The following is a 72,089-nucleotide window of genomic DNA, read 5'->3' as shown; positions in this document are numbered from 1 at the left end:
AGTATTGCCGTATTGACCATGTTTGGCTCTACATATGCATGTGAGCAGTCATTCTCGCATATGAGGAACATTAAGACCAACCTACGCTCACGTTTAACTGATGGAAGCCTCAACGCCTGCATGAAGCTCAACCTCACCACGTATGAACCAGACTACAAGGCCATCAGCAAAACCATGCAGCACCAGAAGTCGCATTAAAAGTAAGACATATTTAATTTATTATACGTTAAAAATACTATATGGCTCTCAATGAAATATACTTAGAAATATTTGGCTTTTATGGCTCTCCCAGTCAAAAAGGTTCCTGACCCTGGTATAGATATTGGTCAATAATTCCGAAGTTAAAGTGTGGAATGAATTTGTCGAGCCAATCTGCAATATTTATATTAATCATACAACGTGAGAACGAATGAGTCAAGTGAACAAAAGTCAAGTCAAGAAATGAAAAAGAGAACTTCGGAAAATTGGAAGGAATTTTATATATTACTAGCCGCGGTATTTAACCGCACCTTATGCCTTATGCAGAAGGCATTTGGAGTTTTGAAAAATAGAGCCACGTACTTACAATCATGTATCATTCCAATGAATAATCTGAAGGAGCTATGCTCCAACGCGAGTCGGAAGGATTGACGCGACCAAAGACGGAAATTCGTCCGAGTTGCTTTATTGCACGTATCAAACTCGGGCACTCTGAAAAGCCCGTTTATCGGGCAGCAATATATATACACATTATGCCGGAGCGTTTGCCCGGGAAAAGCGAGACCGGGCATGCCCGGGCGTCAATGGCGAGTCCTGGAAAGGCGAGTCTGGACCTGCCCGGGCATCCTGGGCGAGCCTTGGAAAGGCGAGGCTGGGCGTGCCCGGGCGTCCTGGGCGAGCCCTGGAAAGGCGAGAGCGGCATGCCCGGGCGTCCTGGGCGAGCCATGGAAAGGCGAGAGCGGGCATGCCCGGGTGTCCTGGGCGAGCCCTCGAAAGACGAGTCTGGGCATGCCCGGGAAATACGAGACCGGGCGTGCCCGGGAGGCTCGGGCGAGCCCGGGAACAGCGAGTCAGGGCATGCCCGGGAGAGGCGCGTCTGGGCCTGTCCGGGCGGCCTGGACGAGCCCGGCATGGTGATTGCTCCCTGGCCGCGCCCTGGTAGGTGCAAGGCGATTGTGTACACCCAGCGGTAACCGCTACACACGCCCCTCCAGAATCGACTTGCACCGGCAGGGTCAATTTAAGGGGGGTCCGGATGACCCGGCCGAAGCGACCCCTGGAGGGTCGTGGGGGGGGGGGGGGGCGGGGGACTGGGTCCGATGTGGTGGTGGGTGGTCGAGCGGGGGGAACTGTGGACGGGGGGCGGCCTCGCCACGGAGGAAGGGCCAACCGTGGTGGTTGGTCGACATCCACGTGCGCCGGTTTGAGGCGGTCCACTGAACTCCGGTCCGACCGGCCGCCGAAGTCGATGACGAATGACTTGTTGCCCCGTCGCAGGACCCGGAAGGGCCCGTCGTACGGCGGCCGGAGTGGCCCCCGGTGTGCGTCATGACGCACAAAGACGTACTCGGCTGTGCGAAGCACCGGGGGACGTAGGACTGGGGGCCACCGTGGCGGGACGTTGGCATGGGGGCAAATCGTCGGGCGGCCTCCTGGAGGTCCGAGCGCTGGAGAGCTGCGGACCAGGGACTGGTAGCGTCGGGCACGAACTCGCCCGGGACGTGGAGCGGCTAGCCATAGACGAGCTCGGCGGTGGACGCCTGGAGGTCCTCCTTGGGGGCCGTGCGGAGGCCCAAAAGGACCCACGGCAGCCGGTCGGCCCAACCGTCGTCCTGAAGGCCGGCCATGAGCGCGGCTTTCATGGAGCGGTGAAAACGCTCGCACAACCCATTGGCTTGGGGGTGGTAGGCCGTGGTACGGTGGAGCTGGACTCCCAGGTTGCGGGCGACCGTGCCCCACAGCTCGGAGGTGAACTGCGGACCGCGGTCCGAGGAGATGTCCGCTGGTGCGCCAAAACGGGCGACCCAGGTGGCGATGAAAGCCTGTGCCACGTCGGCGGTGGTGGTGGAAAAGAGGGGAATGGCCTCCGGCCACCTGGTGGTCCTGTCCACCATGGTGAGCAGGTGTGTGAAACCCCGCGAAGGGGGAAGGGGGCCAACCAGGACCACGTTGACGTGGTCGAAACGCCGTTTGGGCACGGTGAAAGGTGCCAGCGGGGCCTGGGTGTGGCGGTGGACCTTGGCCCGCTGGCCGGCCGTGCAGGCGTTGGCCCAGTCACGGACGTCCCGTCGAAGGCCGTGCCAGACGAAACATGCCGACACCAGCTTCTGAGAAGCTTTCCGGCCCGGGTGAGAAAGGCCGTGGATGGAGGCGAAGATGCGGCGCTGCCAGGCAACGGGCACGATGGGGCTAGGCTGGCCCTGGGAGACGTCGCAGAGCAGGACAGTTTCCGCAAAGGGGATGTCGGCCAGGCGGAGGCCCGTGTCCGCCGCCCGGAGGGCCTGCACCGTGGTGTCGGTGGTCTGGTCGGCCGCCATGACCGCGAAGTCCACGCCGAGGTGGACCGCGTTCGCGCTGGCCCGAGAAAGACAGTCGGCCACGGCGTTGTCTTTGCCGGCGACGTGCCGGATGTCCGTGGTAAATTCCGACACGGCGGAGAGGTGGCGCTGCTGGCAGGCCGACCACGGCTCCATGACTTTGGCCATTGCGTAAACCAATGGCTTGTGGTCGACGAAAGCCGTGAACGGGCGGCCCTCCAGGAGGTGGCGGAAATGGCGAACGGCCAGGAATAGACCGAGGAGCTCGCGGTCAAACGTGCTGTATTTTAACTCGTTCGGCCGGAGCTGCCGGCTGAAAAAAGCGAGTGGCTGCCAAACCCCGTTCACCCATTGCTCATGTACGGCGCCCACCGCGTAGTTGGAGGCGTCCGTAGTGAGGGCGATGGGAGCGTTGAGCACAGGGTGAGCCAGCAGCGTTGAGTCGGCGAGGGCCCGCTTTGCGCTCGTGAATGCCGCGTCCATGGCCGCGGACCAGACGATGTCATGCTTGGCCGGCTTGCACCCGGAGGGCTTCGTAAAGGGGCCGCATGAGCTGAGCAGCGCGGGGCACGAATCGGTGATAAAAATTCACCATGCCGAGGAACTCTTGCAGGGCCTTGATGGAGCGGGGACGCGGGAACTTGGTGATGGCCTCGACCTTGGTCGGCAGTGGCACGGCCCCGGTCTTGGTGATGCAGTGGCCCAAAAAGTCAACGGTCGTCGTGCCGAAGTGGCATTTGGCCGGGTTGACAATTAAGCCGTGCTCGCTGAGACGTCCGAACAGCGTTCGGAGGTGGAGGAGGTGCTCGGCTCGGGACGTGCTGGCGACGAGGATGTCGTCCAGATAGACGAAAAGAAATGGCAGGTCGCGCAGCACGCCGTCCATCAAGCGTTGGAACGCCTGGGCCGCGTTCTTGAGGCCAAACGGCATCCTCAAAAATTCGAACAGGCCGAACGGCGTGATGACGGCCGTCTTTGGGACATCGGCCGGCGTGACAGGTACCTGGTGGTATCCCCGTATCAGGTCAATTTTCGAAAAAATGACCCGTCCCGCCAAAAGGGTGGAAAAGTCTTGGATGTGCGGGATCGGGTACCTGTCGGGGGTGGTAGCATCGTTGAGGCGGCGGTAGTCACCAGACAGGCGCCATCCGCCCCCCGGCTTTGGCACGATGTGCAGTGGTGAGGCCCACGCGCTATCGGAGCGCCGCACGATGCCGAGGCGCTCCAACGCGTCGAACTCGGCCTTTGCCACGGTGAGCTTGGCCGGGTCGAGGCGGCGGGCTCTGGCGTAGACCGGCGGGCCTGTAGTGGGTATGTGGTGCTCGATCCCATGTCGCACTGCGACGGCCGAAAACGTCGGCCGCGTGAGGGCCGGGAAGTCCGCGAGCAGGCTAGCGAACTCGTTCGCCGTCGGGAGGGCGCATGCCAGTTCGGTCGGTGCGGAGCTGCTCATCGTACATGCCAGGGAGCTGAAGGTCTCGGCGTTGACAAGGCGACGTCGTTTGACTTCGACCAGCAGCCCGTGCGCGCAGAGGAAGTCGGCGCCCAGCAAAGCCATGGGGACGCTGGCGGTCACAAAGGTCCACCGAAAGCGCTGGCTGCCGAAGCAGAGGGTGACGTTGCGCGGGCCGAAGGTGCGTATGGCCGATCCATTAGCAGCGACCAAGGAGGGGCCGCAAACGGCGTTCCGCCTGTCCTGCTCGGAGGCGGGTATGACGCTCAGTTGGGCGCCGGTGTCACAAAAGAAACGCCGCCCGGACGCTTTGTCCTTAATAAAAAGCAAGTTGCCCGAGTGGCTGGTGCTCATGGCTGGTAATGAACGCCGGCCCGGCCGTTTCCCGACTTGCCGAAAGTGCACGGGGGTCGGCATGTCCGAGCCTTGTGTCCAAACCTGGCGTGGTAATGACACCACGCCTGGTCAGGTGGAGGCCCCGGCCGTTGTGTTGGAAGCGGTCGGCACGGCGTGGTGGCCACCAGTTGCACCGGCAGTTCGGCCTCCAACCGCGCAGGGCGCTCGGGCGTCGTGGGCGTCGCCTCGGATGGCGGCGGGCTCCAGGTACTCGCTCCGATGTGCTGGCCTGCCGAGGAGATCTTGTCGGCTTCCCTGGCGAGGGCGCGGGGATCCGTGATTGACGTGCCTGCCAGGGCGAGGCGTACCTGGTTAGGCAGCTGGCGGAGGAACAGCTCTCAGAACAGAAAATCCGGAGAGTGCTCACCGAGCAACGAGAGCATGTAGTCCATCCGCTCGGACGGGCGCATGTCGCCGAGCTCGGGCAGGTCGAGCAGGCGTCGTGCGCGTTCCGCCGGTGAGAGGGCGAAAGCGTCGAGGAGGAGCGTCTTAATCGCGTCATACTTGTCAGCGGCTGTCGGGCGCTCGAGGAGGCTCAGGGCGCGGGCCGCGGTGGCGGAGCCGAGCGCTGCTACCACATGGTGGAAGCGGGTGTCGTCGGCGGTGATGCCTCGCAGGGCGAACTGGGAGTCCGCCTGGGCGAACCAAACAGCCGCGTGAGCCTCCCAGAAGGTAGGCAGTTTAAGGGCAACTGCCGTGTCCATGTTCGGGGTCACCAATGAAGGAGCTATGCTCCAACACGAGTCGGAAGGATTGACGCGACCAAAGACGGAAATTCGTCCGAGTTGCTTTATTGCACGTGTCAAACTTGGGTACTCTGAAAAGCCCGTTTATCGGGCAGCAATATATATACACATTATGCCAGAGTGTTTGCCCGGGAAAAGCGAGACCGGGCATGCCCGGGCGTCAAGGGCGAGTCCTGGAAAGGCGAGTCTGGACCTGCCCGGGCGTCCTGGGCGAGCCCTGGAAAGGCGAGAGCGGGCATGCCCGGGCGTCCTGGGCGAGCCCTGGAAAGGCGAGAGCGGGCATGCCCGGGTGTCCTGGGCGAGCCCTGGAAAGACGAGTCTGGGCATGCCCGGGAAATACGAGACCGGGCGTGCCCGGGAGGCTCGGGCGAGCCCGGGAACAGCGAGTCCGGGCATGCCCGGGAGAGGCGCGTCTGGGCCTGTCCGGGCGGCCTGGACGAGCCCGGCATGGTGATTGCTCCCTGGCCGCGTCCTGGTAGGTGCAAGGCGATTGTGTACACCCAGCGGTAACCGCTACGCGGTATTTAACCGCACCTTATGCCTTATGCAGAAGGCATTTGGAGTTTTGAAAAATAGAGCCACATACTTACAATCATGTATCATTCCAATGAATAATCTATATTTGATAATACTCTCTACCACCAGGTGACGCTATACCATACACATTTACTTGGAGAGAATTTGTGTTTTTTCCCCCACCCTGAACCCTCCTCTAACTTACCCTGTAGGTTTGAAAATGTTTTCTTGCATCTACATTTGCCAAGAGTTTTCCAACGGTATGCAACATGATGTGGATTACTACCGGTGGGGTCGATTCTATCTTCTATCGAGGGACAAACAGAAAATACAACTTTATACATGTGGAATATGCAGGGTGTCACAAGTCTCAGGACACGGTTTTAGCTGCTGATACAATATTTTTATCTTGCCAAAACGAAGTTTTTGCAAGATGTATTAGTCAGCTTGTATGTTTGTTTGTGGTTAATCATTTTTTTTTTCACGTTTAGATCACTCTGTAGACCACAGTTATTATTGGAAACTCCTGTAACTTCGCATATCAGAGTCCTATAGAGATACCCTTCAGCACACAAAATTTTGAAGGTCAAGGTCAAAGGTCAAGGTCACTTTGTGGTCAATCATGGAGGTCGACGAAACACTAATTTTTTGAGTAACTTTGATCGGATCGTCTCCAAACTTCATGGGAATCTAGTATATGGTCCGGCGCTCAGCTGATTAGTTTTTGGTGGCGATCGGCCTTGACCTTCATGGTTAGCGCTGGAGGTCGAAAATTATTGACCCCAAGGTCAAATTTTGAAATCGTAGGTACCATATCGAGTAATACCTCATATGAATGCCCTTGATGAGTGCTTCCCAGATCTGTAAACAGTTTGACGCTATGACGTCATTTGATGACGTCATGACGAAAAAACGGAATTTTCACATTTTGGCAAGATACGGTTCACCCTGTGGGTGACATATGTTCATTTATATTTTTTATCAAGTATTTATACTGTTTTCTTTTTTTCAGATAACACAAATATCAAATTCAACATCAAATTTTAGATAATATTTTTCAGATAATACACGCTGGTGACACTCTATTCCAGTGACAGCGACTCTATCCTGTTCACAGCAACTCTATTCTGGTCAAAGTCACTTTATTCTGGTCACAGCCACTCAATGCTGGTCACAATCACTCTGTTCTGGTCACAGTCACTCGATGCTGGTCAAAGTCACACTATTCTGGTCACGGTCACTCTATTCTGGTCACAGTCACTCGATGCTGGTCAAAGTCACACTATTCTGGTCACGGTCACTCTATTCTGGTCAAAGTCACTCTATTCTGGTCACAGGCACTCAATGCTGGTCAAAGTCACTATATTCTGGTCACAGTCATTCTGTGCTGGTCACAGTCATTCTAAGCTGGTCACAGGCACTCGATGCTGGTCAATGTCACTCAATTCTGGTCACAGTCATTCTGTACTGGTCACAGCCACTCGATGCTTGTCAACGTCACTCTATGCTGGTCACAATCACTCTATGCTGGTCACAGTCACTCGATGCTGGTCAAAATCATTCTATTCTGTTCACAGTCACTCTATTCTGGTCACAGTCACTCTATTCTGGTCACAGTCATTCTATGCTGGTCACAGTCATTCTGTGCTGGTCACAGTCATTCTGTGCTGGTCACAGCCACTCGATGATGGTCAACGTCACTCTATGCTGGTCACAATCACTCTATGCTGGTCACAGTCACTCGATGCTCATCAAAATCATTCTATTCTGTTCACAGTCACTCTATTCTGGTCACAGTCACTCTATTCTGGTCACAGTCATTCTATGCTGGTCACAGCCACTCGATGCTAGTCAACATCACTCTATGCTGGTCACAGTCACTCGATGCTGGTCAACGTCACTATGCTGGTCACATTCACTCTATGCTGGTCACAGTCACAACATGCTGGTCACAGTCGCTCTATGCTGGTCACAGCGACTCTATGTTGGTCACAACGACTCTATTCTGGTCACAGCATCTCTATGCTGGTCACATTGACTCTATTCTGGTCACAGCGTCTCTATGCTGGTCACAGTCGCTCTATTCTGGTCACAGCGTCTCTATGCTGGTCACATCGACTCTATGCTGGTCACAGCGATTCTATTCTGGTCACAGCAACTCTATGCTGGTCATAGCGATTCTATGCTGGTCACAGTCACTCTATGCTGGTTACAGCAACTCTATTCTGGTGACAGTCTTTCTATGCTGGTCAGAGTCACTCTATGCTGGTCACAGCCAATACATTCTGGTCACAGCCACTCTATTCTGGTCACAATCATTATATGCTGGTCACAGCCACTCTATTCTGGTCACAGTCAATCTATGCTGGTCACCGCCACTCAATGCCAGTCACAGTCACTCTATTCCGGTCACAGTCATTCTATTCTGGTCACAGTCATTCTATGATGGTCACAGCCACTATATTCTGGTCACAGCCACTCTATTCTGGTCACAATCATTATATGCTGGTCACAGCCACTCTATTCTGGTCACAGTCATTCTATGCTGGTCACCGCCACTCAATGCCGGTCACAGTCACTCTATTATGGTCACAGTCATTCTATTCTGGTCACAGTCATTCTATGCTGGTCACAGTCATTCTATGCTTGTCACAGCCATTCTATTCTTGTCTCAGTCATTCTATGCTTGTCACAGCCATTCTATTCTTGTCACAGTCATTCTATGCTGGTCACAGGCACTCGATGCTGGTCAAAGTCACTCCATTCTGGTCTGGTCACAGCCACTCGATGCTGGTCAACGTCACTCTATGCTGATCACAATCACTCTATGCTGGTCACAGTCACTCTATGCTGGTCAACGTCATTCTATTCTGGTCACAGTCACTCGATGCTGTCACAGTCACTCTTTCTGGGTCACAGTCACTCTCGGCTATTCACAGTCACTCTCGGCTGTTCACAGTCACTCTATGCTGGTCACAGTCATTCTATGCTGGTCACAACCACTCGATGCTGGTCAACATCACTCTATGCTGGTCACAGTCACTCTATGCTGGTCACAGTCACTCTATTCGGGTCACAGTCACTCTAGGCTGTTCAGAGTCACTCTATGCTGGTCACAGTCACTCTTTTCTGGTCACAGCGACTCTATGCTGTTCACAGCAACTTTATGCTGTTCACAGCAACTCCATGCTGGTCACATTCACTCTATGCTGGTCACAGTCATGATATGCTTGTCACAGTCGCAATATGCTGGACTCTTTGTTGGTCACAACAACTCTATTCTGGTCACAGCGACTCTATGCTGGTCACATCCACTCTATGCTGTTCACATCGACTCTATGCTGGTCACAGCGAGTCTATTCTGGTCACAGCAACTCTATGCTGGTCACAGCGATTCTATGCTGGTCACAGTCACTCTATGCTGGTCAAAGTCACTCTATGCTGGTCACAGCCACTATATTCTGGTCACAGCGACTCTATGCTGGTCACATCCACTCTATGCTGGTCACATCGACTCTATGCTGGTAACAGCGAGTCTATTCTGGTCACAGCAACTCTATGCTGGTCACAGCGATTCTATGCTGGTCACAGTCACTCTATGCTGGTCACAGCAAATCTATTCTGGTCAAAGTCACTCTATGCTGGTCAAAGTCACTCTATGCTGGTCACAGCCACTATATTCTGGTCACAGCCACTCTATTCTGGTCACAGTCACTCTATTCTGGTCACAGTCATTCTATTCTGGTCACAGTCATTCTTTGCTGGTCACAGTCATTTTATACTGTTCACAGTCTTTCTATGCTCGTCAAAGTCACTCTATGCTGGTCAAAATCACTATGCTGGTCACAGTCTTTCTATGCTGGTCACAGCCACTCAATGCTGGTCACAGTCACTCTATGCTGGTCACAGCAAATCTATTCTGGTCACAGTCTTTCTATGCTGGTCAAAGTCACTCTATGCTGGTCACAGCCACTATATTCTGGTCACAGCCACTCTATTCTGGTCACAGTCACTCTATTCTGGTCACAGTCATTCTATTCTGGTCACAGTCATTCTATTCTGGTCACAGTCATTCTATGCTGGTCACAGTCATTTTATGCTGGTCACAGTCTTTCTATGCTGGTCAAAGTCACTCAATGCTGGTCACAGTCTTTCTATGCTGGTCAAAGTCACTCTATGCTTGTCACAGCCACTCTATTCTGGTCACAGTCTTTCTATTCTTGTCACAGTCATTCTATGCTGGTCACAGCCACTCTGTTCTGGTCACAGTCACTCTTTTCTGGTCACAGTCACTCTATGCTGGTCACAGTCATTTTATGCTGGTCACAGTCTTTCTATTCTGGTCACAGTCATTCTATTCTGGTCACAGTCATTCTATGCTGGTCACAGTCATTTTATGCTGGTCACAGTCTTTCTATGCTGGTCAAAGTCACTCAATGCTGGTCACAGTCTTTCTATGCTGGTCAAAGTCACTCTATTCTGGTCACAGTCTTTCTATGCTGGCCAAAGTCACTCTATTCTGGTCACAGTCTTTCTATGCTGGTCAAAGTCACTCAATGCTGGTCACAGTCTTTCTATGCTGGTCACAGCCACTCTATTCTGGTCACAGTCTTTCTATGCTGGCCAAAGTCACTCTATGCTTGTCACAGTCGCTCTATTCTGGTCACAGTCATTCTTTGCTGGTCACAGCAACTCCATTCTGGTCACAGCCACTCTGTTCTGGTCACAGTCTTTCTATTCTTGTCACAGTCATTCTATGCTGGTCACAGCCACTCTGTTCTGGTCACAGTCACTCTTTTCTGGTCACAGTCACTCTATTCTGGCCTTCAGTCATTCTATTCTGGTCACAGCCACTCAATGTTGGTCACAGTCACTCTATGCTTGTCACAGCCACTCTATTCTTGTCACAGTCATTCTATGCTGGTCACAGTCACTCAAGGCTGGTCACAGTCACTCTATGCTGGTCACAGTCTTTCTATGCTGGTCAAAGTCACTCTATGCTGGTCAAAGTCACTCTATGCTGGTCACAGCAACTCCATTCTGGTCACAGCCACTCTGTTCTGGTCACAGTCTTTCTATTCTTGTCACAGTCATTCTATGCTGGTCACAGCCACTCTGTTCTGGTCACAGTCACTCTTTTCTGGTCACAGTCACTCTATTCTGGCCTTCAGTCATTCTATTCTGGTCACAGCCACTCAATGTTGGTCACAGTCACTCTATGCTTGTCACAGCCACTCTATTCTTGTCACAGTCATTCTATGCTGGTCACAGTCACTCAAGGCTGGTCACAGTCACTCTATGCTGGTCACAGTCTTTCTATGCTGGTCACAGCCACTCAATGCTGGTCACAGTCACTCTATGCTGGTCACAGTCACTCTATTCTGGTCACAGTCTTTCTATGCTGGTCAAAGTCACTCTATGCTGGTCAAAGTCACTCTATGCTGGTCACAGTCTTTCTATGCTGGTCACAGCCACTCAATGCTGGTCACAGTCACTCTATGCTGGTCACAGCAAATCTATTCTGGTCACAGTCTTTCTATGCTGGTCAAAGTCACTCTATGCTGGTCACCGTCACTCTATGCTGGTCAAAATCATTCTATGCTGGTCACAGTCACTCAATGCTGGTCACAGTCACTCTATTCCTGTCACAGTCATTCTATGCTGGTCACAGTCATTCTATTCTGGTCACAGGCACTCAATGCTGGTCACAGTCACTCTATTCCTGTCACAGTCACTCAATGCTGGTCACAGTCACTCTATTCCTGTCACAGTCATTCTATTCTGGTCACAGCCACTCAATGCTGGTCACAGTCATTCTATGCTGGTCACAGTCATTCTATTCTGGTCACAGCCACTCAATGCTGGTCACAGTCACTCTATTCCTGTCACAGTCATTCTATGCTGGTCACAGTCACTCAATGCTGGTCACAGTCACTCTATTCCTGTCACAGTCACTCAATGCTGGTCACAGTCATTCTATTCTGGTCACAGCCACTCAATGCTGGTCACAGTCACTCTATTCCTGTCACAGTCATTCTATGCTGGTCACAGTCACTCAATGCTGGTCACAGTCACTCTATTCCTGTCACAGTCACTCAATGCTGGTCACAGCCACTCAATGCTGGTCACAGTCACTCTATGCTGGTCACAGCAAATCTATTCTGGTCACAGTCTTTCTATGCTGGTCAAAGTCACTCTATGCTGGTCACCGTCACTCTATGCTGGTCAAAATCATTCTATGCTGGTCACAGTCACTCAATGCTGGTCACAGTCACTCTATTCCTGTCACAGTCATTCTATGCTGGTCACAGTCATTCTATTCTGGTCACAGGCACTCAATGCTGGTCACAGTCACTCTATTCCTGTCACAGTCACTCAATGCTGGTCACAGTCACTCTATTCCTGTCACAGTCATTCTATTCTGGTCACAGCCACTCAATGCTGGTCACAGTCATTCTATGCTGGTCACAGTCATTCTATTCTGGTCACAGCCACTCAATGCTGGTCACAGTCACTCTATTCCTGTCACAGTCATTCTATGCTGGTCACAGTCACTCAATGCTGGTCACAGTCACTCTATTCCTGTCACAGTCACTCAATGCTGGTCACAGTCATTCTATGCTGGTCACAGTCACTCAATGCTGGTCACAGTCACTCTATTCCTGTCACAGTCATTCTATGCTGGTCACAGTCATTCTATTCTGGTCACAGCCACTCAATGCTGGTCACAGTCATTCTATGCTGGTCACAGTCACTCAATGCTGGTCACAGTCACTCTATTCCTGTCACAGTCACTCAATGCTGGTCACAGTCATTCTATGCTGGTCACAGTCACTCAATGCTGGTCACAGTCACTCTATTCCTGTCACAGTCATTCTATGCTGGTCACAGTCACTCTATTCCTGTCACAGTCACTCAATGCTGGTCACAGTCATTCTATGCTGGTCACAGTCACTCAATGCTGGTCACAGTCACTCTATTCCTGTCACAGTCATTCTATGCTGGTCACAGTCACTCAATGCTGGTCATAGTCACTCTATTCCTGTCACAGTCATTCTATGCTGGTCACAGTCATTCTATTCTGGTCACAGCCACTCAATGCTGGTCAAAGTCACTCTATTCTCATTACAGTCGCGAATGCCATTTTTGTTTGACATTTTTGTTTGACACATTTGAGAAACATTACGACACATTTGAGACACATTATGACACATTTGAGAAACATGATAAGACATTTGAGAAACATGATAAGACATTTGAGACAAATTTGAAACATTTGAGACACATTATGACACATTTGAGACATATTATGACATATTTGAGACACATTACGACACATTTGAGAAACATTACGACACATTTGAGACACATTATGACATATTTGAGACACATTATGACACATTTGAGACATATTATGACATATTTGAGAAACATTACGACACATTTGAGACACATTATGACATATTTGAGACACATTATGACACATTTGAGACACATTATGACATATTTGAGATACATTATGACACATTTGAGACAAATTTGACACATTTGAGACACATTACGACACACTTGAGACAAATTTGACACATTAGGACACATTATGACACAGCTTAGACAAATTTGACTCATTACGACACATTGTGACACATTTGAGACAAATTTGACACATTATGACACATAATGACACTTTTGAGAAACATTACGACACATTTGAGAAACATTACGACACATTTGAGAAACATTACGACACATTTGAGACACATTTTGTCATTAAAAACACTGATCACTTTTACCTGGAACATCATCATTCAAAACAACTTTAGAATATAAACTGATCACTTTTACCAGGAAAATCATCATTCAAAACAACTTTAGAACATAAACTGATCACTTTTACCAGGAAAATCATCATTCAAAACAACTTTAGAACATAAACTGATCACTTTTACCAGGAAAATCATCATTCAAAACAACTTTAGAATATAAACTGATCACTTTTACCAGGAAAATCATCATTCAAAACAACTTTAGAACATAAACCGATCACTTTTACCAGGAAAATCATCATTCAAAACAACTTTAGAACATAAACCGATCACTTTTACCAGGAAAATCATCATTCAAAACAACTTTAGAACATAAACTGATCACTTTTACCAGGAAAATCATCAGTCAAAACAACTTTAGAATATAAACTGATCACTTTTACCAGGAAAATCATCATTCAAAACAACTTTAGAACATAAACCGATCACTTTTACCAGGAAAATCATCATTCAAAACAACTTTAGAATATAAACTGATCACTTTTACCAGGAAAATAATCATTCAAAACAACTTTAGAACATAAACTGATCACTTTTACCAGGAAAATCATCATTCAAAACAACTTTAGAAAATAAACTGATCACTTTTACCAGGAAAATCATCAGTCAAAACAACTTTAGAATATAAACTGATCACTTTTACCAGGAAAATAATCATTCAAAACAACTTTAGAACATGAACTGATCACTTTTACCAGGAAAATCATCATTCAAAACAACTTTAGAACATAAACTGATCACTTTTACCAGGAAAATAATCATTCAAAACAACTTTAGAACATAAACTGATCACTTTTACCAGGAAAATCATCATTCAAAACAACTTTACAAAATAAACTGATCACTTTTACCAGGAAAATCATCAGTCAAAACAACTTTAGAATATAAACTGATCACTTTTACCAGGAAAATAATCATTCAAAACAACTTTAGAACATGAACTGATCACTTTTACCAGGAAAATCATCAGTCAAAACAACTTTAGAATATAAACTGATCACTTTTACCAGGAAAATAATCATTCAAAACAACTTTAGAATATAAACTGATCACTTTTACCAGGAAAATCATCAGTCAAAACAACTTTAGAATATAAACTGATCACTTTTACCAGGAAAATCATCATTCAAAACAACTTTAGAATATAAACTGATCACTTTTACCAGGAAAATCATCATTCAAAACAACTTTAGAATATAAACTGATCACTTTTACCAGGAAAATCATCAGTCAAAACAACTTTAGAACATAAACCGATCACTTTTACCAGGAAAATAATCATTCAAAACAACTTTAGAACATAAACTGATCACTTTTACCAGGAAAATAATCATTCAAAACAACTTTAGAACATAAACCGATCACTTTTACCAGGAAAATAATCATTCAAAACAACTTTAGAACATAAACCGATCACTTTTACCAGGAAAATAATCATTCAAAACAACTTTAGAACATAAACCGATCACTTTTACCAGGAAAATAATCATTCAAAACAACTTTAGAACATAAACCGATCACTTTTACCAGGAAAATAATCATTCAAAACAACTTTAGAACATAAACCGATCACTTTTACCAGGAAAATCATCATTCAAAACAACTTTAGAACATAAACCGATCACTTTTACCAGGAAAATAATCATTCAAAACAACTTTAGAACATAAACTGATCACTTTTACCAGGAAAATAATCATTCAAAACAACTTCAGAACATAAACTGATCACTTTTACCAGGAACATCATCATTCAAAACAACTTTAGAACATAAACTGATCACTTTTACCAGGAAAATCATCATTCAAAACAACTTTAGAACATAAACTGATCACTTTTACCAGGAAAATAATCATTCAAAACAACTTCAGAAATTAAACTGATCACTTTTACCAGGAAAATAATGATTCAAAACAACTTTGAAACATAAACTGATCACTTTTACCAGGAAAATAATCATTCAAAACAACTTTAGAACATAAACCGATCACTTTTACCAGGAAAATCATCATTCAAAACAACTTTAGAACATAAACCGATCACTTTTACCAGGAAAATCATCATTCAAAACAACTTTAGAAAATAAACTGATCACTTTTACCAGGAAAATCATCAGTCAAAACAACTTTAGAATATAAACTGATCACTTTTACCAGGAAAATCATCATTCAAAACAACTTTAGAACATAAACCGATCACTTTTACCAGGAAAATCATCATTCAAAACAACTTTAGAATATAAACTGATCACTTTTACCAGGAAAATCATCATTCAAAACAACTTTAGAACATAAACTGATCACTTTTACCAGGAAAATCATCATTCAAAACAACTTTAGAAAATAAACTGATCACTTTTACCAGGAAAATCATCAGTCAAAACAACTTTAGAATATAAACTGATCACTTTTACCAGGAAAATAATCATTCAAAACAACTTTAGAACATGAACTGATCACTTTTACCAGGAAAATCATCATTCAAAACAACTTTAGAACATAAACTGATCACTTTTACCAGGAAAATAATCATTCAAAACAACTTTAGAACATAAACTGATCACTTTTACCAGGAAAATCATCATTCAAAACAACTTTACAAAATAAACTGATCACTTTTACCAGGAAAATCATCAGTCAAAACAACTTTAGAATATAAACTGATCACTTTTACCAGGAAAATAATCATTCAAAACAACTTTAGAACATGAACTGATCACTTTTACCAGGAAAATCATCAGTCAAAACAACTTTAGAATATAAACTGATCACTTTTACCAGGAAAATAATCATTCAAAACAACTTTAGAATATAAACTGATCACTTTTACCAGGAAAATCATCAGTCAAAACAACTTTAGAATATAAACTGATCACTTTTACCAGGAAAATTATCATTCAAAACAACTTTAGAATATAAACTGATCACTTTTACCAGGAAAATCATCATTCAAAACAACTTTAGAATATAAACTGATCACTTTTACCAGGAAAATCATCAGTCAAAACAACTTTAGAACATAAACCGATCACTTTTACCAGGAAAATAATCATTCAAAACAACTTTAGAACATAAACTGATCACTTTTACCAGGAAAATAATCATTCAAAACAACTTTAGAACATAAACCGATCACTTTTACCAGGAAAATAATCATTCAAAACAACTTTAGAACATAAACCGATCACTTTTACCAGGAAAATAATCATTCAAAACAACTTTAGAACATAAACCGATCACTTTTACCAGGAAAATAATCATTCAAAACAACTTTAGAACATAAACCGATCACTTTTACCAGGAAAATAATCATTCAAAACAACTTTAGAACATAAACCGATCACTTTTACCAGGAAAATAATCATTCAAAACAACTTTAGAACATAAACTGATCACTTTTACCAGGAAAATAATCATTCAAAACAACTTCAGAACATAAACTGATCACTTTTACCAGGAACATCATCATTCAAAACAACTTTAGAACATAAACTGATCACTTTTACCAGGAAAATCATCATTCAAAACAACTTTAGAACATAAACTGATCACTTTTACCAGGAAAATAATCATTCAAAACAACTTCAGAAATTAAACTGATCACTTTTACCAGGAAAATAATGATTCAAAACAACTTTGAAACATAAACTGATCACTTTTACCAAGAAAATCATCATTCAAAACAACTTTAGAACATAAACTGATCACTTTTACCAGGAACATTAACTTTGAAATCAACTGTAGAACACAAACTGATCACTTTTACCAGGAAAATCATCATTCAAAACAACTTCTTCTTCTTCATTATCGACTTCCGCTTCCGGTCCGGTCTGGAGAGGACGCTGGCGTTACTTGTTCGCCGCTTCTCCGACTGGGCCATTGCACATAGTTTGCTTTTCTGGTGGTCGTGGCGGATTTTTGACCGTTGGGTCTGCCCCCTGCTCGGTCCCGGCTCTGCTCCTGGCTTCGCCTGCCCGGCTCCTCCACTGTTTCCTTAGGCCCGCTCCCGTTGTTTGTGGCGGTTGTTTGCGGCGGTGGCTGTTTGCCGCTGTGGTCTTGGTTTGCTTGATTAGCGGCTGCGGTTGTGTGCGGCGGTGGCTGTTTGCCGCTGTGGTCTTGATTAGCGGCTGCGGTCGTTTGCCGCTGCATTTGCCGCTTTGCCTCATCGAACCTTGGCCTCGTACTCGTCCCTTCGCTCCTGCCTGGCATGGCTCTGAGGTACTCTGCCGCAAGGCTTCTTCTGCTCAATACTCACTCCACCCCATCATGCATCTCTGCAATCAAATCCCACGGACTCCTGCGACGAACTAGATACATTCATAGAGGCTCCGGTCGTAAGTTTGTTTACTTACAAACAGGTCACTCCATTCCCGTACTCTGGTCGGCTCAGCGCACTCCCACTCATTGTCCCAGCGCACCTGGTCACAGCAACGCACACGATCGCACCTCCTGTCTGCAAACCCTGGCTAAATCACCTGAGTTCATCCCCACCGTACAAAACAACATCAAGCTCACCCTGTTCAATACCTGGTCCCTCAACAACAAAAGCCTCATCCTGAACGACTACATTCTGGATAATAAACTGGACTTTCTCTGTCTCACTGAAACCTGGCAACAACCTCTGGACTACTTCTCACTCAACCTCACTACACCCAATGGATATTCTTACATCAATAAACCACGCTCGGAGGGCCGAGGTGGTGGAATTGCCGTAATTCACCGACAAGACATCAAGACCAGCCTCATCTCCATCTCATCTGCTCCATCATTTGAACACCTGGCTTTTAAACACTCTGGTCACACACAGTCAGTCATGGCTGTCATCTACCGCCCTCCCAAACCACACCCATCATTCCTGTCTGACTTCTCCTACTTTCTGACCCAGCTCTGTTCCCTCTCCCCCTCAATCCTCCTCCTCGGTGATTTCAATATCCACATAGACTCCACTGACTCCACAATAACCACTGACTTCACTGATTTACTCACCTGCTTTAACCTCACTCAACATGTCAACTTTCCTACCCATAACCGTGGTCACATTCTCGACCTTGTCTGCTCTACTGGATTAATTTTGCACCATCTCTCTGGCTCCGACCTCACCCTCTCTGACCACTTAGCCATCACTATGACCATCAACAACCCCACCCCAGCACCAAGGCATTATCGCACTATCAACTTCCGTAAGCTAAACGCTCTTTCACCTACCTCATTCTCATCCACCCTCTCTGAAAAAATGTCCACTTCTCCCTTCGTTGACCTCCACACCCCTTCTGACCTCACTGACTACTACAACCACACTCTCTCCACCTACCTCAAACGCTCTTTCACCTACCTCATTCTCATCCACCCTCTCTGAAAAAATGTCCGCTTCTCCCTTCGTTGACCTCCACACCCCTTCTGACCTCACTGACTACTACAACCACACTCTCTCCTTCTGCCTCGACCAGCTTGCGCCTATGAAAACCAAAACAGTTTCTTTCACCCATTCTGCTCCCTGGTTTACCCCTGAACTCCGCCTGATGAAAACTCGTGCTCGCCAACTTGAAAGACTCCGCAATAAAACAGGTCTCACAATTCACTACCAAGCCTACAAGGACCACCTACAACACAACAAAGATGCCCTCTCCCGCGCACGCTCCGCCTACTACTCTCAAATTATCCACTCTGGCTCCGGAAACCCAAAAGCACTCTTCTCTACAATAAACAAACTCCTCAGCCCCCTGAACACCACCACCCAGTCATTCACAGTAGACAACTGCATCTCCTTCCTTTCATTCTTCCAATGCAAAATTGACAACAGCTTAACCACCACCGCACCGCTCCCCCTCAAACCACCTGCCCCCCCCTTATCCTGCCAACCCCTGTCTCAATTCTCCCCAGTCTCCCCTACTGACCTCTGTGAACTCCTCATAGGAATGAAAACTGCCACCTGCACTCTTGACCCCATCCCCTCCAGCTTTGTCAAGGCCTCCCTTCCTGCTCTCTCTCCACTTATCACTGCAACAATAAACTCCTCCCTGTCTACAGGCATCGTCCCACCATCCCTCAAAATTGCTGCTGTTACCCCCATTCTGAAAAAACCTGGACTCAACCCTGACACCCTAAATAACTTCAGACCCATCTCCAACCTACCCTTTCTGTGAAAAGTTTTGGAACGTGCTGTAGCCACTCAACCTAAACATCACCTCTCTGCCAATAACCTGTATGAAACATTCCAATCCGGATTCCGCTCCAACCACAGTACTGAAACTGCTCTCCTCAAAATCACCAACGACCTTCTCCTCTCCTCTGATGCTGGCAACCTCAACATTCTCATCCTCCTCGACCTCAGCGCCGCCTTTGACACCATCAATCACACCATCCTCCTCACCCGACTTGAAACCACCTTTAACATTACCGGCACTGCCCTCTCTTGGATCAAATCATACCTCTCTGACAGACGCCAGTTCATCTCCATCAATAACTGCAAATCCCCCACTGCTCCCCTCCCCCAAGGTGTCCCCCAAGGTTCAGTTCTTGGCCCCCTCCTCTTCATCCTGTACCTGTCCCCCCTTGGTCACTTAATCTGCCGTCATGGTCTCCAATTCCACTGCTTCGCCGATGACATCCAGCTTTTCATCTCCACCAAGTCCATCTCCACCGCCACCCACTCTATCCTGACAAACTGCATCACTGAAATAAAATCCTGGCTTCAAATCAACTTCCTCAAACTTAACTATGATAAATCTGAAATAATCATCATTGGCCCAAAAACGCTCACCAAATCCACCCATAACTTTGCCCTCAACATCGACGGTTTCCCAGTATCCACCTCCCCTCACATCCGGAATCTTGGCATCATCTTTGACCAAACCCTCTCCTTCGACAAATACACTAAACAGATCACAAAGACAGCCTTCTTTCACCTGAAAAATATCGCCCGTCTCCGTCCATCCCTCTCCTCCACGGCTGCAGAAACGCTCATCCACGCCTTCATCACCTCCCATCTGGACTACTGCAACAGCCTCCTCTATGGTTCACCCTCAATAATCACCAATAAACTCCAATACATTCAGAACTCCGCTGCCCGTCTACTCACCCATTCCCGGACCCGTGACCACATCACCCCCGTCCTTTACAAGCTTCACTGGCTCCCCATCCCCCAGAGAATCCAGTACAAAATCCTCCTCTTGACCTACAAAGCCCTCCATAACCTGGCCCCATCCGACCTGACTGACCTCCTCTCCAGACACACTCCCACCCGCAACCTCCGCTCTGCTGGTACCAACCTCCTGACCCCCCACCCCCCATCCGGACCAAATTCAGATCCTGGGGGGACAGGGCCTTCTCCATCGCTGCTCCCACCCTCTGGAACTCACTACCTCACACCATCAGAGACTCCTCCTCACTCACCACATTCAAAACATCACTCAAGACCCACTTGTTCAACACTGCATTCAACATTTAACCTACAGCATTTAACCCCTGGCTATCTCTTCTCCTTCTCCTTCCTTTTGCTTTGATTATTTACCTATTGATTTTTGTCTTTTTGCACTTGTTTTTTGTACTCTGTCAAAGCGTCTTTGGGCTTCTTGAAAAGCGCTATTTAAAATAAATGTATTATTATTATTATTATTATTATTAACTGTAGAACACAAACTGATCACTTTTACCAGGAAAATCATCATTCAAAACAACTTTAGAACACAAAACTGACCACTTTTACCAGGAAAACCATCATTCAAAACAACTTTACAACACAAAACTGATCACGTTCACGAGGAACATCAACATTGAAATCAACTGTAGAACACAAACTGATCACTTTTATCAGGAAAATCATCATTCAAAACAACTGTAGAACACAAACTGATCACTTTTACCAGGAAAATCATCATTCAAAACAACTTTACAACACAAAACTGATCACGTTCACGAGGAACATCAACATTGAAAACAACTGTAGAACACAAACTGATCACTTTTGCCAGGAAAAATCATCCACGGCTTGATTAGTTCTACAACTAGAAATATAGTTCTACAACTGTAGAACACAAACTGTAATCATATATTCATTTAAATGGAACAGGTGGTGGTGATGCTGTGGCCTGTGTCCGATCAATATCACAAGGTCTCGTACAACTGAGACTGGGACTCATCACAATGCTTCTTCTTCAGAGCCATGTACGAGGCCTCGTGTCTCTGTCCCTGTTGGAAAAACATAAACAAGCAATGATGATATTTTCACATGATTGTACGAATACACGATACACGTACAGTACGATGATATGTCGCATTGTCACGCGAAGTAGTGACATGGGCATTGAGGAAGTTAGGAGTGGAGGAATGGTTGATCAGAGTAGTGATGGCAATGTACAAAAGAGCGTGCACAGCTGTAAGGATGAAGGACGGGAACAGTGGTGAGTTTGAGGTGAAGGTGGGAGTGCATCAGGGGTCGGTAATAAGTCCACTACGATTTGTAGCTGTCATGGACGTGCTGGCTCGGAACGTAAAGGAGGGTTTACCGTGGGAGTTGTTGTATGGAGATGATCTGGTGTTGATTGCGGAAAGTATGGATGGACTGAAGGAAAAGATGAACAAGTGGAAGGAATGCATGGAGGCAAAATGTCTGAAGGTGAATATCGGAAAAACGAAGGTGATGGCAAATGGTAAAGCATGTGGTGAGGTGGAAAGAACTGGGAAGTGGTCGTGTGCTGTGTGCAGGAAGGGTGTCGGAGTGAACTCCATTCAATGTACAATGTGCGCTGAGTGGGTTCATCAAAAAATATAGTGGTTTGAGAGGGTCATTAACCAGTGTGGCAGGTACATTCAAGTGTAAGGTGTGCATAGAGGGAGCTGCAGATGGAGGAATTGTTGAGTTGGATCTTGGAGACGGCGTGAAGCTGGATGGTGTGAAAACATTTTGCTACCTAGGAGATATGCTGAATGGAGAAGGTGGATCAGACCCGGCAACGGTTGCTAGAGTGAGATGTGCATGGAAGAAGTTTCTGGAACTGAGTGGCGTGCTGATGAGGAGGGGAGTGTCGTTGAAGCTGAAGGGAAAGGTGTATGCTGCATGTGTGAGAAGTGTTATGATTTATGGGAGCGAGACATGGGTCATGAATGTAGAGCAGCAACGAAGGCTGGAAAGGGTGGAAATGTGAATGGTTCGGTGGATGTGCGGAGTATCATTGAGAGAGAGGAAGTGATGGATGCTGTGAAGAGAAACAGGTTGAGATGGTTTGGTCATGTGTTGAGGAAGGATGAAAGTGACTGGTTGAGAAGAGTGATGGAAATGAATGTAGAAGGAAGTAGTGGACGGGGAAGACTGAGAAAGACTTGGCTAAAGGTGGTGGAAGAAGAAATGCGGGCAAGGGGGTTAACAAGGGGAGATGTAGAAAATACGCATGGCTGGCGGACTTCCTCTCTAGTCGTAGTCAACGTGTGGCCCTGAATGGGTTTCTCTCATCTCCTCTTCCTGTTCAGGCTGGAGTTCCCCAAGGCAGTGTTCTGGGCCCTGTGCTTTTTCTGGTCTTCATCAATGATCTCTCTGACTCTCTTGAAAATCCTCTCTATCTCTTTGCTGATGACTCTACTCTCTGTCGCTCCATTCTTCATCCCTCAGATCGGCAGTCTGCAGCCTCCTCACTCTCTGCAGACCTGGACAAAATCACAGACTGGGCAAACAAGTGGAACATGTCTTTCAATCCTGACAAATCTCACACTCTTACGATGTCTCTCCGAAAAGACCGACTGGACAACCCTCCCATCCACTTTCTGAATAATCCTCTCCAAGAAGTTCTGTCACTCAAGCTTTTGGGTCTCACTATCTGCCATGATCTTTCCTGGGAAAACCACATTTCAAATCTGGCCTCCAAAGCCAGTCGCCGACTGGGCATCCTCCTTCGTGCGAAGTCCTTCCTTGGCACACCTGAGCTCCTCACCACATACAAGGCTTTCATCCGCAGCTCAATGGAATACTGCTCTCCCCTCTGGGCCAGTGCTCCTGCCTCACACCTAGCTCGTCTTCACGCTGTTGAAACCAAAGCATTCAGAATCATTGGAATCTCCCGCGATGAAGCTAACTCCAAGGGCCTCTCACTCACTCACTGCAGGCAGGTTGGTGGTCTTTCCGTCTTCTACCGACTCCTCTCTGGCCTTGCCCCCCCAGCTCTCTCTGGGCTCTGTCCCGCAATTATTCCTACAGGTCGCACAAGATCTGCCTGCAACCCTCTTATGGTTAAACTGCCAAAATCAAGACTCTCTGCTCACCTTCACTCCTTCATTCCTCTTTTCTCCCGCCTCTGGAACAAACTCCCTCACTCTCTTCAATCCCACTCCACCCTCCAGGTCTTTAAAACAGCTGTTCACCACCATCTCTTATCTTCCCCCATCCAAAATCTTGATCTTTTCTATCCCCGCTAATTTCACCCCAATTCCACTTTTTTGAAATACCAACTTCTGTCCTGGAAGTCCTTGGTGTCCTTGTGTTTTATACTTCTCCCCACCCCCCCCCTTCCCACGCCTCCCCCCCCCCAAGCCCTCTCCCTCCCACACATCTCCCTGCTCTTAAATGTTGTGTGCCCTCAAGTGTTTGTGTGCTTCCCCTGCTGTTGTCTTCCGCTCCCTCTTTTTATATATTTTGTTTGTTTGGTTGATTTGTTTGTGAAGTAAATGTCAGCTTTCACGAGCCTCGATTCAGTGTACAAAAAAAATAAAAATAAAAATAGGGCAAAATGGAGAAGATTGTCATGCGGCCTGTAAGGCTAACCTTCGCTCTAGAATGGAAAATGGCCTTAAAATGCCTGTTGTTGTTGTTGTTGTTATTGTTGTGCGTAGTCCTATTTAAAAATTGTAGTTATATAAATAACCAACCTGTCCTCATGGTTATGTTCTGTGAATTAATAATTATTAAAGCAGTAAATAAACCGGGATTTAATTAAACTAGTACATCCGCTCCCAAAGGGAGCAGCAGAAAGGGTCATGTTGTTATCCTCTTTGGGGTATATAGATTAATGTAGATCTACGCTCAGGCCCGTTCGTCTGTGTTGGTCGGATTTTTCGTCGGATTTTTCCTCCTGTTCAATTTATTGATGAACAGTCAAAGCGACTGCTTAAAAAGGTAATCGTACATGTTTGTAGTTTCTCATATTTAAAATTTTTTTGGTGGGGGTGACCCACTAAGTGCCATTATAAGCTATTCATACACATTAATATGTGTTTGTCCAAGGGGCAAAACCCCCTTGGGGAGATTGGGGAATATTAGCATTGATATTGTTGGAATTAATATTAGCATGGAATATTAGCTGTTATCATTTATGTTATTATTTATTCTTCTTCTTCTTCTTCTTCTTCTTATTATTATTATTATTATCATTATTATTATTATTATTTTTGTACACAACATCGAGGCACGTAAAAGAGCTAACAATAATCACAAGAAAACATAAAGGCCACATAAAACATAACAAAGGGAGCGGGAGACAAGATGGGGAGAGAGAGGGAAGCACACAAGTACAACAGCAGAGAACAGGGACATTGGGAGTTTTGGGGGGGGGGGGAAGGAAGGGAGGGGGAGGGTGGGAGAGGTATAAAACACATGGACACTGCTAGGATTTCCAGGAAAGAAGTCGGTATTTCAAAAAAGTGGATCTGGGGTTAATTAACGGGGGTAGAAAAGCTCAAGGTTTTGGATGGGGGGAAATAAGAAATGGTGGCGAGCAGGGCCTGGAGGGAGGAGTGGGAATGAAGAGAGTGAGGGAGTTTGTTCCAGAGGTGGGAGAAAAGAGGAATGAAAGAGTGAAGGTGAGAAGAGAGTCTTGATTTTGGCAGTTTAACCATAAGAGGGTTGCTGGCAGATCTTGTGCGACCTGAAGGAAAATTTTGGGGACAGAGCACAGAGAGAGTTGGGGGAGCAAGGCCGGAGAGGAGTCGGTAGAAGACAGAAAGACCACCTACCTGCCTGCGGTGAGTGAGTGAAAGGCCTTCGGAGTCAGCTTCATCGCGGGAGATTCCAATGATTCTGAATGCCTTGGTTTCAACAGTGTGAAGCCGAGCTAGGTGTGAGGCAGGAGCACCAGCCCAGAGGGGAGAGCAGTATTCCATTTAGCTGCGGATGAAAGCCTTGCATGTGGTGAGGAGCTCAGGTTTGCAGAGGAAGAACTTCGCACGATGGAGGATGCCCAGTCGGCGACTGGCTTTGGAAGCCAGCTTGGAAATGTGGTTTTCACAGGAAAGATCATGGCAGATAGTGAGACCCAAAAGCTTGAGTGACAGAACTTATTGGAGAAGATTGTTGAGAAAGTAGATGGGAGGGTTGTCCAGACGGTCTTTTCGGAGAGACATAGTGAGAGTGTAGGATTTGTCAGGATTGAAAGACATGTTCCACTTGTTTGATCAGTCTGTGATTTTGTCCAGGTCTGCAGAGAGTGAGGAGGCTGCAGACTGCCGATCTGAGGGAAGAGGAATGGAGCGGCAGAGAGTGGAGTCATCAGCAAAGAGATAGAGAGGATTTTCCAGACAGTCGGAGAGATCATTGATGAAGACCAGAAAAAGCACAGGGCCCAGAACACTGACTTGAGGAACTCCAGCCTGAACAGGAAGGGGGAGATGAGAGAAATCCATTCAGGGCCACACGTTGATTATGACCAGAGAGGAAGTCCGCAAGCCATGGGTGGAGATTTCCATGGATCCAATAGGAGGAAAGTTTGGTGAGCAGAGCGAGGTGCTAGACCGTATTGAAGGCATGTGATATGTCAAGGGAGACAGCTCTGATTTCCTGTTTGGCATTGAGGACCTCCATCCATTGTTGAGACAGCATAAGCAGCATGTCCAGAGTAGAATGACCTAATCTGAAACCAAATTGATGATCAGAGATCAAGCCATTGGAGAAGAGGAAGGATTTTATGTCAGAAGCGATGATCGATTCCATGACTTTGCTGATAATTGGGAGAAGGCTGATTGGTCGGTCGTTGAAAGAATCTGTTTTTACACGTTTTTGTGTGAAGCTGTAATGTTGGTTGATTTCCAAGCAGATGGCAGATGACCTTGAGCAAAAGAGAGGGTGAAGAGAACAGAGAGAGGGTGTGAAAGAGCGGAAGAGCAGGATTTTAGGACCCGTGGGCTGATGCTGTCTGGTTCAGTTGCAGTACCTGTCGAGGTTTGACAGAAACCTTTTCACCTTGTCAGGAGAGAAGGACACAGCTGGGTCCAGGAGCAGCTGGGTTTGACTGGGTAACACAGAAAGAGATGGGTTTGGGACACAAGATTTTGAGGCAAACACAGAGTTGAGGCATTGAGCTTTTTTACGTGCGGAGTCAGGTGTGTTGCCGTTTGAGGTAAGGGAGGGGATGGAGGGGGAACAAACACCAGAAACAGATTTGACCAGACGCTACCAGGATTTGGAGGAGGGAGACAGGTTTAAGAGTTAAGTCTTGAGAGTAGAGAGATATTGTTTCTTGGCTCTCCTGAGGGTAGATACACACTGGTTCCGAGCTTTGCTAAAGGAATGGAGATTGCCTTCCGTTGGATTTGCCTTCTATGAGGAGAAGGCAAGTTGTTTCAGGGCAACTGACTCACCACAAGATTCTGTGTACCATGGACGGGAGGAAGGGAAATGGGAGGAAGTTGTTGTTACTTTTGTTAATAGAAGTGGCCTTGGAAAAATACCACAATAAACTATTTATACCCCTCAACATGGATTTTGGCCAAAGCAGAAAACACCATGGGGGCTAGGGGGGATTAAGGGGGGGAGGGTGGAGGGAATTAAATCGCTACAACCTCCGTCGTGCGACCCTTAGTCATCCTGTCAATTTGTTTGAGATAGGATAAGCAAAAACCAAATACATTGCAGTCAGGCAGACAGATAGACAGACAGACATTAAATTTCGTATTTTAGTATGATGATAATTCCACAGACTCACTGATTCATGAAGTTCAGCATCCGCTTGGGTCGAATTCCCTATGAGATAAAAAAAAAAACAACAGACATTTAATGCATTTTTGTTTGGTTTGTGTATTTATAAATCATTTTTAAAGTACACCTCGTTATGTTCACGGGGTTTATTGTGTTCGATAATCTACACTATAAGAGAGCCGTTTGTCTGTGTGTCTGTGTGTCGCCATTTTTCTCAGAGATGGCTGAACGGATCTCCGTCAAACTTTCAGGGGTTTGTCAGTGAGTGCCTTGAATTTATTTGAAATATTTGAAAAAAAATTGTCTTTTTTGGGGGATTTAAAAAAACAATCGCTCTATAGTGCCTAAACCTTTTGATTAATGACAGTTATATACAAGTACACATACGCATAAATAAATCTATCTATAATTCCAGTAATCTCTGTGTGTCTGTGTGTGTGTCTGTGTGTTTGTCTGTGACCGCTGTTTCGCGACAACTACCGGTCCGATATACTTGCAACTTGCCAGGTATATTGCTGGGGACCCGAGGATGTGCCTTTTCAAGGTTTCATATTAATCGGAGAAGTAGTTAGCGAGCTATGTCCAAAAAACGATTCAACCAATCAGAGAGCAGCGAGCTATCACGTGTGCCGAACGTGGCGAACAGACTCTGCCTCGGACGGCACATTTGAGAGCGTATTCATTTATTTCACGTTGGCAAACTATGTTGCCGCTATGTTGGCGTTAAACTATGTTTTAAAACTAATTAAAACTAATTTGCGATTCAACGTAACCGATATGCGACCTTCCTGTGACCTTCGACCTTCGAGCTCCTGTGAGAGCGTGCGCCATTACGGATAGTAATTCAATTAAAACCATAAAAACATTGTCCCAATTCAGTCAGAGCGAAGGGCATTGTTTTAAGCGAAGAGCGTTTTATTTTTCCCCTAAAATTCAGTCGCCGGACGGTGAAAGTTTTTTTTTTTGGGCAGCTACTGGCAGCCACGTACGGCCAATCACAGGACACGTTGTTGTGTCGACGTGCCGTGTTGTTTTCCCTCGCGGTTTGGAATGTTTTTCCTCTTCTCTTTCTACTTTTCCTTGCGATTAAATTGCAAAAAGCCAAAATGCGTTGGCGCTAATTGAATAATTGAGCATGATGGGGCAGGGTGATGGCAGGGTGATGGGAGGGTGATGGCAGAGGGTGATGGCAGAGGGTGATGGCAGAGGGTGATGGCAGAGGGTGATGGCAGGGTGATGGGAGGGTGATGGCAGAGGGTGATGGCAGAGGGTGGTGGGAGGGAGATGGCAGGGTGATGGGAGGGTGATGGGAGGGTGATGGGAGGGAGATGGGAGGGTGATGGGGCAGGGTGATGGGGCAGGGTGATGGGGCAGGGTGATGGGAGGGTGATGGCAGGGTGATGGGAGGGTGATGGCAGGGTGATGGGAGGGTGATGGCAGAGGGTGATGGCAGAGGGTGATGGCAGGGAATTAACATTAACGAATAAAATTTGTAATGTAATAATTTGTAATAATTTGTAGTAATATAATAATAATAACGAATTCTGCTCTGTTTCAATTCTGTTTCAATTTGGTGATATGCTTTGCAAACCTTTTTTTTTTTTAACTATTTTAAAACTAAAACAATTCGAACATGGAATACATACTGACACTGCACTTTCAGGTCTCCTACAAATCCTACCCTGTCGCCTCACCGTGGCGTAGGAGTGGCAATGGTCAATGGCATCGAATGTCATGGCTAGCAAAGACAGGGAGGTAAACTTGATTTAAATTTGGAAAAAAAAATTTTTATTTTTTTTTGGCAAGGAACGGACACCCACGTACGGGCACGTCCTAGTATAAAACAATTACCAGACATTTGAACACAAATCATCAAACAATTCAGATTCAATCAAACAATTCCAGAAGCGGTTGAAGTTGGTAGTAAGTCTGCTTCTTCTTCCTGAACGTCATCAAACTTAACTCAGAAACGTGATCAACGGCACATTCAGCAGCATATATTCAATGAAAAGGTAAAATGACGATTTGACATTTGTGATGGATTCTGATTTGGATGTAATTGATTTTCTATTATATTTTCCCTCATTTCAAATATGGTAATGTTTCTTTTTCGCTTGAGCAACGCCGGGTACTCCAGCTATAAATGCGTATATACTTTAGTCGGGGTACAAATACAAATTTGTGGGGAGGTGGGGGGCTAACATAGGCTATGTAGCCGCGGCCTCGTGCGGGGTTGTGGGGGTCATGGGGGAGGGGCGTAAATTCTCTATGTAAATGTGTACCGTGTAGCGCCACCTGGTGTTGATGGCAGAGGGTATTACAATTTCATTTTTTACCTGGGCAACACTGAGGTCAAAACACTCTTCGCATGGGTACATTTTTCCTTCTTCTCTTCCCCCCCTCACTCCAAAACGGAGGGGTCTCCCAAAGCCACCCCCCAAAATATGTATATGTAGTTTATCTTTCCCCACCCTCTATCCTCAACACCCCCTCCCCTTCCCCTCCCACTCCCACCACTCCCTTGCTCTTCCCTCCCCCAACTGACTCCCCCCCCCCCCCCCCAGCAATGCCGGGCATTCAGCTAGTGTTCAATAATATTGCGAAAGGATTGCGCAATAAGGAAGAGGCACTCGAAGTGTATCCCCATGGTTGGCTGTGGGACTAGAATAGCTCCTTTTTATTTATTTTCTTAATTCTATGTTCATTCTTCTGTTAAAAGACCTTCCTTATCTATCTCCCCCCCCCCCCCCCCCTTCGAGACCTCTACATAATTTCTTGCTTCAGAACTTAGTGCGTGGCTTGAGAAGGAAACGAAGAAGGGAGTGGGGAAGAAGAGGCGTGCACGGCCGTCGTGGAGGGTTTGAGTGACAGGCAGCAACAAAGGCAGGGACGAGCACCCGGGTTTTGTGCTGAGGAAGTCGACCATCTGTGGAGAAGTTCGGTGATCCCTCCCTATGGCTGTCAGTTGGAGGCACGGTTTGTGTAGGAGGGACTGGTGTGGAACTAGTGAGGAAGAAGGCCTATGGGGGCCTGGTGCATGAGGCATCTGATAGCGAAACGGAAGAGTGCAAAAGCGTGTAGTGCACGACGAGTATCGTCTTCGCCACCCAGAGGAAAGGTGCTGGTTCCTGATGTTGAAAGTTAGGAAGAGTTGCGCTGATCGATTGGCTCATGGAGGGTGAGGACGTGACCTGAGGGAGAGACGGGAAGGTAGAGGCGCCATCTTTGGAGCCCCCGAGGGAGAGAGGGGAAGGTAGAAGCGCCATCTTTGGAGCCCCCGAGGGAGAGAGGGGAAGGTAGACGCGCCATCTTTGGAGCCCCCGAGGGAGAGACGGGAAGGTAGAGGCGCCATCTTTGGAGCCTCCGAGGGAGAGAGGGGAAGGTAGAGGCGCCATCTTTGGAGCCCCCGAGGGAGAGAGGGGAAGGTAGAGGCGCCATCTTTGGAGCCCCCGAGGGAGAGAGGGGAAGGTAGAGGCGCCATCTTTGGAGCCCCCGAGGGAGAGAGGGGAAGGTAGAGGCGCCATCTTTGGAGCCCCCGAGGGAGAGAGAGGAAGGTAGAGGTGCCATCTTTGGAGCCCCCGAGGGAGAGATGGGAAGGTAGAGGCGCCATCTTTGGAGCCCCCGAGGGAGAGAGGGGAAGGTAGAGGCGCCATCTTTGGAGCCCCCGAGGGAGAGAGGGGAAGGTAGAGGCGCCATCTTTGGAGCCCCCGAGGGAGAGAGGGGAAGGTAGAGGCGCCATCTTTGGAGCCCCCGAGGGAGAGAGGGGAAGGTAGAGGCGCCATCTTTGGAGCCCCCGAGGGAGAGAGGGGAAGGTAGAGGCGCCATCTTTGGAGCCTCCGAGGGAGAGAGGGGAAGGTAGAGGCGCCATCTTTGGAGCCCCCGAGGGAGAGAGGGGAAGGTAGAGGCGCCATCTTTGGAGCCCCCGAGGGAGAGATGGGAAGGTAGAGGCGCCATCTTTAGAGCCCCCGAGGGAGAGAGAGGAAGGTAGAGGCGCCATATTTGGAGCCCCCGAGGGAGAGAGGGGAAGGTAGAGGCACCATCTTTGGAGCCCCCGAGGGAGAGAGGGGAAGGTAGAGGCGCCATCTTTGGAGCCCCCGAGGGATAGAGGGGAAGGTAGAGGCGCCATCTTTGGAGCCCCCGAGGGAGAGAGGGGAAGGTAGAGGCGCCATCTTTGGAGCCTGCAGCTCAGACAGGACCGCAGGGAGTCATCTAAAACAGGCTTGATCTCCCTTCCCCCTCATTCCCTTTCCATTGCTATCTTTTTTGTCCCTTTCTTTTATTTTATACACTGGCAAATATTATTTTGTTATTTTGCTTTCCTTTGTCCCTCCCCTTGGGATTAGATAGGGATATCTGTTGGGGTGTTTGATTGTCGTGTCTGTCTTGTCCCGGCGCCTGTCTGTCCTCCTTTAATTAGTTATTTCTTTATCTCCACATGTCCGTGGAATTTTCCTATTGTTTTTTTTCTTGTACGGCTTGGTCGTATGTCCTGCAGTTTGGTTTATCCTGAGTGAAGGATTTGTATGCATTTTTACCTCTGTCACCAAAGGTGGATGGAGCTTATGTTTTCACCCCTGTCCATCTGTCTGTTTGTTTGTTTGTGAACATTATGTCTCAAAAAATTGTGGACAGATTCAGACGAAATTTGGCAGAGAGGTAGCATATGTGACAATGACGAAATTATTAGATTTTGGTGAAGATCCGGATTCGGATCCGGCTAGTGTAATTTTTTAAGTGATTCTTCACCATTGGGAGATAGGGCCAAAAACGATACATAGCAGGATATCTCAAAAATTTGTGGACATATTTGGACGAAACTTGGTGGACAGGTTATGTATGTGACAAGGAGGAATCGATTCAATTTTGGTGAAGATCTGAATATGGATTCGGATATGAGAATTATTTAATTTTTAAGTGATTCTTTAACATTCGGAGGTAGGGCTAAAACCAACACATAGCAGGATATCTCAAAAAGTTATGGATGGCTTTGGACGAAACTTGTTGGACAGTTTGTGTGTGTCACAAGGAAGAATCGATTCAATTTTGGTGAAGATCTGAATATGGATTCGGATATGAGAATTATTTAATTTTTAAGTGATTCTTTAACATTCGGAGATAGGGCTAAAACCAACATATAGCAGGATATCTCAAAAAGTTATGGATGGATTTGGACGAAACTTGTTGGACAGTTTGTGTGTGTCACAAGGAAGAATCGATTCAATTTTGGTGAAGATCTGGATATGGATTCGGATATGAGAATTATTTAATTTTTAAGTGATTCTTTAACATTCGGAGATAGGGCTAAAACCAACATATAGCAGGATATCTCAAAAAGTTATGGATGGATTTGGACGAAACTTGTTGGACAGTTTGTGTGTGTCACAAGGAAGAATCGATTCAATTTTGGTGAAGATCCGGATACGGCCAGTATTCTGTTTTAAGTGATTCTTCACCATTTGGAGATAGGGCCATAAATGATAGATAGGATATCTCACAAAGTTGTGGATGGATTATTTAGATTGTAGTGAAACGTAGGAACTCTAAGTCATGTTATAACCCAGGTGTAGTAACATCTCTTGCCCATAATAAACCTACAAGACCGACATGAATTAAATCAATCTCGTAAAGAGGAATATTATCCACTTGGTGAGGAAAATGAGATATTTGGAACCACTGTTAGTTATCAACAAATAAAGGAATTTAATAAAGCTAAAATCAACAACAGTTTCGCCATAGTTCATTTAATGAAAACACAAAGAACAGGATTTTTTTTTTATAGTAAGCCAGGGAATACAAACTGATTTAACAACAGGAAGATGGGGAAGTATTACCTGTCATCATATTAATCTCTCATATATTTCTGATACATAAATGACAGCAAGAAGACTTCAGGAAAATTATAATTTCTGTATCAAAGCATACCTACAAGAAAAGGGTATTCGGTATTTTAATAAATATGTTCTACAACATAAGAATGGAAGTTTTTCAATAAAAGATTGGCTTTATAACAAACAAACAACAACAGGCATTTTAAGGCCATTTTCCCTGCTAGAGCGGGGGTTAGCCTTGCGGTCCCCACAACAAGCTTCTCCATCTTGCCCTATTTTCTGCATCACTCCTTGTTGACCCCCTTGCCCGCATTACTTCTTCGACCATCTTTAGCCAAGTCTTTTTCGGTCTTCCCCATCTTCTACTTCCTTCTACATTCATTTCCATCACTCTTTTCAACCAGTCACTTTCATCCTTCCTCAACACATGACCAAACCATCTCAAACTGTTTCTCTTCACAGCATCCATCACAGGCTCTAAACCTACAAATGTAGATTTAATTAAAATGTTAAATAATGAAAAGGTTTTAAAGTTGATAAAATACAAAGCTCTTTTAGAAATTCTGAAGAAATTTTATTGGTTTACTGTTGTAAAAAAAATGATTTTGGATACAGGAATATCAAGAAATCCAGATGAATATATTGTTGCGGATCTCAAAACGTCGGCCTTCCCCTTACCAAGGGGGGATTAATCCCCTTGTCTTTTATCTAGCCGACGCGATCCGGGGCCATCACGTTCCTTCCGGTCAGCGCTGAATAGGGTGGTAGGTCGAATTAGTCCTATTACCTAATTACCAGCGCCTCCCAGGAAGCAAGGAAATAACCCTGCCCGAACCACAGTTTTAGTGGACACGCCGAGCGATAGCGAGCCGTGATTCGGGCCGTTAACAGGAACTAACCCGATTGGAGCGGTTCCTAATCGTGCCACGTTTACCCAATGGAGAAATCACTAAGACGGTCGAATTAAGAGGAAACAGGAAGAACAGATTGGTTTATTAACTATTTACACAGGAAGAAGGAGAAGTACAGAATACACAGGGCAGCCTTAATAACAGTCTTAACTTATCCCTGGACACGGGCCCGTTCGCACTCAGACTCAGACTCACATGGGGATGTAGATGGTCGGGGTTGAAGGTCCAGGGATGATGTCCACAGTTCGCTCCGGTCCCCGACTCGTACCACGAAGGAGATGGTAGACGGCAGGCAAGCTCTCCGTGTGTCATTGGCGCGGATCAGACAATTATCGGGGGGATCGGTAAGCTGGGCGATTACACTGGCGTGGCTGCATATGTAATAGCTATACTGGTGCTTTATGCACGTTCCCAGTATAGTTCAATACAATGCGCCACTTTCACAAGTCCTCTGCAATGCGCCGCTCCAGCAATGCTTTTACCACGACAAGTCCTTTAACACAGGGCGCTCTCCCAACGAGTCCTCGCAGTTCTCTCAATGCTCATCAGTCTCCTGGTACCAGACCTTTGACGCAGTCCAACAAGAGTCCTTCTACAATTCGCAACGCCAGCCAGTCCTTCCAATAAAGCGCCTCTCACAATAGTCCTTCACCGTCCTTATCACGCGAGTCCTCTGTAAGTCCTCTTCGCGCAGTCCTTATCACGCGAGTCCTCTGGTAAACCGCATAAGTCCTTCTGCAACGCGCAAATTGTCCAAGTCCTCCCGAAGGGCTTTGCGTGCGCGGTTATATAGCGCCGCCCAGCGAACCCTCTCGAATGTGCCCGACGCGCACTGACCACGCCCCTTAGGCCATGACCACTGAGCCCTGGTTGGTTGTTGGGGTCTTACCGGCTCCGCCCTTGACGTCTGCTTGACGTGGCCACACCCCCAACCTCGCGCTCCGCCCCTTTTCCAGGCCTTACCTCGTGGCATCTGGGCTGGTTTGAGCGAAAACCCACGAGCAGCGAACGCTGCTGGCAAGCAAGGTGCATTAGCCGAATCGGGGCACGGGATGGATGCTGCCCAACGAGGTAGATTTGGAAGGTGGGCCGTAAAATGAACGGGGCCTACTCGTATTTATTTCTTTTACACAACGCAGGTATCACTATTGGAAATGGCCTTATCTCACATATACTAAGATATAACTAACGTTCTAAGGTGACCTACGTGTTGCATGTGGATTAACTATGGGGGCAAAACCTTTAACCTTTATTAATCAAATATGTACACTTTCTCAGAACCGCAACATTATGTTTGATAGTCTATGGGTAGATGGTTCAAGGGTAGTAAGGGATGAGGAAGGAGTTGAAGAAGAAAGTGAGGCAAGGGTGAAGGGAGAGAGGGAGGAAAGGGAGAAAAAAGAGAGGAAGGGAAGGGAGAAAAGAGAGAGAGGAGAGGGAGAAAAGAGAGAGGGAGGAGAGGGAGAAAAGAGAGAGGGAGGAGAGGGAGAAAAGAGAGAGGGAGGAGAGGGAGAAAAGAGAGAGGGAGGAGAGGGAGAAAAGAGAGAGGGAGGAGAGGGAGAAAAGAGAGAGGGAGAAAAGAGAGAGGGAGAAAAGAGAGAGGGAGGAGAGGGAGAAAAGAGAGAGGGAGGAGAGGGAGAGGGAGGAGAGGGAGAGGGAGGAGAGGGAGAAAAGAGAGAGGGAGGAGAGGGAGAAAAGAGAGAGGGAGGAGAGGGAGAAAAGAGAGAGGGAGGAGAGGGAGAAAAGAGAGAGGGAGGAGAGGGAGAAAAGAGAGAGGGAGGAGAGGGAGAAAAGAGAGAAGGAGGAGAGGGAGAAAAGAGAGAAGGAGGAGAGGGAGAAAAGAGAGAAGGAGGAGAGGGAGAAAAGAGAGAGGGAGGAGAGGGAGAAAAGAAAGAGAGAGGGAGGAGAGGGAGAAAAGAGAGAGGGAGGAGAGGGAGAAAAGAGAGAGGGAGGAGAGGGAGAAAAGAGAGAGGGAAGAGAGGGAGAAAAGAGAGAGGGAGAAAAGAGAGAGGGAGAAAAGAGAGAGGGAGAAAAGAGAGAGGGAGAAAAGAGAGAGGGAGGAGAGGGAGAAAAGAGAGAGGGAGAAAAGAGAGAGGGAGAAAAGAGAGAGGGAGGAGAGGGAGAAAAGAGAGAGGGAGGAGAGGGAGAAAAGAGAGAGGGAGGAGAGGGAGAAAAGAGAGAGGGAGGAGAGGGAGAAAAGAGAGAGGAAGGAGAGGGAGAAAAGAGAGAGGGAGGAGAGGGAGAAAAGAGAGAGGGAGGAGAGGGAGGAAAGAGAGAGGGAGGAGAGGGAGAAAAGAGAGAGGGAGGAGAGGGAGAAAAGAGAGAGGGAGGAGAAGGAGAAAAAGAGAGGGAGGAGAGGGAGAAAAGAGAGGGAGGAGAAGGAGAAAAGAGAGAGGGAGGAGAGGGAGAAAAGAGAGAGAGAGGAAAGAGAGAAAAGAGAGGAGGAGAGGGGGAGAAAAGAGAGAGGGAGGAAAGGGAGAAAAGAGAGAGGGAGAAAAGAGAGAGGGAGGAAAGGGAGAAAAGAGAGAGGGAGGAAAGGGAGAAAAGAGAAAGGGAGGAAAAATATAAAAATATGTTAACCAGTGAGATTAATAAAAAATTGGCGGTATTACAAAAAATAAATCAAACTCAACGCACTGAGGAGGAAAATAAAGAAATTAAAAGTCGAATAAAAATATTAGCTTTAAGAGTGCTTGACATAACTTCAATATCCGGGAGGAGATTAAAATGAGAAAATGGGGATAAGGAAGAAGGAAAAGATTATGTGGTTGATGATGTTGGTGTTATTGACTTGAGTTAAAGTTTAACATATATATTTTTCCCCTAAAAAATGGAGGAGAGAGTGAAGGCATTCCTACGGATTCTTTATGTTTTAAAAATCAAGATAGAAATGTATATGTTGGAAACCAAAAAGGTTTCCACACTCTGTATTAATTTTTCTCATAAACAAATGAGTTGTGTTAAGTGTAAAAATAACTAAAAATACTAAAAACTCTATTAAACTAAAAACGGAAAATAGAACCAATACAAAAAATATATCGTATGTTAAAGGTAAAAATAATAGAGTTTATCAAAAGGGGATATGTTTAGTTTGTGGCTTTAAAAAGTGTCAATTCATTTCTAAGCATAAAAGTGGGGGAGATATACAAAAGTTTTTGTCGGGTAGTAAATTTACAACAACTGGAATTCCAGGGAATTGCACCTACCGGGGTATTCCTTCTGTGGTCCAGGAACAAACTTGGATAAAAGATTAGATGAGGCTGACAATCCTAAACCTTGGTCTGAACCTCTAAATAGGGTTGATGAAGTGTGTATGAAGCACGATATTGGTTATGGGAAAAGCACTACATTGGATGAAAAACATGAAACCGACAGAGAAATGTTGTATAATCTGTCTTTGATACTAAATCCAACGTTGAGAGACAAAGTTGATAGGTTTATCGTGAAAAAGCTGCTATGTGCTAAATTTAGACCAAAAAAACTATTAAGCTCTAATGATGTCATCAAGACTGAAGAGCTTTTGGCTGACAAATTCCTTAAACCTATAATCACAAGGTATAAAAGAAGGAAGGTTTATTCCATAGGGGTGGATTACATCTGGTCCACTGATTTAAATTGAACTAAATAATGATAAGGGACACAAGTATGCTTTAACCGTTATTGATTTGAGGAGTACATTTGCATGGGTTGTTCCTTTGAAAAACAAGAGGGGTAATACTCTGATGTTAACTTTCAGTGGAATATTTAGTAAAAGCAAAAGAAAACCAAAGAAGTTATGGACTGATGAGGAAACCGAGTTCTATAACAAAATATTTATTAAATGTCTTAAAGATAATGGTATTACATTATACAGCACCTTTAATAAAGGAAAGGCAGTTGTTATTGAGCGTTTTCATCGTACTTTGAAAGGGAGACTATAAAAAATTCACACAACTCGGTTCCCAACAATGCGTATCTTCAATCCAGGACATTGTAGATAATTACAATAATACATTTCATTCATCAACCAAATCAAAACCATCGGAAACATTTACCAAATTAGAATATGAAAAGGAGATTCATTCGAGGAATCCAATGTTCAAAGTTGGTGATATTGTAAGAATATACAGATGGAAAAGCCATTTTGAGAAAGGTTATACAAAGATATTGACTAATAAACTTTTTAAAATCGTTGATGTAATGGATACAGTCCCTTGGACTTACAAATTATATGATTTAAATGGAGAAGAAATCTTGGGATCATTTTATTCACAGGAATTACAAACGACACAAGTGAGCAGATAATACCCTTGAAAGCAATGGGTTGGTGCTTCACAATCCTCTACAATACACCTCTATGGACACTCGAGGACCAAGTCCAAGGTGTATAGAAGGGGGAATCTGCTGAGGTATTAAAAATAATAAATAAACAATACTATATATAATGTGTGTAATGGGGGATGTTCTTAGATCTGTGAACCCCAAACACAGAATCCTCAACTGAATCATCAGTCAGGGCTTAACTTTTGTTTGTTGGTGTTTGTGAGTGAATAATAATATAACAGGGAGCATAATCAACCCCAACCCAACCCCAACACTAACCCAACCCCAACGCAACCCAATCCTAACCCAACTCAACCCCAACCCCAACCCTAACCCTAACCCAATCCAACCCATCCCTAACCCTCACATTCAAAATCCCAACCCAACCCTAACCCAACATAATCTTTTTTAAAAATGCTTATTTCAATGATTTCTTTTTGCCTCTTCTGCCAATTCTGTCTTTCAAGACTTTCAAGTTTTAAGAAGTAGAAATGGGGAGGAAGAATTTTCCAGCATTTTCTTCCTCAAACCCCCTTGATATTGCTGAAATATATGTAAAAAAAAAAAAAAAACTTATCTAATATTGAATTTAATAACAAATATATAATTTAATTTATTTCCAATCAACTGAACTTACCTTTCATCAAGCACCATCAAACAAAGAACAATGTTAATTGGTTTAGGATCCAAAGAGTGTTCTTTGTGTAATCCATAAGCAGAGTCTCCAAGATAGGAAGAGTCTCCAAGATAGACCCCACAGGCAGTGTCTCCAAAATGAAACCAGTTTTCAAAGTCTCCAAGGCAAAACTCTTTTCCTGATTTTATTAAATTTAGTGATTCTCCAAGGTAGGCTTCACAGTTAGAACAATCTAGGCAAAACTCATATGTTTTACCCAAATTTAGTGATTCTCCAAGGTAGGCTCCACAGTTAGAACCATCTAGGCAAAACTCATATGTTTTACCCAAATTTAATGAGTCCCCAAGGTAGGCTCCACAGTTAGAACCATCTAGGCAAAACTCATATGTTTTACCCAAATTTAATGAGTCCCCAAGGTAGGTTCCACAGTTAGAACCATCTAGGCAAAACTCATATGTTTTACCCAAATTTAATGAGTCCCCAAGGTAGGTTCCACAGTTAGAACCATCTAGGCAAAACTCATATGTTTTACCCAAATTTAGTGATTCTCCAAGGTAGGCTCCACAGTTAGAACCATCTAGGCAAAACTCATATGTTTTACCCAAATTTAATGAGTCCCCAAGGTAGGCTCCACAGTTAGAACCATCTAGGCAAAACTCATATGTTTTACCCAAATTTAGTGATTCTCCAAGGTAGGTTCCACAGTTAGAACCATCTAGGCAAAACTCATATGTTTTACCCAAATTTAGTGATTCTCCAAGGTAGGCTCCACAGTTAGAACCATCTAGGCAAAACTCATATGTTTTACCCAAATTTAATGAGTCCCCAAGGTAGGCTCCACAGTTAGAACCATCTAGGCAAAACTCATATGTTTTACCCAAATTTAATGAGTCCCCAAGGTAGGCTCCACAGTTAGAACCATCTAGGCAAAACTCATATGTTTTACCCAAATTTAATGAGTCCCCAAGGTAGGTATTGAAACCATCTCGGCAGAACTCATAATATGTTTTCCCAAAATTTAGTGAGTCTCCAAGGTAGGTATTGAAACCATCTCGGCAGAACTCATAATATGTTTTCCCAAAATTTAGTGAGTCTCCAAGGTAGGTATTGAAACCATCTCGGCAGAACTCATAATATGTTTTCCCAAAATTTAGTGAGTCCCCAAGGTATAACTCTTTGGCTGGGTTATCAAGGTAAAACTCGTTCTGTGGGTCGTGGTTGTTCAAAAGGTCTTCAAACAAATCAATAATTTTACCCCAAGTTGTGGTAAAAGCAGTGTTTTAATTTTGTATCTCAGATACAATTTCCTGTGAGAGAAAATAACAATGTATTAATTTAATACAAGATTATTATATGTATAAATCAAACTCTGTAAATATTAAAAGAAACTCTTACCTCCATTGATAAGAGGTTTGAATCCAGTTCATCAATTTGAAGGCTTAGTTCCACACAGGTAGTAGGACTCCAAGGAAGTGCAAAGTCATCCCACTCAAGCTCAGCACAGTAGTCCATTCTCAAGAGAAGCAGGAAGTTGTTTAAATTTTGCCTGTGTTTCCACCCTTTATATAAGAATGGTGGGTATGGTTTCCTTTGGAGATTCCCTGGGAAATTCCCAGGCTTGTGGGGCAGAACATAACAGGAAATGATGTAACAGTGGGTGGGATTTATAAAAGTGGACGTGGCTTATTAAAATGGGTATGGTTAAGTGGAATGAGGGTAAAAGTGGGTGGGCTTAAGAAAAAGTGGGCGGGGCTTAGGAAAAGTGGGTGGGGCTTAGTAAAAAGTGGGTGGTGCTTAGGCAAAGCGGGTGTGGCTTAGGAAAAATATGTGGTTCAGGAGGAAATCAGACAAGAGCAATAAGAGAGGTTTATTATTTCATCTCTGTCCAACAACGATACCTAAACCGAGAGTTAAAATCTAATGTAAAATGTATCAATATTTTAGATGGTGATTCTGTTTTTAAGAAAATTAAGCTATTACCTAAAAATGAAACACAAATATTCATTGGGTCTCTGTATGAGTATAATGAAAAATGGGGGAGGGAGGAAAGGGGGTGCAATTTTTCGAGAGAGGAGTGGTAGTCAATAAGTTTCCTTAATTTTCCCCATTGACTTCAATGTTAAATTTTATGTGAGCCAGAACCTGCTTTTCCCTTCTATTTCTATTCGACTGTTTTGTGTTCAACATGGAGGATACTTCATGATAAACTAATATTTTTTTACATTACAGGTATGTTCCTGCTGATCTGGTATTGTTTCACTGATATACCCCATGTATAAGAACGGACCCTCGAGTTGGTGTGAAATCCCCACTTGGGGACATTTGGTGATGACGTCACAAGAGAGTGCCGGAAAGTCCCCGGGTTTAGGTATATAATGTGTAAAAGTATAGGAAACGAGCAAAATTTAATTTCAGTTTTCACCTTCTGCAGGATTCCCTTGTTTCTTGTAAAGGAAATACAGCAAGACAAATAGAAGAAGAAGAATCAGGACGATGGCAGATGAACATCCAATCACAATCCCTGTGATTCCTCGTGTTCCTTCAAACTCTCCATAGAAAAGAAATCTCTTCACCGTCCCGTGCCGGTTCTGCACCAGGCAGCTGTACTTCCCTTCTGGATCTTCTCCTGTGATGTTATAACTACTGATGATCTTCTGTAATTCATTTTGGTTATTTGGACTAATAGCAGTTTCGCTTCCATTTAGGAGGAATCCATGTGGGTTCCACCAGGTGATGGTCGGTCTCGGCTTGGCCTCACCCTCACAGAAAAGTCTCCATGAGGTGCTCGAGTTCACAAATTCCCTCCAGACATCCATGATCTTTGGACGCACTGTGGGACAATGTGATCATTACTACAATAATAACATCCATTGTGGGAAACAATACATTCTTGTAACCATGACAATCATATATAATACGGTATTGCGGATTCCAACTTATATTCTGTCATAATCATTCATTGTGTATATAGTTATATTGGGAAAATCAAGGCTCATGAAACTTATCCATGAGAAACAATAAAATAATTTTCTGTTTATAATAAAATGTTCAGAGATGTTTGAAGTAAAATTGAGATTTTAAAACGACCAAAGACTAAATGTTGTTAAATAAGGGAAAGTTGTTGTTCTCACCTTAGGTTCACTTTTCTAGGTAAATTGGAGATTTGAAGGAAAGGAGAGGATTTTATTTACAGGAAGAGTTATCTCTTTAGTCTTCAGTTGCAGTTGTAGTCAGGTCAGTCTTTTGGGACTACCACTGGTAACAGGTAACCCAGTGCTATCTGCCGCATGGTCGGGTTGTCAGCGACTAATGTGACAACCCCCACTGGTTTTGCTAGTGAGGAGAGTGACTGTGACACCTGCCAACAACACTTGACAAAGGGCAGATTAACTTCTGTAGGGAGCCAACGGCCAATCCAGTACGGAGATGGTTTCTCCTAAAAAAAACACCCAATGGGGTAGGAAAATGTATTTTCTGGCTGTCCTAGTTATCCCTTTCAGCACCATGGTTCTGTGAAGAGGTTTCCTGGTTTCAGGATTAGGTGAAGGTTCTGCTAGTTGTTCTCTTTTTATTTTCCTTATTTTTTATTTTCCTCTTATACATTTAGTGGCTCTCAGCCATGTTTAGGGTGGATTTCAATAATAAGTACAAAATAGAACCAATGGACATCTAGCTTATCTGGGCCCTGGCCTAATATGTAACCCAAATGTGGTAGCATTCTGACTGGTGGGTCTTGAGAAGAAGATTTTTAAAGGAATTTACTAAGTCCACCATTTTGACCTACTTAAAGTCACATGACCGGAACGACCTTTGCAATTTGGGTTACCAGTCAGGAGCGGAACATTGCTGCCAACTTTCAGCTGGATCAGCCCAGCGGTTTGGCCGGAGAAGTCGAAATAGGAGACGGATGGACGGACGATGCACGATGACAATACCTTATCTGGAATTCCAATTCCAGATAAGCTAAAAACTCTAAAACAGGAGGGAAATAGAATGGCACTCGGTGGAGAGCATACCTCTGCCAGGCTGAACAGTTTACGTTTTGTTTCCCACTGATAGGCCGGATCTGGATTCGGACCTGAACCAAAATCGAATTGGCTTGTTCTTATCACCTGACGAACTTGTCCACCTAGTTTAGTCATAACTCGTCCATAACTCTTTTAAATATCATGTTATATATCACTTTTCACCAGATCTCTCAATAGTGAAGGATCACTTAAAAATTAAATAATTATCGTATCCAAATCCATATTCATATATTCACCAAAATCGAATCGATTCGTCCTTGTCAGACACACAACCTGTTCACCAAGTTTTGTGCAAATCCGTCCAAAACTTTTTGAGATTTTCTGGAAAATTTCCAGGGGCATAGAAAAGGCCCGTTTATATGCTATGTGCCTATACATGTGGCAAAGTATAGAAAAGAAGGGACATTCCTTACCTTGTAGAAAATGCCAAACAATACAAAATAAGGGGCATTCAAAAAATCTCGTGTGCATGCTGGACTACCCTTGTGTTCTGAGGAGGAACCAAGTAATGCTCTAGAAAAGTTCATTAAAAAAAGGGGCACCCTACATCTGGCAAATCAAATACATTTACTTCTTCATGCAGCTGTATGAATCAAATTGGTGCCTAAAAAAAAAATCAAATTAAAATAATATTTCTCGGAAACTACTGAATGGAAAAATTTTAAACTTGGCACATTGTCAATTACTCCCCAACGGGGAACAAAAGCATGATAATGATGACATCATTGGTGAAGTGGTATACCAGCCATAAATGTTTTAATCGAATGTCTTATCCTAAATATCTGAAATTACATGCACATGATCTCTGACCCATTTGTATTGAAATATTAAATTTATGACTTCATAGGTAGATCACATGGTTTGGCAGCCATATTGGATTTAACCTAAAACCTTAAAGAAACATCTTCTCCCAAACCACCAAATCGATTGACTTGAAACTTTACATGTGTTATTGACTAGGCATGTCACTTAAAAGATGATCACAAAAACATCATTGGTCACATGGTGTGGCAGCCATATTGGATTGAAGGAAAATATTAAATAATTATATCTCTGAAACCACTCACCCTATCGATGCGAAATTTTACAAATATAATCTAGCACCATTGTTGCATATAGTTTTAAAATGATGATGTTGTAGGTCATCTGGTTTGGCAGCCATCTTGGATAGAAAAATGAACCTTATCCATTCAACACGAAACTTTACAAATGTGATCCCCTACCCATACTTATGCAGAGTGTACATTTTTTAAGGTCACATGTCATGTGGTGTGGCAGCCATATTAGCTTGAAAGCCGATATTTAAAAAATCCCTTCTCTGAAACTGCTTTACCAATCGATGTGAAACCTGTCATGGCTGGTGAAAATGTGACACTTGAAAACAGCTGAAGGGATTTAAATCAAAGTTGTTTATTTTTAGGACAGTGAATGAGGGCATCTACTTGTTGTGGGATTATGCGGAGGCATATTGGCGACACAGTCGCATTGTTCTAGTTCTCCTCTAGCTTAGTGACAGGCCCGAGGCCTTTTCTTCGAGTACCGTACCTCAATTTTCCTGAATTTTCCTGTGGAGAAAGTAAGTTGATGGTTGGATATCACTAGCTCCGGATATATTAATTGGTTTTTCCTCGACTCATTTGCAATTTCTGTTGTTCTGTGTACTTGGGTGTGACCCTCTTGGAGATATTTTCTTTGTTAACAACAAATGTAAATAATCACAAGCCAAGAGCTATCACTTTGGACAAAAACTCCAACAAGAAGGCAAACAAGCCACGTGCTACAGATTCACGTTACACTCAACCTTCAGAGTCCCAGCTATCATGTTTTTTGGCACTGGAAACTGAGTCGCTCCCGGCACCATGTTGCATCTCCAAATCTGGTGCCTCTTTTCCAATAATACTTCTGCCGCTATGCGGAGTACCGTTTTTTTGTTTTTTTTTGTTTTGTTGTATACAGAATCGAGGCTCGTGTACGAGCTAACACAATGAACATGAGAACATGCACAGACACATAAAACATGCATTGAAGGGGGGGGGGGGGGGGGGGAGGGACAAACACAACAGTAGAGAACAAGGACGTCAGTAGATCTGTGGAAGGGGGAGGGCTGGGGAGGTACATGGTTTAAAGCAAATGAACACTTCGAGGAATATCAGGAAAGAAGTTGGAGATTGGAAGAGGAGGATTTGGGGTGTTTTAACGGGGGTAAAAAAGATCAAGGTTTTGGATGGGGGAAGATAAGAGATGTTGGTGAACAGCTGTTTTGAAGCATGCCAACGAAGTTTTCCATGAACTCTCAACTATAATCGATTATTTTGCATCAAATAACCCTGGTGTTGGGCTAGTGGCTAGGGTGTCACAGCTTAGGATACCTAGGATCCTGGGTTCGAATCCCAGTCGATCGCTGAATTAACGCCAGGGGGGTTGACTCAGCCTGTTCATTCCTTCCGAGGTCAGCTAATTGAGTACCAGTTCACTGGTAATTCCCTGCTTGTCGTAAAAGGTGACAAACAGGGTTTGCGGCAGGAAGGGCATCCGGCCGCAAAACATTGCTTCAAAAAGGGGACCAGAAAAACACAAAAAAAAACAACAACAACCACGGTCCCCGAAAAAGGCCAACCCCTGCTTTACGGGGAAAAATGGCCTCTAAAGGTGTTTTTTTTTTGTTTTTTTTAAAGACACTCACCCTCAACTCGAAGTATCGTTCGCTTTCCTTCAATCGCTTCAAATGTACTACAATACAGATAAGGACTCCAGTGATACATTTCCCAATGGAACTCAACCTGACACCCGTAAGTGCCCTCGTCCTCCATCTTCAGATCTCTGAGCCTCACCGACCCGTCTCCCTCACTTGGGTTTCCCACGCTTTGAATCCTCCCATCGAAACTCCTGTGTGTATAGTTTGTGGAGGTCTTGAAGATCATCTTCTCTCTGTAACTGTCATCTTTTTTGTAAACCAAACTCAGATCTGTTATGCTGTTCCCTCCGCTGTGATTAAACCGACAGGGAAGAATCACATCCTCGCCCCGAACTCCGATCACATCCCGTTGAACACAAAGTTTCTTTGTCCCTTCCATTGTACAGATGTCCGTGTCCTGGCTCTGTGATCCTGGAGGGACAATAGGATCAGATGTAAATATCGATTAGAACAAGTTTTTAAAAAGTGATCGAAAAACGTGTTTTCCAAATCAAATCGAAAGAATAATTTATTAATTAATTATAAATTATATTTTTATTTTTTAATAAATAATGAATATCTTCAATCGTGATCTCTCGTGACGTCATATTGTGTGAATCGTTCCCCACCAGGACGAACCTTTTGTTTCCCCATTAATCTCTACATTTTCAGTTAAAGAAACTGGTTCATGTTTTAGAGTAAATAAGAATTTTAAATGACAAAATTAAAAACTCTGCACATGATCGCCTCCTCTCACTCCGGTCTGTAACTCACTCCGTGCTTTTCCCGCTATCCGGGATTTCCTTTTAACCCTTCATGGCTCCATCACCTGTTCCCGCCATTTAACCGCTTTATGTGGTGTGAGCGGTTCGAATCAATTGGATTTCCCATGTCGGCTCACGAGTCGGTGCTGCACCTGGAGGCACGCAATCCTTCAGAAGAGATAGTGAAGCCGGCTGTCTTCTTTACACTCACATTTTGGGAATGAAAGATCGTAAAGTAAATTAATAGATAAATCAGGATGTCCTCTGGTGCTGCTTTACCGAAGAAATTTCCTGCACGGACTCCATTATTTGTCCCTTTAATTTGGCATATATGATATGTCGAAAGCTGATAGGATGGATTATACTCACCTGTAAGCTGTCTAGCCTGGGTTCGAATCCCGACCCAGCTCTAAATGGTCATCCAGGTGTTTCACAGGCTCATCGATGTGTGTGCCACCCATCGGATGGACGTAAAACTGGCATTCCATCAACCGGCATTAGTTGGTGCCTTGGTGGACGTTAAAGATCCCACGGTGTCCTTCATGAAGAGTAGGCGAGCTATCGCCCGCACTATGAACAAATGACAAATCCCTGCCCGAACTACTGCTGGGAAGGCAATGGTAAACCATCTGGTGCAACCGTTGCCAATAACCTGGCTTCATGCAGAACATCAGAATAGTACAACGGCACTCAATAGAGAGCATACCTCCACCTGGTTGGCCATATCACTCAATTGTGAAGAATCACCGAAATAATTATACTAGCTGGATCCGGATCCGAATCTTCACCAAAATTGAATCGATTCTTCCTTGTCACACACCCAACCGGTCCAACAAGTTTTGTCCAAATCCATCCATAACTTTTTGAGATATCCTGCTATGTATCGTTTTTGGCCCTATCTCCCAATGTTGACGAATCACTGGAACAATTAAATAATTCTCATATCCGAATCCATATTCAGATCTTCATAAAAATTGAATCGATTCTTCCTTGTCACAAACACGACCTGTCCAACAAGTTTTGTCCAAATCCATCCATAACTTTTTGAGGTTTCCTGCTATGTATCGTTTTTGGCCCTATCTCCAAATGGTGAAGAATCACTTATCCGAAACCGGATCTTCACCAAAATCTAATCATTTCGTCCTTGTCACACACGCTACATCTCTGCCTAATATCCTCCGAATCCGTCCACAACTTTGTGAGATATCTTGTTCACAAACAGACAAACAGACAGGGGTGAAAACATAACCTCCATCCATCTTTGGTGGCGGAGGTAATAATTTATCGAATTGAAGAATGAACGAAAATGAAACTGAAACACATTTATAATCAATTTCGTTGATTTGAATCAGCTTCCAGATCGATACAACAAAGTGAAAGAAACAAACCATGAAAACTACAAATGTATGCTAAAGTTAGAATTTATGGAGATGACGTCACACATCGAACACAAACAAATCCCCAGGTCCTAAAAGTTTCAATCTCAACGACTTCGTCATTCTCGTCATGTATTATCCGGATATTATCGATCTTGAAACGATTTGTTTTCGGCACATTCACACTAGGAATTTAAGAAGAGGACTTCGTGACGTCATTACTCGCACAGTATCTGAACTGCAATGGGTTTGCATTTTGTAATACTAGTGAGATATGTGGGAGGCCAGAAGCAAACAGGCAATGCAGATACGGCGAATGCTAAAGCATGAAAACAAGAAATTCCACATTCCTGTAGCACCTTCAGTCGTACGTCAGACATGGACAGCAAGTTCGTGAAGGACTTTCATGAAAAACGTACCCGGACGTATAGAAACATCGATCGTGGGTCCGTGGCGAATCTGCATATGGGGATCCGCGAAGTTCACGTTCAGAAAGTAGAAACCATTACGGCATGTCGTCATTTACTTAAATTCGATATCTCTTTTTTCATTCCAAACAACATAACTCCAATCACAAATTAATTACAAAATAAACTTTTAACAACCTTGTTAATGTTTCCTTCATTGTAAAAACTACCAAGTCAACAGTTAAAAGGATTGTGAGCCGATAGGTGTTCGGGCCTTGGCAAGATCGATGGAGACAGCGATCTGTTACCTTATACACCGCCCAAATAGCTATGCGGAATTCTCTCATGTATAGATTAAACCCACATCGTTTGAACTTTGGCCAAGGTCATTATTTACTTTTAATGATGTTTATATACGAATCAAAAAGAAGATAATTGGTTTAGGGTCGTCCTTTCCGCATATCTCGTGGGATTGTTGTGAGTTGGAGAGACGACCGTGATGGTGAGGAGGGGGTTGGCATTCTCTCAAGCAGGGATTCAACCCATGTCCTTATAAAAACTCTTTGTCCGAGGTCACCGAGTCCGATCGGTGCAGCCGTTTGTGCGGCACCCGGGAAAATAACGTTATGCGGGAGTGCAAACCTGAAAATGCTGGAGGCCAAAGCTGAAATTGGGAAAACAATATACCGGTACCCTATTTTACTCCAGGAGATCCCAGGTTTACCCACCCAAAATATCGTTGCGATCGGTTCAGCCGTTTTTGCGGTACTTGCGAACGGACGCACAGACATTTGGTGAATTATAGTAAGATTCGTTGAAAAAGAAACGTCTGTTATAAATGATTAAGATGATTTTATTATCGATATTTAATATTGATCTTGACAAACGTTTTCTGTAAGACGAATAAAGTTGGTTTGTGATGGAAAATCATCCGATGTGTTAATGAATAAATTAATCACGAAGGTAAGTTCTCGAATATTCGATTGGAAAAGGGAGAAAGAAGGGAAGAGAGAAGTAGAAAACTTACCGGAGAGAAGAATCCGAGTGAGGATGATGAAGGAGTAAAGGAAGAACATCATGTTTTCCCGGTGGATGAGACTAAAGTGGCATTCGGGATCTGAGACCCAAACCGGGCACAGTCTCCGCGAACCCCAGAGAATGACCACAAACCGGTACAAGGAAGGAAAAACTTTATCCAGTTCTTGTTCACACAAATAATTTATCTTCCCCTTTTAAAAACTTCCCCACAAAATGCGACGTCACGAATTCCAATACAAACCATTTTCAATTCGCACCTGGTGTCACAGGTAATTAACACAGCACAGGTACCGCTCCTGTTTTACCCCCTTCCTCATTCCCAGGATCTCTCGTCCTCAAAGTTAATTGATCGATCCTCGATCCGGGTTTAATGGAATGTTTGAAAAAAAATGCAAAATATCACGTGATATGGACACTCAGGTAGTCCCTTTATTGATTTCGCAAATTACAACATAAACCACGTGTTTGATATTTCACAACTTCATGTTTAATGTACATTTTGGTATAAAATCTCTGCTTGTGTTAGAAGTTTAAATTGCTGTAACTTGTGTATTTTACGTCACACATAATGTTACTTTATTTTACTAAATGATTGAATCGAAAGCGCTGGGATGCTCAACAATTATAGACGCTGCACATCATTCTGCTGACTCGAGGGAATACCCAGTAGACCCCCAGATCCCTGCCTGACCTCCAGGCCCACTCTGCCCTGGGAGATCCAATGATCTCAAGAATTGGGCAAAACGCTTCTCAAAACTGATCCAAGTGGATCTTTTCAATCCTAAACTACCGATCCAAGGAGTCTTAAATACACAGAAGGTTTAATTACCAAGACCCACGAATCTGAGTGGTGCTGGGACTTCATTCAGAATTACTCTTCTTCTTCATAAAATAGGAGTTTTTCATTTAGTATAACCGCCTTGGGTGTTCTTATTTTCCTTCTCCACAGTGACTTTGGGTTTGATCAACCTCAAAGTGTTTGTACAACGATGATTACCCGCTCGGACCCTCGAGGGATTTGTGTCCAAACGATCGAGTTGGCTTGAGGGATCTCCAGATCGTGACCAGGTATATTGAGTGACATGTAACACATTGAAACGTCTTAAAAATCATCGTACATGTCATAAAAAATTAGTCTGAAAGAAATATCATTTCAGTTAGAAACAAAATATTTAACCATCAATGTATTCATTGAATGGGAACGGGTGTTGATGTCCTATCAAGATCACAAAGAGTCGTACAATTGAGACTCGGACTCATCGGAAATGCTTCTTCTTTAGAACAATGTTTGAGGCCTTGTGTCTCTGCCTCTGTGGGACAAACATGAACAAGCAATGATTATATTATTATATGATTGCTTGTACTCTTGTTATTGAGTTGTATTTATACAAAGCACCAACCTGACCTCATTGTTATGATCTGTGATTTAATAATCATTAAAGCAATGAATAAACATCAAAATTATAATGAAATAATCACACAGATTCACTGACTGATTCATGAAATTCAAAATCAATTTCGTTTAAGTTTATTATAATATATGTCTATATATATATATATATATATATATATATATATATATATATATATATATATATATATATATATATATATATATATATATATCTACAGACTTGGAATTTAATATGGAATTTTTTTTTTTCTTGACTTGGGTTTACTTTCTTAACTCAGTATATCAATCTGGTGAGTTTCTTTTACACTTTGGTGATTTATTTCTTAAAAGAACCATGTCACTGATTGTCTGTCGCAGCAAGAAGTCAACAACAGGATTATATCACAGGTGGCGTGGCAAAATGTACGGACAGGTGCATTTGATGATTGGCTTCACAGTCGGGTATACAAGGGTTGTTGCGTTCTGTATTAGTGGAAAACAACTGCTGCACATCTCCAAAAGTTATTGCCGCTTCCTCTGGAGATGGTCCATCAACTCTTGGACCTTGTTACTCTTGGATTGCTTGTTAAAGTGGACATCTCTCTGACCATTCTCAGGGAGCCTGCTCAGCGTCGACGAGTGTGGCATTTCACTCAGGCCAACTGGCACGGTCTTCAAGCAGCCATCAATCATCTCTACCACCTCTGACATCAACTCATCCTGGGAATTCTTCCAAAGTAAATTGCTCTTTCTCATGCACAGATTTATCCCATCTCGTCTTCAGTTGTCATACCCTTCCTCCCGTCCATGGTACACGGAATCTTGTGGTGAGGCTGTTGCCCAGAAACAACTTGCCTTCGTCTCCTGGAAAGCAAATCCAACGGAAGGAAATCTCATTTCCTTTCAGAAAGCCCGAAACAAGTGTGTGTCCACCCTCAGGAGAGCCAGGAAACAATATCTCTCCGTTCTCAAGACCGAACTCTCTTATCTGTCTCCCTCTTCCAAATCCTGGTGGCGTCTGGTCAAATCTGTTTCTGGTGTTTGTTCCCCCTCCATCCCCTCCCTTACCTCAAACGGCTACACAGCTTGACTCCGCACGTGAAAAAGCTGAATGCCTCAACTCTGTGTTTGCCTCTAAATCTTGTGTGTCAAACCCATCCCTCTCTGTACCCACCGTACCCAGTCGTACCCAGCTGCTCCTGGACTCTGTGTCCTTTCCTCCTGACAAGGTGGAAAAGTTTCTGTCAACCCTCGACTCTGATTCTGCAACTGGACCTGATGGCATCAGCCCACGGGTCCTAAAATCCTGTTCTTCCGCTCTTTCACTCCCTCTCTCTGTTCTCTTCACCCTCTCTTTTGCTCAAGGTCAACTGCCATCTGCTTGGAAATCAGCCAACATCACCGCTTTGCACAAAAAAGATGCAAAAACAGATCCTAGCAACTACAGACCAATCAGCCTTCTCCCAATTATCAGCAAAGTCATGGAATCCATCATTGCTTCGGATATGAAATCTTTCCTCTTCTCCAATGGCTTGATCTCTGATCATCAATTTGGTTTCAGACCAGGTCACTCTACTCTGGACATGCTGCTTCTGCTGTCTCAACAATGGATGGAGGTCCTCAATGCCAAAGAGGAAATTAGAGCTGTCTCCCTCGACATATCACATGCCTTCGATACGGTCTGGCACCCCACTCTGCTCACCAAACTCTCCTCCTTTGGTATCCATGGAAATCTCCACGCATGGCTAGCGGACTTCCACTCTAGTCGTAGTCAACGTGTGGCCCTGAATGGGTCTCTCTCATCTCCTCTTCCTGTTCAGGCTGGAGTTCCCCAAGGCAGTGTTCTGGGCCCTGTGCTTTTTCTGGTCTTCATCAATGATCTCTCCGACTCTCTTGAAAATCCTCTCTATCTCTTTGCTGATGACTCCACTCTCTGCCGCTCCATTCCTCATCCCTCAGATCGGCAGTCTGCAGCCTCCTCACTCTCTGCAGACCTGGACAAAATCACAGACTGGGCAAACATGTAGAACATGTCTTTCAATCCTGACAAATCTCACACTCTTACGATGTCTCTCCGAAAAGACCGACTGGAGAACCATCCCATCCACTTTCTGAATAATCCTCTCCAAGAAGTTCTGTCACTCAAGCTTTTGGGTCTCACTATCTGCCATGATCTTTCCTGGGAAAACCACATTTCCAAGCTGGCCTCCAAAGCCAGTCGCCGACTGGGCATCCTCCGTCGTGCGAAGTCCTTCCTTGGCACACCTGAGCTCCTCACCACATACAAGGCTTTCATCTGCAGCTCAATGGAGTACTGCTCTCCCCGCTGGGCTGGTGCTCCTGCCTCTCACCTAGCTCGTCTTCACGCTGTTGAAACCAAAGCGTTCAGAATCATTGGAATCTCCCGCGATGACACTATCTCCGAGGGCCTTTCACTTAATCACCGCAGGCAGGTTGGTGATCTTTCTGTCTTCTACCGACTCCTCTCCGGCCTTGCTCCTCCAGCTCTCTCTGGGCTCTGCCCCCCAAATATTCCTAAAGGCCACACAAGATCTGCCTGCAACCCTCTTATGATTAAACTGCCAAAATCAAGACTCTCTGCTCACCTTCACTCCTTCATTCCTCTTTTCTCCCGCCTCTGGAACAAACTCCCTCACTCTCTTCAATCCCACTCCTCCCTCCAGGTCTTTAAAACAGCTGTTCACCACCATCTCTTATCTTCCCCCATCCAAAACCTTGATCTTTTCTACCGCCGCTAATTCACCCCAGATACACATTTTTGAAATTCTCACTTCTTTCCTGGAAGTCCTTGCAGTGTTCATACGTTTTATACCTCTCCCACTTCCCCCCAAGCCCTCTCCCTCCCACATTTCTCTCGATGTCCCTGCTCTCAAATGTTGTGTTTCTGTCCTTCCCCATCTCTCCCCATATTGCCTACCGCTCCCTTTATTTTGTGTTTTATGTGTCGGTTTGACTTTTTGTGTGATGAATGTTAGCTCTTTCACGAGCCTCGATCTTGTATACAAAAAAACAAACAAACAAAAAAACTTTCAAGTCAATTGGATGAAACATGGCGATTTTAGAAATTTGGCCTTTAGATGACCTTTGACCTCAAAATTAATAGGCTTCTCATTTGTGACGACCTCCACAACTTTGTGAAGTTTCATGACGATCGGTTCAGAATTGTGACCTCTAGGCGAGTGACAGACAGACAGATTAACAAACACAACCGACCAATATACTTGAAAAATCTTCGATTTTGAAACTAATAAAATAAAATTTTCACCTTTGCTAGGATTTGGTTGTTTCTTGTAAATGTAATAGACCCACACAACTAGAAGAAGAACAATAACCAAGATTGAGGCGATAGAACCTCCAAGCACGCTCCCTGTGATCCCTTGTGCACCACTTTTTTTCTTGGACTCCACGTGAAAAACAGATTTCTTCACTGCACCGTACTCGTTGTGCACCACGCAGCTGTAGTTGCCTTCAGTATCTTCTTTTGTGAGATTATAACTACTGATGATCTTCTGAAATTCATTGTAGTTATTGGAACTGACAAGTATTTCACTTCCATTTAGTAATCCCTGTGGATGCCACCAAGTGATGTTTGGTCTTGGCTTGGCCTCCACTTCACACACCAGTCTCCATGAGCAGCTTGAGTTTAAGAACTCCCTCCAGACACGCAGGATCTTTGGACGCACTGTGGATCCACAACATGATGAATAAACCATATACATTATCATGACAAATATATGGTATCAATTACTGCAATGAATATACCACATCACTTACCTCAATGAATATACCATATAAATATTACTAAAATGAATATACGATAACAATATTACTATAATGAATATACCATATAAATATTACTAAAATGAATATACTATAACAATATTACTACAATGAATATACCATATAAATATTACTAAAATGAATATACTATAACAATATTACTATAATGATTATACCATATCAATATTACTACAATTAATATACTATAACAATATTACTATAATGAATATACTATAACAATATTACTCTAATGAATATACCATATAAATATTACTAAAATGAATATACTATAACAATATTACTACAATGAATATACCATATAAATATTACTAAAATGAATATACTATAACAATATTACTATAATGATTATACCATATCAATATTACTACAATGAATATACCATATCAATTACCCCAATGAATATACAATATCAAAATTACTCCAATGAATATATCATATAAATATTACTAAAATGAATATACAAAAACAATATTACTAGAATGATTATACCATGTCAATATTACTATAATGAATATACCATATCAATATTACTATAATGAATATACCATATCAATTACCTCAATGAATGTACAACATCAAAATTACTCTAATGAATATACCATATAAATATTACTAAAATGAATATACTACAACAATATTACTATAATGATTATACCATATCAATATTACTAAAATGAATATACTACAACAATATTACTATAATGAATATACCATATCAATATTACTATAATGGTTATACCATATCAATATTACAAAAATGAATATACGATAACAATATTACTATAATGAATATACCATATCAATATTACTGTAATGAATATACCATATCAATATTACTGTAATGAATATACCATATCAATATTACTATAATGAATATACCATATCAATTACCTCAATGAATATACAATATCAAAATTACTCGAATGAATATACTATAAAAATATTACTATCATGATTATACCATATCAATATTACTTGAATGAATATACTATAACAATATTACTGTAATGATTATACCATATCAATATTACTTGAATGAATATACGATAACAATATTACTATTATGGATATACTACAACAATATTACTATAATGGATATACTATAACAATATTACTAGAATGGATATACTATAACAATATTACTACAATGGATATACTATAACAATATTACTACAATGGATATACTATAACAATATTACTACAATGGATATACTATAACAATATTACTATACTGAATCTACTATAACAATATTACTACAATTGATATATTATAACAATATTACTGCAATTGATATACTATAACAATATTACGCAATGGATATACTATAACAATATTATGCTAATGAATATATCATATAAATATTACTAAAATGAATATACTATAACAATATTACTATAATGATTGTACCATATCAATATTACTAAAATGAATATACTATAACAATATTAGTACAATGGATATACTATAACAATATTACTACAATGGATATACAATAACAATATTACTACAATGGATATACTATAACAATATTACTACAATGGATATAGTATAACAATATTACTCTAATGAATATATCATTTAAATATGACTAAAATGAATATGCTATAACAATATTACTAAAATGATGATACCATATCAATATTACTATAATGAATATACTATAACAATATTACTATAATGATTATACCATATCAATATTACTAAAATGAATATACGATAACAATATTACTAGAATGATTATACCATATCAATATTACTATAATGAATATACCATATCAATTACCTCAATGAATATACAATATCAAAATTACTATAATGATTATACCATATAAATATTACTAAAATGAATATACTATAAAAATATTACTGTCATGATTATACCATATCAATATTACCATAATGATTATACCATATCAATATTACTTGAATGAATATACTATAACAATATTACTGTAATGATTATACCATATCAATATTACTATAATGATTATACCATATCAATATTACTTGAATGAATATACGATAACAATATTACTATAATGGATATACCATAACAATATTACTACAATGGATATACTATAACAATATTACTACAATGGATATACGATGACAATATTACTACAATGGATATACTATAACAATATTATTACAATGGATATACTATAACAATATTACTGTACTGAATATACTATAACAATATTACTACAATTGATATATTATAACAATATTACTACAATGGATATACTATAACAATATTACTATAATGGATATACTATAACAATATTACTTCAATGGATATACGATAACAATATTACGATAATGAATATACTATAACAATATTACTATAATGATTATACCATATCAATATTACTATAATGATTATACCATATCAATATTACTTGAATGAATATATGATAACAATATTACTATAATGATTATACCATATCAATATTATTTGAATGAATATATGACAACAATATTACTATCATGATTATGCCATATCAATATTATTTGAATGAATATATGATAACAATATTACTATCATGAAATGAATGGGTAATTCTAAGGTGTTCTAAAGAGTTATAATGGGTAGTTCTAAAGCGTATTTCCAAAGGGTTCTAAAGGGTAGTTATAAAGGGCTCTGAGGGGTAATTCTAAAGAGTTCTAAACGTTTATAAAGGGTTCTAAAGGGTTATAAAGGGCTCTAAGGGGCAACTCTGAAGAGTTCGAAACGTTTATAAAGGGTTCTAAAGAGTTCTAAAGGGATATAAAGGGTAATTATAGAGGGTTCTAATGGGTAATTCTGGGGAGTTCTCGAGGGTTCTAAAGTGTCATTCTAAGGGGTTCTAAAGGGTTATAAAGGGTAATTCTAAAAGTTTACGTTCATTTTTAGGTTTTGCCTATTTCATATTTAAAATGCCAAAGTGAAACGTTTCCTTCGGACACAGGTGCGATTTTTAAACACATGGAATATTTTCAGAAAATAACGTAATTTAATTTATAGGAAGAGTTGGTTGGCTCGCCAAACAGGAGATAAGAATATCTGAATGTAATCGACGTCATTATGTAATATATTTAGTGTCATGTGTCCTCAAGTGATTTGTACAACATTTAAAATCTGTGACTTGTGTCTCTCACTTGATTTGTAGTAAACAAATCCCTTCGCCGCACCGTGCTCATTCTGCACCAGGCAGCTGTAGTTGCCTTCTGGATCTTCTTCTTTGATCTCATACACATTGACGATCTCCTGAATATGATTTTGGTCACGTGCACTCACAACTATGTTGTTTCCATTTAGAAGTCGCCCTTGTGGGTTCCACCAGGTGACATTTTGTCTCCGCTTGGATTCGGCCTTGCAGAACAGCCTCCACGAGGTGCTGGAATGCACGAACTCCCTCCAGATGTGCAGGATCGTTGGATGCACTGTGGAACCGGACAATCTTGATTTACTACAACATAAAATTTGCATTGGGAGTGCCTTCAGGTGGTTTGGAGATGTGTGCGACTCGCCATAAACTAAAGCTGCCTAGCTTGAATCATTGAATTGACACAGCTGTAACTTTCACCCCGGTCTTTCGCATCCTGGTCTCGATGTCCATCAATGTTCATCAGAATGCATCGATGTCCATCAGAAAGACCTTAAGCCAGAGGACACGTCAATCTTCTTTAGATTGCGCTTTAGATCTTTAGATTTACAATCTTATTTTATTGTGCACCGCTCCTTTCCTTTGCCATCTCCAGGCGCTGCATGACGTCATCGCCGGGCACCGAAGGGGGCCCTGCGCTGAGGCACGCTGAAAAGGAGTACTCGGTTTTCACTCCGGTTTGTTTTCTTGTTTGTTTGCCCGGGAGATATATCAGCCATCCCTTGAGCTAGGAAGCTGAAATTTGGACATGACAATGGCCAATTGATTTGACTGTAAGGGTATTTTTTGATTTATCAATAAATCAATTAATTATTTAACCCTTTGAGTACGGATGACGTCCAGTGCCGCAACCTCCGAAAAAGTTTTGTGTATGGATGACGTTACTACACGTCATCGACTACACCTATAAATAGATCGTCAGTACGTGGTTGCATTCCCGTACCAAAATGCCAAATTAATCCCGCACCGGGGGTATTTTTATCAACAAAAACCCCGTACTCAAAGGGTTAATTATTTGATTAATGACTTACTTAATTTTTTTTTTTTAGTTACAGATTCGGAAGAAACCGTGGTGGTTTAGGTATTTTATTAGCCAATTGATTAACAATTTAATTACTTTATGATTATTATTTATTTATTTTCATTATCAATCACTTATTTATTTTCTTTCTCATCTGGGCAATATCTCAGGCACCTTTTGAGCTATGAAGTTGATATTCGGACATGGCAGTGACCAAGTGATGTGGCTATAAAGTATATGTTTAATTTATTGCTTAAGAAATCAATCGATTAATTATTTATTGATTAATCAATTAATTAATTATTTAATTTTTAGATTAATGACTTACTTAATTAATTTTCAAAAAGTTACAGCTTCAGATGAAACACTGGTTGTTGAGGTATGCTATTAGCCAATTGATTAAGAAATTATTTTTCGATCATTAGGTATTGATTTTAGTTATGCAATTAATCAATCAATTATTGTGCACATCTCCCTCGTAATACCGTCTCCATGTGCTGCAGGGCGGTATCGCTGGACGCCAAAGCCGCCCCGGCAATGCTGTGCTGGAGGATGTCATTTATTTATTTGAGATCGAAAACGACCAAAGAGCAAGATGATGTGTAGTAAGGGAGGTTCTTGGTCTTGCACAAGGTTCATTATTACCTCCGACACCGAAGGTCGATGGAGGTTTTCCTTTCACCCCTGTCTGTTTCTCTGTTTCTTTGTTTGTTTGTAAACAGGATATCTCAAAAAGAATTGTGGACAGATTCGGACGAAATTATGTGGAGAGGTTGGGTAATGGGTATGTGACAATGACGACATTATTGTATTTTTATGAAGATTCGGATCCGGGTCTGGATCTGAGAATTTTTTAAGTGACCCGTCAACCTTGAGAGATAAGGCAATAAGTGATATTATTGCACGATATTTCAAAAAGTTATGGATTGATTTGGACGAAACTTGGTGAACAGGTTTGGTGTGCAACAAGAACGAATTGATTCGATTTTGGTGAAGATTTGAATCTGGATCCAGATGCAAGATTTAAAAATTTCTTAATGTGATTCTTCACCATTGATAGGTCCAAAAACGATATAGAGCATGATGTGTCAAAAAGTTGTGGACGACTTATTACAAAACTTGGTGGATGAGTTGGGTAAGTGACAAGAACAAGCCGATTCGATTTTGATTCGTGTCCGGATGAAGATCTGGTCTATCATTGGGATACAAAACGTAAATTGTTCAGCCTGGTGGAAGTACGTGCTCTACTGAATGCTGTTCTAGTTCCTAAATAATTGAAGATTTGGAGGAAAGAATATGATTTCCTTTACAAGAGTATATGACTCGACAAAGAGGCAGAGAATTGCAAGTTACTGCAATTACAGACACCGATATCCCATAAAGCCCATGTTCTAATCTTATATACATTCAGAGTATCTTGTGTCCTTCAAGTACAACATTTAGTATCTGTCATTTGTGTCCCTCACGTGATTTGTAGAAAACAAATCCCTTCGTTGCACCGTATTGGTTCCGCACCAGACAGCTGTAGTTCCCTTCTGGATCTTCTTCTGTGATGTTATAACTATTGATGATCTTCTGAACATCAATTTTGTCACTTGAAATCACAAGAATCTCGCTTCCATTTAGGAGGAGCCCCCGTGGGTTCCACCAGGTGATGATGTTTCGTCCCAGCTTGACCTCGGTCTCACAGAACAACTTCCAGGATTTACTGGAATTTTGGAACTCCCTCCAGATAGCCAATATCTTTGGATGCACTGCGGGACCACACATTTATGGTTATTACAATATCATTTGGGAAAGAATTGACACTTATATGCAGTATGCTGTATAACATGATGACGTTGTTTCAAACTCGTATCTACCAAATAATGCCAGCAGATGGGATGCCCAGTTTAACCTCCATCCAATAGACAGTAGGTCTATATGCATATTCATGTATGGGAAACACCAGAACGACAGTTTACATCTGGCCCAAGATTTGAAACCCAGCTAAGCAGCTCAGAGTGTTAGACTATCCTGCCAGCTCAAGTTTGACAACAATGGAAACCTGCCAGCCCAAGTTTGACAACAATGGAAACCTGCCAGCCCAAGTTTGACAACAATGGAAACCTGCCAGCCCACGTTTGACAACAATGGAAACCTGCCAGCTCATGTTTGACAACAATGAAAATCTGCCAGCCCAGGTTTGACAACAATGGAAACCTGCCAGCCCAAGTTTGACAGCAATAGAAACCTGCCAGCTCAAGTTTGACAACAATGGAAACCTGCCAGCCCAAGTTTGACAACAATGAAAACCTACCAGCCCAAGCTTGACGACAATGGAAACCTGCCAGCCCAAGTTTGACAACAATGGAAACCTGCCAGCCCAAGTTTGACAACAATGAAAACCTGCCAGCCCAAGTTTGATGACAATGGAAACCTGCCAGCTCAGGTTTGACAACAATGGAATCCTGCCAGCTCAGGTTTGACAACAATGGAAACCTGCCAGCCAAGTTTGACAACTTGGAAACCTGCCAGCTCAGATTTGACAACAATGGAAACCTGCCAGCTCAGATTTGACAACAATGGAAACCTGCCAGGCCAAGTTTGACAACAATGGAAACCTGCCAGCTCAGATTTGACAACAATGGAAACCTGCCAGCCCAAGTTTGACAACAATGGAAACCTGCCAGCCCAAGTTTGACAACAATGGAAACCTGCCAGCCCAAGTTTGACAACAATGGAAACCTGCCAGCCCAAGTTTGACAACAATGGAAACCTGCCAGCCCAAGTTTGACAACAATGGAAACCTGCCAGCCCAACTTTGACAACAATGGAAACCTGCCAGCTCAAGTTTGACAACAATGAAAACCTGCCAGCCCAAGTTTGACAACAATGGAAACCTGCCAGCCCAAGTTTGACAACAATGGAAACCTGCCAGCCCAAGTTTGACAACAATGGAAACCTGCCAGCCCAAGTTTGACAACAATGGAAACCTGCCAGCCCAAGTTTGACAACAATGGAAACCTGCCAGCCCAAGTTTGACAACAATGGAAACCTGCCAGCTCAGGTTTGACAACAATGGAAACCTGCCAGCCCAAGTTTGACAACAATAGAAACCTGCCAGCCCAAGTTTGACAACAATGGAAACCTGCCAGCCCAAGTTTGACAACAATGGAAACCTGCCAGCTCAGGTTTGACAAGAATGGAAACCTGCCAGCTCAGGTTTGACAACAATGGAAACCTGCCAGCTCAGGTTTGACAACAATGGAAACCTGCCAGCTCAAGTTTGACAACAATGGAAACCTGCCAGCCCAAGTTTGACACCACTGGAAACCTGCCAGCCCAAGTTTGACAACAATGGAAACCTGCCAGCTCAGGTTTGACAACAATGGAAACCTGCCAGCCCAAGTTTGACAACAATGGAAACCTGCCAGCCCAAGTTTGACAACAATGGAAACCTGCCAGCCCAAGTTTGACAACAATGGAAACCTGCCAGCCCAAGTTTGACAACAATGGAAACCTGCCAGCCCAAGTTTGACAACAATGGAAACCTGCCAGCTCAGGTTTGACAACAATGGAAACCTGCCAGCTCAGGTTTGACAACAATGGAAACCTGCCAGCCCAAGTTTGACAACAATGTAAACCTGCCAGCCCAAGTTTGACAACAATGGAAACCTGCCAGCCCAAGTTTGACAACAATGTAAACCTGCCAGCCCAAGTTTGACAACAATGGAAACCTGCCAGCCCAAGTTTGACAACAATGGAAACCTGCCAGGTCAGGTTTGACAACAATGGAAACCTGCCAGCCCAAGTTTGACATCAATGGAAACCTGCCAGCTCAGGTTTGACAACAATGGAAACCTGCCAGCCCAAGTTTGACAACAATGTAAACCTGCCAGCCCAAGTTTGACAACAATGGAAACCTGCCAGCCCAAGTTTGACAACAATGTAAACCTGCCAGCCCAAGTTTGACAACAATGGAAACCTGCCAGCCCAAGTTTGACAACAATGGAAACCTGCCAGGTCAGGTTTGACAACAATGGAAACCTGCCAGCCCAAGTTTGACATCAATGGAAACCTGCCAGCCCAAGTTTGACAACAATGGAAACCTGCCAGCTCAGGTTTGACAACAATGGAAACTTGCCAGCTCAGGTTTGACAACAATGGAAACCTGCCAGCCCAAGTTTGACAACAATGGAAACCTGTCAGCCCAGGTTTGACAACAATGGAAACCTGCCAGCCCAAGTTTGACAACAATGGAAACCTGTCAGCCCAAGTTTGACAACAATGGAAACCTGCCAGCCCAGATTAGGTCTGTCTCTGGAGTATGTTCCCCTTCATCACCCCCTTCTCTTCAAAAGGCCCCACAGATGACTCTGCTTATAAGAATGCCTCAATTCTGCGTTTGCTGGAAGTCTTGTGTCCCGAACCCCTCGCCCTCTGTACCCACCCTACCCAGTCACACCCAATTGTTCCTGCGCTTCGTTTATTTTTGCACCTGAGAAAGAGGAGAAGGTTCTGGCTACCTTCGACTCTGTTTCTTTAACTGGACTGGACGGTATCGGCTCACGTGTCCTAAAAATCTGCTCTGCTGCTCTTGCACATTCTCTTTCTGCCCTGTTCAACTTATCATTTGCTCTATGAGTCTAGGTCATCTCCCATCTGCTTGGAAATCCGTCAAAATCACTGCATTATATAAGCAAGGTGAGCAAACTGATCGCCTTAACTGCAGACCTGTCAACTTACATCCGATCATCAGCAAGGTCATGCAATCCATCATCGCAGTTGATATGAAATCCTCCCTTTTCTCCAACAACCTCATTTGTAATCACCAATTTTGTTTCAGACCAGGTCACTCCACCTTGGACATGCTGCTTCCCCTCTCCCAATAATGGATGGAGGCCCACAATGTCAGTCTCTCTCGACATGTCTCGTGCCTTTAATAAAGTCTGGCATCCTGCCTTGCCCTCCAAACTCTCTGCATATGGCATCTAAGGCCAACTACACTCTTGGGTTACTGACTTCCTTAACTCTCGTAGCCAAGGTGTGGCACTCAACGGAATCCCTTCATCTCCTTTCGCTGTTGAGAATGGAGTGCACCGAGGCAGCGTTCTGGGCCAAGTCCTATTTCTAATCTCCATCAATGATCTATCTGACTCTCTTGAAAATCCCCGTTATCTATTTACGGCTGACTCTATCCCCTTTCGTGACAAAGCTCATCCTTCAGATGGGCAGGCAGCAGCCTCTTCCCTCTCTTCAGACATTGATAAAATGAATTGCTGGTCAAACACTTGGAATATGTCTTTCTATCCTGACAAATGTTACACTCTCACTATCTCTCTCCAAAAGGACCTTCCCAAATAATTTCTTAACAATCCTCTTGAAGCCTGTCAATCACACAAATGCTTGGGCCTCACTATCAGCCATGATCTTTATTGAGCAAACCACATTTCAAAGTTGGCCTCCAAAGCCAATTATTGCCAACTGGGCCTCCTCCATCATGCAAAATCCTTTCTTGGCACACCGGAACTCCTATCCAACTACAACACCTTCATCCGCAGCTTGATGGAGTACTTTCTCCCCTCTGGAATGGTGCCCCTGTGTCACACCTTGTTCCACTTAACGCCGTGGAAACCAAGGCCTTCACGATTATTGGAATCTTCCGCAATGAAGCTGAGTCGATGAGCCAATCACTTTCATATCACATACAGGTCGGTGGACTATTTAGTCTTCTGCCACCTCCCTTCTGGTCTTGCGCCCTCTGCTATCTCCATGCTTTGTCCCCCTGTGTTTCTGCAGGGCTCACACGGTCCACCATTAACCCCTTTCTGATGAAACTCCCAAAATCCAGAATCACTGCTCACCGACACTCATTTTTTCCTCTTTTTTTCTCACCTGTGGAATCAAATTCCACATCCTCTTTAATCTCTTTATTGCCTCCAGGTCTTGAAGACAGCTATTCACCACCATCTCAGGTCCTCCTCAATCCAAAATCATTAACCCTCCGCAACCTCACCTCTTTCCAAGTTTCCAGATTTTCCTTCCTGATAGTTTGCTTCTGTATCTATGTTGTCCACCCTTTGCGTTCTGCCCTTCCCCATCATTCCTCCCCACACCAATTACTTGTCCAGTCTCCCTCTATTCTGTCCTTCCACCCTGCTGTTGGTGCGGTTTCCCCCTCTCTTTCAACTTTTCCTTTTGTTCTGTTACATCCTGATCCATTCGATGTTCGAGCACCTCCAGGAACTTCGGCTTTGTATACCAAAAAGCTTTCTTCCACGTACATGTAGTCTCATAGGAAACTGCATCGGCTGTGTGGTTTTCTGTGTGGTTATCCATGTGGCAAACAGATAGCAAATGGAGAAACTGGGCAAAGACAGGGATGTCCTTGGACCGCTAAATATGGAAATTCGTGGTGAGGTAGATATTCATGGTTCTGAAAATAGAGGAAGGTAATTATTTCTGTGTAACTGTGTGCACCAGAAGCAGCACTGTCCTCACAGAACTAAGGAAATGGTGGTCAGGTGTGCAAACACGCTTGCTTTCCAATCATCAAAATCAAACATTACGAATTCGAGTTGTATCTTAATCTGAACAAAAGTGAACACAAGATGGTCAACATCGAAATTATTACACAATCTCGCAAGAAGCCTCCAGGAAGACCAGACCACTTGGTATTTGCAATTTGAGACACCCAAAGCCTGGTGGTGGCTTAACGCTTCTTAAAATGGTGAATATGAAGTTAAGGAACGGGAAAGGGCAAATATGTTATCATAAGCATGGAAAATAATAGGAAACAAATGGAGGGAAGTTTTTTGCATACATAGTCGAGCCTCGTGGAAGAGCTAGTACTCGTAAATTGAATGAATCAGGATGCAACGGAACAAAATGAACATTCGAGAGAGGGGGAAGCACCTACAGCAGAGTTGAACGCTAAGATAGAGGCAGCCTTGGACAAACAATGTGTGTGGGGAGGAATTGGGGGCAGGAGAGAATGCAAGGGGTGGACAAGATTGATACAGAATGATGCTCTCAGGAGGGAAAAGTGGAAATTTGGAAAGAGGGGATTGTGGTAGGTGGTATAGGAGGAGGTTAACGAGGGTACAAAGGATTATGGTTTTGGATTGGGGGCAATCTGATATGATGGTGAACAGTTGTCTTTAAGACCTGGAGGGAAGAATGACATTGAAGAGACTGTGAAAGTTGATTCCACATGCGGGAAAAAGGAGAAACGAAAGAGTGGAAGTGACCAGTGACCTTGGATTTAGGTAGTTTGACCAGAACTGGGTTGATGATATGGGTCCTGCAGAAACCTGCAGGGGAGTTGATGGTGTGAGTCCTGCAGAAACCTGCAGGAGAGTTGATGGTATGGGTCCTGCAGAAACCTGCAGGGGAGTTGATGGTATGGGTCCTGCAGAAACCTGCAGGGGAGTTGATGGTGTGAGTCCTGCAGAAACCTGCAGGGGGGTTGATGGTATGGGTCCTGCATAAACCTGCAGGGGAGTTGATGGTGTGAGTCCTGCAGAAACCTGCAGGGGAGTTGATGGTATGGGTCCTGCATAAACCTGCAGGGGAGTTGATGGTGTGAGTCCTGCAGAAACCTGCAGGGGAGTTGATGGTATGGGTCCTGCAGAAACCTGCAGGGGAGTTGATGGTGTGAGTCCTGCAGAAACCTGCAGGGGGGTTGATGGTATGGGTCCTGCATAAACCTGCAGGGGAGTTGATGGTGTGAGTCCTGCAGAAACCTGCAGGGGAGTTGATGGTATGGGTCCTGCAGAAACCTGCAGGGGAGTTGATGGTGTGAGTCCTGCAGAAACCTGCAGGAGAGTTGATTGTGTGAGTCCTGCAGAAACCTGCAGGAGAGTTGATTGTGTGAGTCCTGCAGAAACCTGCAGGGGAGTTGATGGTGTGAGTCCTGCAGAAACCTGCAGGGGAGTTGATGGTGTGAGTCCTGCAGAAACTTGCAGGGGAGTTGATGGTGTGAGTCCTGCAGAAACCTGCAGGGGAGTTGATGATATGGGTCCTGCAGAAACCTGCAGGGGAGTTGATGATATGGGTCCTGCAGAAACCTGCAGGGGGCCAGGGGAGAGGGAGACAAAGCACAGAAAGGGCAGAGGGTGCAAGACCAAAAAGGAGGTGGTATAAGATAGAGAGACCACAGACCTGTTTGCGATGGCGAAGTTATAGGCCCATAGACTCAGCTTTATTGTTGGAGATTCAAATAATCTTGATGGCCTTGGTTTCCACTTTGTCAAGATGTGAGGCAGGGGAGCCAGCCCAGAGGGGAGAGAAGTACTCCATCAATGTGTGGATATAGGTGGATAGAAGTACACGTGTGCCAAGGAAGCACTTTGTATGGTGGAGGTGCCCAGTCGATGGGTAGCTTTGAAGGCAAACTTTGAAACAATCTTTGAAACGAACTCTTTTTTCCCACCTCTGGAACAAACTCCCCCACTCTCTTCAATCCCACTCCTCCCTCCAGGTCTTCAAAACAGCTGTCCACCACCATCTCTTATCTTCCCCCATCCAAAACCTTGATATTTTCTACCCCCGTTAATACTCCCCAAATCCACCTATTTTAAATTCCGTTTTGTTTCCTGAAAGTCCTAGTAGTGTCCATTTGCTTTATAATGCACAACCCGCCCCAGCCCTCTCTCTCCCTTCCATAGACCTCCCAATGTCCCTGTTGTCCACTGTGGTTGTGCTTCCCTCTCTCCCCCTTTATCTAGTAGCAGAGTCAGAGTTGAGGGTTCAAATAACCTTCTCCACAGTCTCAGTTGAAAAAGACAGAGCACAGGAACAGTTGGGAACGACAGGGAAGGATGGGTACCGAGAGTGAGTTGTTGGGGGGCATTCTGTAAGATTTGGAAGCAAACACAGAATTGAGGCATTCAGTCTTCTTACGAACAGTTTCCAAACAAATTAAGGATTTTTCAAAATTACAGGATTTGATTTACTGGAAGAGGTAGTTCTACAAACTTGAGTGAATAATAAGTGAATGTCTGTGATTTAACTTCATATATGTACTGTGCCTGGTGTCCTTCACATGATTTGTACAAAACCTGAAATCTTTGATTTGTGTCTCTCACGTGATTTGTAGACAACGTGTCCCTTCGCTGTACCGTATTGGCTTCGCACCACACAGCTGTAGTTCCCTTCCAGATCTTCTCCTGTGATGTTATAATTACTGAAGATCTTATCAAATTCAGTTTGGTTAATTGGATTCACTGTCGTCTCACTTCGATTTAGGAGGAGCCCCTGTGGGTTCCACCAGGTGATATTTGGTCCTGGCATGGCCTCAGCCTCACAGAAGAGCTTCCAGGAGGTGCTTGAACTTACGAACTCCTTCCAGGTACGAAGGATCTTTGGACATACTGTGGGATGGCAGGTACAAGTTTATTAGGACTAGGGCATGCCCGTACTATATCTATATCTAAAATTATATCCCCCCCCCTCTATTTACATGAAATGGTTTGGTCCAAAGCGAACGGCTTGCGAGTACGGTGACAATCCCCCCCCTCTATTTACATGAAATGGTTTGGTCCAAAGCGAACGGCTTGCGAGTACGGTGTTTTTTATCGGACCCGTGGAATTATAGATAGTAGTTTTAATTAGTTTTAAAACATAGTTTAACGGCAACATAGTTTGCCAACGTGAAATAAATGAATACGCTCTCAAATGTGCCGTCCGAGGCAGAGTGTGTTCGCCACGTTCGGCACACGCGATAGCTCGCTGCTCTCTGATTGGTTGAATCGTTTTTTGGACATAGCTCGGTAAGTAATTGTCCGATTAATATGAAACCTTGAAAAGGCACATCCTCGGGTCCCCAGCAATATACCTGGCAAGTTTAAAGTATATCGGACCTGTGGTTGTCGAGAAACAGCGGTCACAGACAAACAAACAAACAAACAAACAAACACACATACAGAGATTACTGGAATTATAGATAGACTAGGGCATGCCCGTACGTGGGTGCCTGTTCCTTGCCAAAAAAAAAAAAAAACGCTACCCGTACGCTCTACCCCGCCCGTACGCCCGTAAACAAAAAAAACAACGCTCTTCGCTTCCGCCCTTCGCTCTGACTGAATTGGGAGAAATAATGCGCATAAGAAATCGAGAAATTATTATTTTCTCCGGAAGAAATCGAATTACGAACCGTAATGGCGCAGGCTCTCGGGCTCGCAACAACGCGTTCTGTGATTGGCTGCCGGAAGTGAAGTCTTCACTGTCGCAAATGTGAAGCGATGAATACGATGAATCGCAAATTAGTTTTTATTAGTTTTAAAACATAGTTTAACGGCAACATAGTTTGCCGACGGGAAATAAATGAATACGCTCTCAAATGTGCCATCCGAGGCAGAGTCTGTTCGCCACGTTCGGCACACGTGATAGCTCGCTGCTCTCTGATTGGTTGAATCGTTTTTTGGACATAGCTCGGTAACTACTTCTGCGATTAATTTAAAACCTTGAAAAGGCACATCCTCGGGTCCCCAGCAATATACCTGGCAAGTTTCAAGTATATCGGACCGGTAGTTGTCGAGAAACAGCGGTCACAGACAAACATACAAACATACAAACATACAAACATACAAACAAACATACACACAGAGATTAGTGGAATTATAGATAGATGTCGTAGAATGTGGGAAATAACAAAATTATGTAATTCGTAATATTATCTAATCCGGTGCCCTGGTTGCCATCTTGGATAGTATATCATAACGAGTATAAAGCCCGTCAAAAATGACGGGTTGGAACAGTTTTTGACGGGACAGCAGCGTGAGCATGCCGAAGTCTGGGCCTAGTGTCAGGGTTGCTTATATTGTAGTGGTTACCGGTAGCATGACACAATTACCCTGCACCGGCCGATGACGCAACCGGCGAGCGGTCACGTGTCCGGACTCGCCCGGGCGTGTTGAGACTTGCCTTTACCGGGCGAACGCTTGCCTTGCATACCACGCCCCGTTGGGAGGCGTGGCTTATCTATTTGCATACCACGCCCCGCGGCTTTTGTGTGTTGAGTTTCTGATATATATTGCCGCCCGTTCGATGGGCTGATTCAGTGCTTTGGAGTTCGTTTGAGTGAGCCGGGAATAAATAGCTCAGAGAAACTTAATTCCTGGCGTCGTCCATTTTGTCCGATTTTATCGTGCGAACACAGCTCCCACAATTGGTGACCCCTTTCTACGAACACGGCGATGGAGTCAGCTGTAGCTTTGAAGCTCCCGGCCTTTTGGGAATCTCACGCGGCCGTTTGGTTTGCTCAAGCGGCTTCTCAATTCGCCCTGCTGAACATTACGGAGGACACGAAGCGCTACCACCACGTGGTCTCCGTGCTCAACGCCTCCTCCGCTTCCCGGGTTCTGAGCTTCCTACAGCACCCGCCGGACGCCGACAAATACGGCGCGCTCAAAGACCTACTCCTCGGTGCGTTTGGACTCACGGAGACCGAACGCGCACGACAACTACTACACCTCCCGGAGCTGGGCGAGGCCCGTCCGTCCGAAAGCATGGACCACATGCTTGCTCTTCTCGGTGACCACAGCCTGGACTTCCTCTTCCGCGAGCTGTTTCTCCAGTGGCTACCAGGGCAGGTACGATTAGCTTTGGCTAATTCGCCCATCACGGACCCTCGCGCCCTGGCCAAGGAGGCCGATAAATTTTGCTCGGCCAGGCGACACGTCGGAGCGGCCGCCTGGGACCCTGGGCCGACCGAGGCAACGCCCACGCCACCACCGGCGCCTCCACCGGCTGAGTCCGCGCCACTGACGGCTGCGACCGCCGCGACGCCCCGTCGACCGAACCCGACGCGACCGCCAGAGCCTCCACCAGAGCGGACCATGTGCTATTACCATGCCATGTTCGGGCTGAAGGCCAGAACGTGCCGCCCACCGTGCACTTTCAGCAGGTCGGGAAATGACCAGGCCGGCGCTCGCTGCCTGCCATGAGCGTCGGCCATTCAGGCAGCCTTCTGTTTATCACGGACACGGAGTCCGGCGGCGTTTTTTGTGCGACACCGGCGCTCAGCTGAGCGTGATACCCGCCTCGGTGGAGGACAAACAGGCCGCGCTTTGCGGCCCCGCTTTGGTCGCTGCAAACGGTTCCTCCATCCGCACCTTCGGTTCGCGCAGCGTCGAATTCTGCTTCGGGGGCCAGTGCTTCAGGTGGGACTTCATCACAGCGAACGTGCCCATGGCCTTGCTGGGTGCAGATTTTCTTTGCGCGCATGGGCTTTTGGTCGACGTCAAATGGCGCGGCTCATCAACGTGGAGACCTTCAGCTCGCTCGGCTCCGCTCCAACCAAGCTAGCCTGCGCACTCCCGGCCGTGGAAGATTTCACCCGCCTACTCGCCGAGTTTCCCGCCCTCACGCAGCCGACGTTTTCGGCCGTCGCCGTCAAGCACGGCGTCGAACACCACATCCCGACCACAGGTCCACCGGTCTACGCCAGGGCTCGCCGCCTCGACCCGGCCAAACTCGCCATAGCGAAGGCGGAATTCGACGCGCTGGAGCGATTGGGCATTGTGCGACGCTCGAATAGCGCATGGGCCTCGCCCCTGCACATCGTGCCCAAACCGGGTGGTGGATGGCGACCATGCGGTGATTACCGCCGCCTCAACGACGCCACCACCCCCGACCGGTACCCGATACCACACATACAGGACTTTTCCGCCCGTTTGGCGGGGCGGGTGATCTTCTCCAAGGTCGACCTCATTCAGGGCTACCACCAGGTACCTGTCCGGCCGGCCGACGTTCCGAAGACGGCTGTAATTACACCTTTTGGCCTCTTCGAGTTCCTCCGAATGCCGTTTGGCCTTAAGAACGCGGCCCAGGCCTTCCAGCAGCTGATGGACAGTGTGCTGCGCGATCTCACCTTTCTGTTTGTCGACCTGGATGACATTCTCATCGCCAGCACTTCCCGGGTGGAGCACCTCGTCCACCTGCGCACGCTTTTTGACCACCTCGGCCAGCACGGCCTCATCATCAACCCGACAAAATGCCAGTTTGGCGTAACGGCCGTCGACTTCCTGGGGCACCGCATCACGAAGCGCGGGGCCGTCCCGCTGCCTACCAAGGTGGAGGCAGTCACAAGTTTCCCACGCCCTCGCTCCATCAAGGCCCGACAGGAATTTTGGGGATGGTAAATTTCTACCACCGGTTCGTGCCTCGCGCCGCCCAACTCATGCGCCCCCTGTACGAAGCCCTCCAGGGCACGCCGGCCAAGCACGACGTCGCCTGGACCACAGAGATGGACGTGGCGTTTACCGGCGCTAAGCTGGCCCTCGCCAACGCGACCATGCTGGCGCACCCTGCGCTCGACGCACCCATCGCCCTCACCACGGACGCTTCCGACTACGCGGTGGGCGCCGTGCATGAACAGTGGGTGAATGTAGCTTGGCAACCGCTGGCCTTCT

The 72,089-nt window shown here is 44.4% G+C and overlaps 2 protein-coding genes across 2 annotated transcripts in view; both read right to left on the bottom strand.

Annotated features, from left to right (window-relative positions):
• Positions 1-21,519: 21,519 nt before the first annotated feature.
• Positions 21,520-46,092, bottom strand: LOC137428233 (sialic acid-binding Ig-like lectin 15). Its single transcript, XM_068118173.2, has 4 exons — positions 45,734-46,092; positions 41,445-41,852; positions 27,352-27,389; positions 21,520-21,637 (listed from the first exon to the last, which is right to left on the bottom strand). The coding sequence occupies exons 1-4, from the start codon at positions 45,969-45,971 to the stop codon at positions 21,554-21,556; spliced, it is 768 nt and encodes a 255-aa protein (XP_067974274.1). The 5' UTR covers positions 45,972-46,092; the 3' UTR covers positions 21,520-21,553.
• Positions 46,093-49,708: 3,616 nt separating this feature from the next.
• Positions 49,709-72,089, bottom strand: part of LOC137426980 (hemicentin-2) — an 86,561-nt gene continuing 64,180 nt past the window's right edge. Inside the window, exons 11-15 of the mRNA XM_078778792.1 lie at positions 67,764-68,048; positions 60,159-60,446; positions 57,664-57,948; positions 53,989-54,405; positions 49,709-50,619 (exon numbers count right to left, since the gene is read on the bottom strand). Of these exons, the coding sequence (XP_078634918.1) occupies positions 50,498-50,619; positions 53,989-54,405; positions 57,664-57,948; positions 60,159-60,446; positions 67,764-68,048 (1,397 nt within the window). The 3' untranslated portion in view covers positions 49,709-50,497. The remainder of the gene's footprint in view (positions 50,620-53,988; positions 54,406-57,663; positions 57,949-60,158; positions 60,447-67,763; positions 68,049-72,089) is intronic.

Source organism: Myxine glutinosa, chromosome 5, assembly GCF_964187855.1.
Source record: "Myxine glutinosa chromosome 5, kmMyxGlut1.1, whole genome shotgun sequence".
Lineage (NCBI taxonomy): Eukaryota > Metazoa > Chordata > Myxini > Myxiniformes > Myxinidae > Myxine > Myxine glutinosa.
Note: the sequence above shows the minus strand (reverse complement) of the source record. Positions and strands in the feature narration are given on the sequence as shown.

Excerpts from the sequence above, each read along its gene's own strand:
- LOC137428233 (XM_068118173.2), bottom strand. The coding sequence starts at position 45,971 with ATGATCTTCAAGACCTCCACAAACTATACACACAGGAGTTTCGATGGG. Across the intron at positions 27,390-41,444 it reads ACAAGGGAATCCTGCAGAAG|GGAATTCGACCCAAGCGGAT; the intron begins GTGAAAACTGAA and ends TTTATCTCATAG. Across the intron at positions 21,638-27,351 it reads ATGCTGAACTTCATGAATCA|GGACAGAGACACGAGGCCTC; the intron begins GTGAGTCTGTGG and ends TTTTTCCAACAG.